This window comes from Panicum virgatum, chromosome 2K (genome assembly GCF_016808335.1).
Source record: "Panicum virgatum strain AP13 chromosome 2K, P.virgatum_v5, whole genome shotgun sequence".
Classification (NCBI taxonomy): Eukaryota; Viridiplantae; Streptophyta; class Magnoliopsida; order Poales; family Poaceae; genus Panicum; species Panicum virgatum.
The window spans coordinates 38254676-38326764 of NC_053137.1; the positions used below are offsets into that span (position 1 = coordinate 38254676).

The 72089-nt window shown below is 45.2% G+C and overlaps 2 protein-coding genes and 1 non-coding gene across 5 annotated transcripts in view; 2 read left to right on the forward strand and 1 right to left on the reverse strand.

Moving 5' to 3' along the window:
• LOC120675297 (polycomb group protein EMF2B-like) overlaps positions 1–9778 on the reverse strand; it is an 11496-nt gene extending 1718 nt beyond the window's left edge. The window contains exons 1-19 of one of the 3 annotated variants that reach the window (XM_039956449.1): positions 9493–9778; positions 8945–9113; positions 8762–8817; positions 7800–7914; positions 7547–7703; positions 7404–7472; positions 7017–7153; positions 5504–5563; positions 5078–5202; positions 3967–4031; positions 3361–3413; positions 3018–3071; positions 2876–2935; positions 2446–2492; positions 2236–2372; positions 1633–1756; positions 1469–1517; positions 871–954; positions 671–750 (exon numbers count right to left, since the gene is read on the reverse strand). In XM_039956449.1, the coding sequence (XP_039812383.1) occupies positions 671–750; positions 871–954; positions 1469–1517; positions 1633–1756; positions 2236–2372; positions 2446–2492; positions 2876–2935; positions 3018–3071; positions 3361–3413; positions 3967–4031; positions 5078–5202; positions 5504–5563; positions 7017–7153; positions 7404–7472; positions 7547–7703; positions 7800–7914; positions 8762–8817; positions 8945–9113; positions 9493–9515 (1664 nt within the window). In that variant the 5' untranslated portion in view covers positions 9516–9778. Of the gene's footprint in view, positions 1–670; positions 751–870; positions 955–1468; positions 1518–1632; positions 1757–2235; positions 2373–2445; positions 2493–2875; positions 2936–3017; positions 3072–3360; positions 3414–3966; positions 4032–5077; positions 5203–5503; positions 5564–7016; positions 7154–7403; positions 7473–7546; positions 7704–7799; positions 7917–8761; positions 8818–8944; positions 9114–9480 lie in introns of those variants that run through there. The other 2 variants (XM_039956439.1, XM_039956459.1) reach the window with 2 other exon arrangements.
• A 24506-nt stretch (positions 9779–34284) lies between these two features.
• LOC120696319 lies at positions 34285–34391 on the forward strand. Its single transcript, XR_005684096.1, has one exon. It is a non-coding gene; the product is annotated as a small nucleolar RNA R71 (small nucleolar RNA).
• Positions 34392–63406: 29015 nt separating this feature from the next.
• On the forward strand, positions 63407–67312 carry LOC120675308 (protein TPX2-like). The gene is made up of 7 exons (XM_039956474.1): positions 63407–63594; positions 64446–64529; positions 65421–65519; positions 65617–65703; positions 65813–65872; positions 66018–66112; positions 66767–67312. Exons 1-7 carry the CDS (start codon positions 63547–63549, stop codon positions 66885–66887), a joined length of 594 nt encoding a protein of 197 aa, XP_039812408.1. The 5' UTR covers positions 63407–63546; the 3' UTR covers positions 66888–67312.
• The last annotated feature ends 4777 nt before the right edge of the window (positions 67313–72089 follow it).

Here is a 72089-nt window from a genome sequence, read left to right on the forward strand (position 1 = left end):
CCGCAGATCGTCGAAATCCTTCCCCTCCTCTTCCTCTCCCTCCTCCCTCACCCTCCCTCTCAGTTTGCTTCTCTTTTGGCATGGCGTCGGCGGACGCCTTGGATTTTTGAGCGCCTGGACGACTAGGCGTCGCCTAGGCGACGCCTTAAGAACCATGTAAATGGGGGCATGACTACAACAGGGGCGGCAGAAATATTGAATCTGCAAAGGTTAGGTGGTGACTGGGTCTGGTTGAGTTATTAATCAAGGGGATGGAAATGGTGGCTCCTTTTTCTTTTTTTGGCTTGGACTGGCATTGAAAGGAAAAAGGACAACTTTGGGGATTTTTTTACAGCATTTCTAATTTCTAACTACATAATGTTGACCAATGCTTTTCAAAGTTTTCTGATTTAACAAACTCAAAGGAGAGTATATACAACTTAACAGTTGGAAGGCCCTACACATAAAGAAATGAAATGTATTTTTTTTGGCAACATTTCAGGGAAAGAAGTCCTTGGCAACTGCTGCTCTATACAAAGATGGCCAAACTTGAACATAGGAGAAAATTTTCAGTGTGTATGTTCACCAAGCTGCTTATCACCATGATCAACAATAATAGTAACAGAAGAATCAGATCACTCCTGCCAACCATGATAGTCAGAATTACAGAAATACTGTGGATAGGCCTGACCTTTGTTTTCGAACAAATGAATTCCACATATGCATAATAAGCTTCTCATCTTTCGTAACATCAACAAAATCATCAAGCATCTGCATGTAGTCAGCAAAATTCAGTAGCAATAATTAAACAGCTAGGCAGAAATGACTCTAGCTTAAGTGGATGTAAGGATGCATATATTCTATGTTTCAGCAATAGGATTGTCAGCTTACTCTTCTATCCTCAAAGTCGGCAATATCATCGTCAACTTCGTCTTCACTATCACGATCTGAGAACACTTGTTCCAATGCCATTGGCTACAATGAATATAACGATACAATCAGGCAGGGCTTCACAAGAAGACATAATAGAAACAGCTCATACTAAAAATCTAATAAAAATAAATTTTAGTAGGAACAGTGCATAGAATCTGCTGTTGTGTGTGTTTCTTAGTCTTTTTCTTGTGGGCAATAAGGCTGTGGTAGTTGAGGTCATATGTTGAACACCAGATTGTTTCGGTGATCACTACCTTTCATTTTGATCTGGAAACCTCCCTGACCATTGATTTGAACTCAAGAGGACTAGGCAGTGGAGGGAGTCCAGAAAATTAATGTATATATAAGCTTTTTCATAATCTTATGTATGCGCAGGAATTGCATGAGGGTTGTGAAGGAATAAAAGTATCACATACATAATAATACATTATCAATTTTGCTAGCTAAATGAAGTTAAGTAGGTAAAAATAGTGTAATTCAATCAACTGAACTGAACACACAAAAAGTCCTGATTCTGCTACAGATGTGCGCAAACATGCATAAAAGTTAGATTAACCTGTGCCCTGTGTGAATGGAAGAACTGCCGTTTCTGCAGGAGTTGGCGACTGCCAGATAATACAAACACAGACAAACAAATTAAACACATTCCAATAGTAGTATCTTGAGAAACAACATTATAATGAATAGCATGGTATGAAGAGCGTAAACAGGAAAGACTACTTTCTAGGGTCAGCTCGCTCAGATAGCTTCCTTGTCTTCCCAAACTGCAGTACCGTTGGTGGCGAAAGATTTCTACCATGCAAAGATTGAGCAGGATCAATTGAAGCATTTGCTACAGAAGTCCCTGGAAAATTTACCATCTGGGTCAGGATAATTAGGCAATAAAGGGACAATTTAGAAAAATGCCAGAGTATGCAACAATGCAGGTTTTCTTAGCATGCAGATAGATGATAATTGCAATCAGAAACAGCCAGTATATACAGTTGCTAATCAGCACTCCAATCTTGAAAACTCCACTCCATTAAAACTAAAGATAACTTTTACAGCACCTATAAGGAACCTATAAGGAAGAATGCAGGGGAAGTGTTCAAAGAGGCCTTAAAGTTTAAACACAATGTGATATTGTGCAACAAAGAAATATTGAATTGAATCTTAAAAGGGACAACATAAATGGTTAAGACTTTGCATCTTTTTCATCACAGTAGACATGCTCAACCAATACAATAGGAGAGAACAGACACATGTGTTGTTTATGCAATATTCTTTTTTTACAATAATAAAAATATATGTAACAGTCAAAGAGACTATTTAATGATAACATACCATTTTCCCCTTGCACATAGTCTTCCTCAGATCCTGCCTGTGCATCTTCAGGTGACCCTGATTCCATAATATGTGAATGTATATGCCTGATTTTCTCACTTGTGGTCTTCGATCGTCTACGCTTCTTAAATCTTGAGCTGATGGGACGTAATTAGGCTAGCCAAACAAATAAAGTGGTAAAGTTAAGAAAACAATGGAGAATAAGCATACCAGTAAGAAAACGTTTGATGCCTTGGATCAACTCCCTCTGCAAGAAACTGCAAATTGGGATCAATACTAGTTAATATAGACTATATAGTTGCAAAAGTGTGCTTCAATTTAAACCAATATTCACCATCAATTCTAAGCATGTAAAAGCTTATCCACAGAAGTTGTCATGGCATACTACATAATTTAATGAATTTTGTGGAAGATGTTTGTGTTTCAGTGTGGCAAGTGCTCTTGCCTTGGCTTATGCACTCAAGAAAGTAAGAAAATCACAAAGCAAGGAGTTGTGCTGGACTGCCCAATTAAATTAGGAACCCTCATGTTTTTTTTTTCTCCAAATACAACACCAGATCATCAACTGCATGTCCATTTATACTAACACAATTATTGAGACTGGAAAGCAGCTTAAACTTTATCTCTGTCATCAACTTACCTCAGTTCTCGACGTATCGGCTTTCAGACTAACATTAACAACCTGGTATTCTTCAGATATCTGTAACATAAAAATATTAATACTTTTCAAACTACGAGGATCAAAAAACATTCTGCAATAGAGATTCCAGAGGTTTACCAACCCAAAACTCATAGCGGAAGAGGTCATGTGATGAGTTTAAATGACATCCCAGACCCTAGTACCACCAAAGTAATTATATAAGTTATGACTCAAGAAAAAAAAAACTATGTTAATGTATGGGGATAAAGAAATCAAAATACAATGCACTTTCCATGAAAATAGGATAAATTGATTATGGAGTGTGAAGTTAAGAAAGAATATGACTATGACAAAAGAATATGAATATGTATTTTCATCATAAACATAGCTGGCAAGAATGTGCATAATCCCTATGGACATCGCATTGCAGCAAGCAATGATGTATGCAAAAACACAACAACAAAAACATACGCTTTCAATTTTACCTTGAAGCTTCCACATCGTACATAACAAAATGGACAAGAAAAATCTTCAGTGACTGGTAAGAAAGATCAATGAATCATATAAGGAGTGGTTAAAAACAAGACTAATAAGCAACAAGCAATAGGAAATTATCTCAATCAACAAATATCATTACGCATCCTAACTGAAAAATAATAGGTGACTCAGTGACTGTAAGGTATCTACTTCTGAATCTTGACCATGATCAACATTCAACATAAAGTTAAAAATGCATAATAGATTAGTAAATTAGAGATCTGAGTTATACTCTCCAAAATTTTAAACTACTGCGCTGTCTTCTGCATTAATACACCAATGCTAAAGTAAACAGATCTCTGTAGGTTTTAGCATGTAGCCACAATATAAGTCATGTGACGAAACAATAAAGAACCACCATCAACCAGAAGTTGATATCTTTTGTTGTAACATGTAGATGATAACACAGAAAAATGCCTTATCGATCTTTAATGCTTCAGCTTCAGACAAGATATACATTGTAACATTATCTAGAAACAACAGCTACCAAATGCGGCATAACTAGGTCACAATATACACTGGCAGTGTGTCGAGGTGGGGGGCGGGGGGCGAACCTTCAGTCTCATGCATCGTATTATAGTAGTACTTGTAATTAAAAATTACATTACCAGCTCTTAACCTGTAGAAAATAAACTTGGTTGATGTTAACCCTGGTTACATAAAAATAGCAATGGATCTAAGGTAAAAGGTTAAAGATGAATAAATTCTAAGGTAACTTCAGTATGTGAGGTTACAAAACCATTGCAAACATACCAACAAACCTACCTAGTCACTGATACCAAATGCAGGACGGCTATTATGAAGCTTGTAACACCCGCCGAGTTCAAATAGAGCCCATGAGTGCAAAGGCGCACAAGCCCAGTACCACCTTGCTAGTTGAGCAAGGTTGGACCCAACTTACCACTAGATTCCAAACAATTAACCCCAGGTTAACCCTTTTTACGCAAAGCATGGACAAACTACGCACAATTGGGTTGGTCGGAGTGTGCTCGATGTGTGAGTGCATCTGAACCGTTTGGACTCGGGGGCGTTACCTGACTCTTGGGATTAAACAGGTCAGGAGCACGGACATATGGTGCAATGCATGTGTGGGCACAGTGTGGTCACACAGCATGGCATTTGTGCTGGCATTGGACACACAAGCGTTTGCTAAGAAGGAATACTCCTAGTCATTGCCCAAGTGCAGTAAGTTGAAACGTTGAGAACGTCGGGTTAAATCACTAAAATATTTTATTTGCTCCAATTTATAACTCTCAACTCGAAATTTGCGATTTTCAACTCATTGATACTAGGAGAAGTTTGCTCACAGTTCACTCATGGGTCCATTGAATAGCGAATGCCTTATTGAGCAATAGTCACATTCGAGCAATGAAGCACAGGTATTAGTAAGCTAAGTCATAAAATCATATAAAGAATGGTAAACATTAAACAATAAAGCATGCCAGAGTTCTAAAGTCTATATCAGGTCGTATGTAAGGAATAGCACTTCATGTTACCATATACAATCAAACAGTTGGGTCAAAATCGCAACTGATTAGGTGATCAAACACTAACCCTGGTTGGCAATTTTTATGATGATGCAAAATAGAATAATAAAGGAAAAAGAGAAATAGTTTTTTAAAGGAAAAGGAGTGGTTAAATTTTGGAAAATGGGTTATTGATTACCTTATGATATCTGATAATGATGAGGGTGGAAGATCATTATATGTGTAACTATTATAAGGAGACAAAGACATGTCTCTTGCACCAGCCTCTTGTGCAGACATGCATAGCTGTAACTGATATGAACCCTGCAACAATAAAGCTTAAGAGTCTCAGCAATCAAAGTCATTTAAAGCAACAAAAGTATGGGTCAATTGAGTTGAAAGTTAAGGTATTTTCCAGTAATTCTGCTAGAAAGGGGATATAGCACTTTCAGTGGCCGTGGATGTCTAAAGGTGAGATTGTGATGCATTAAAGTGGCTGGCAGAAGTAAAGCATGTTTTGAACGTAAATATTTCATGGACTGGCAGTTACAAGAGAGGCATTTGCCTGTTGGCCACACGAATCTTGGAGTTTGAACATGAAAGGAACAAAAAGAGAAGACTTTACCGTAGCATCAACCTTATGAGAGCAAAATGTCAAGCAACTGTCTTGCTCCAGAAATTTTGCCTGCATGCATACAAGTAGGTCAATATACAGGTGATAAATTTCTGCAACTGCAAAGTGGACAGCAGAATCTGAAAAATATGGCAACCGAAGGAGAAATTACAGAACAATTAGGGGTGGGCATTCGGTTTCTTCAGTTTCTTCGGGTCGGTATTTTCAGTTTTTCTTTATTTCGGATTCTGGAGAATAAGAACTGAAGTTGTGCCCAAAAACTGAGGAACCGACCGTTCGGGTACCCAAACTGTCGGTTCGGTTTCTCGATTTGAACCAACATGACCGAGCTCAGCCCCAACCCCAAAAGCATCTCATCTAATTTCCAAATCCTCACGCAACCGCCCCGATCTGAGCCACGCGGCGCTCACCTACAGATGGCGGTTGCGAATGGGAGAGGGACAGATGGGATGGGAGAGAGGGCATCAAGTGCAGGTTGTGGAACTGGATAGCGACGGAACCGAGGGCAGACTAGGACAGGGTGATGGGATTGGGGCTGCAGCTGATGCTGCGGACCAGCAGGAAAGCACGGAGACATGGCCAGTGGCGATGGCCATGCCAACCCTTTTTTTTTCTCAAACGAGCAGGAGAGCTGTGCATCAATGTATTAAGAAGAAGAAAAAAAAGGGGGGGAGCCCCCAGAACAGAAAGTTACAAATTTAGAGGGTCTGGAACACACCCTTGAAAACTCTAAAAAGCTGACTCCCTAAAAATTGTAAAAAAAAACAGGACCAGAGACACAGGGCCGAGCTGACGGCCATGCGAACTGGAGAGAGGGTTAGGGATGAGAGAAAACTGAGAGATGCAAATGGGAGAGAGAATGGACGAATGGATAATGTTTTGCTTCATGGACATGCCTTAGCCTCAGGAGTCACGTGATAATATTTTTTGTTTGGTCTGTTCGGTTCCTCGAGGGATAAGACCAAATGCACCGAGAAGCATCGGTCTTTTGGCACATGCACCCGAACAAAAAACTGAAGACCAAAATTTTGGGTATCTGGGGTTCGGTTTCAGGTATTTCGGGTTCGGGTTTCGGTCTCAGGTTATTTTGCCCACTCCTAAGCACAATGACTGTAACTTTTCTTGTTATGAAGATTAACTGTAGATTTCGATAGCCTATCAATTTGAACACCAATTTGTCATGCATGCTCTCAGTTCTGGCAATTTACCATCAAAATTCTTGGAACAGTATGCCCTAGTATACCACAGCAGTTCTTATATAAAACTATCTCCGCCACTTCTCTAAGCAAAGAGAAATTTCAGTGTTAATCTACGCCGTATTTAAACTACAACTAAAGTTTACTCAAATGCAAAAGCACAAACAGCTTTCCAATGGAACTTCGGTAAAGGTAGCATATAACTACAACCTAACCAGGAAACTAAAATGCAATGCCATTATAGCACATGCTTTAAGAATGCCAGATCTTAAATATTAAGTAACCTGGGGGAAATCAACCTGACATACCTCTAAGAAGCTTGGCCGCATTGTAACTTTAGAAGCCAACTCCACAATTGTTCCCAAACTTAAAGTCACACAACTCTCCAAAGACGAAGCAAGTAAATTAGTTGGTATTTTACCCCAGGAACATTTCCCTTCAAGCTCTGTTAGAAATGCACGACATGGATGATCGTTAGCCCATTCAATAGGAATACAAATCCCACTTAGGTTTTTCAGTTTAAGTATCAGTGTATGCCTAATAAATTGACTAGATAGATACGAATGCTTTAAACTATGTTCCGCAAGTAGTCTATGACAATAGGGTCCTGTTGTCATAAATAAAGATAAATCGATCTACTCACAACAAATGTGCCATGTTGGAAAAGCAATCACATAATGTCAGCATAAACTTACTTTGTAGAGAAGAGCTCTCCACATGGTTCTCAGAGCAGTAATCTTCACCAGTACTTTGTCCGACTTGCCCTTTTGGAATAAATCAATTTAATGATAGCACAGAGGTGTAAAGGACAACTAATCATATAGATTGCGCACTGTACCACAGCTAATAAGGATAATGTCAAGGTTGCAAGAAGGGGAGGTTGACAGATTCTTCACATCAGGAATGATGAATGTGGCTTCAGAGTTGTCTTTATTTCCAAATTCACTAAAAGAAGTAAGCAAACAAACTCGGCTGAACCGATAAATTGGAGAATGCTGCAAAATTGGATCGTAAATAAGAATTGAGATCATTTTGAAGACAGACATAAAAGCTCATCACTCGTTTTCACAAACTGAAAGGGCAAGACTTACCCCTTCAAGCGAAACATTACTGGTAGGTCTAGCTAACATAACATAAAGAGGAAAGATATTCTGTGCTTGCAACTCGGTATTTGTCCTTCCAGAAAGTGATATGGTTATCTGAATCCTGCATTAGTTCGGATGTACAGTCAAATAAAGTAAAGTATTTGCAACAAAAAAAGTTTCTAGACTCAACTATGCAGACAATTTATCACAAAAGTTCCACCTGACATAGACTCATGTAATTTTTTGTGTCTTGTTTGGTCAACCTGCTATTCTGGTTTCTATTATACTTTACACGACATGAAGAAAAGCTTCAGACATATACTGCTAGACCCTAAGTAAAAGTTGAAAGCATTCTGTAAAAAAGAAAAAAAAACATAAAAGTTGAAAATTGGTCAGAAACATAAGAAAGCATGTATATGTTTGAATTACTGCCCAAAGCCTGATTGACAGTTGTGACCAGTTTTATTCTTGAACAGAAAAACTGCATAACTCGGGGCAATTTGCCTGGGCAGTAAAAATAGCAAACCCTATCATACTATGTCAAGCCTGCTGGAGGCATTCCTATGAAGAATATTTTCTAACAATACAATGAAGAGTGTCTTAATTCTTGACTGTCCTCCGCTCGAGTAGAGCTAAAGTTTGAACTGCATGGCTTTTAGCAGAGTGACTCAAGGGGTCACAAGACAGATTATAGAACGGAGCAACCACTAATGCTTAAAAAATGTGGTGATAGGACCTTTAGAAAGAAACAGACACAAGGATTTTACTCATAACAAGAAAGAAACAGCAAAAGAAATTAGTCACCCTAATACTCAAATTTATCTGCTTTTCATGCATCGCTGGCCCACCAGCTGAGCCATGACACTAAATAGAGGATATACCAAATTATTTGTGAAGATGTTCAGCTGAAAATGAACAGTATATGCCTAGGGTGAAAACAATCAAATATATTTATTTAAGGATCAAACCTTTTTTTTCTCCTTGCTAGTATATTGTAAAGAAGGCATCTTTGCATAAAAGGGGGCTGCAAAATTCAGGAGAACCATTATTGGTATATGAAATCAATGATACATAATGGTTACTGAACAGTAAGCACGGGCATGTGAACAATGTTTTAAAAGAACGGATCACAATCACAGCATGGACTTTACATTTTTAATGGCTCGCCGTTGAATAATATTGTAGAGCTCGACTGGCTTGCAATACTGCGCCAGATCTTTTTCAGCAGCAAGTTTCTCATCCGGAGACAATCCAGTTCTTGGCCGCTGACGGAAGATATGGCTCGCAGGCCCAGGACAAGCATATTCGCATGCCGTAGTCCTGCATAGAAGCACAACTTGCTAGAAGAACAGAACACATTCCATTTCACTTGAAGAACAAGAACCACAGCGTAACCATAATTGCGCATCAAGAAAGCAGCTGGACTATATATTTCTACTTTAAAAATACTGTTTATTTCAACAAGAAAGAATGCAGTGGGTGATTCCAGCAGCATGCAAAAGCAAACTTTGCAAGATTCCAGAACCAACACAGCAAGGTACCACATATATTTCTAATCGACGGGCATTAACAAATCTCCCATAGTCTTTTTCATTGCCTGCCCACAAAGACCCGAACCAAAGACGCACACAGTGCATTACTCTTTCGGCGATGCACGCATAATCTCTCCAAGTATTCATCCACTTACTGAGGTAGAGGTTGAGGTAGAGGCAGGCCGGGCATCCTAGCCGCCGACGAACACCTAGGGTCTTGCGGACCGGGACACCCGACGTGGTCTTTCCGCGCGCAGGAACCCACCCCGCGGACGGATCACGCAATCAGCAGCGCGAGCGGGAGCAGGAGTCGGCGGCGGAGTGCGGGAGTGTCCTGGGCGGGATCGACGACGGCGACGGAGAGCGGGGGCCACGAGATTGGGAGGGGCGGCGGCGGGCTGGAAAGGAATTGGGCGAAGTCGCAAAGAGGGGAAAGGACTGTTGTCTTCTTTTTCTTCTTCTTCGATTGTGGGCCCCACGTTTTTGCCTATGGGAAGGTCTTTTAAACTTTTTTGTTGTTCGAGTAAAAACATGAAAAATGCAGTGTCAAAATCGTGTAAATTTACAATGTGAGCTCACGGATCGCATGTCAATGGTGCAATTGTCGAATTGTCAAATCATCACAAATCCAATACCTCGCAGATCCAAAACTTCCAAAATCATTGATCAATAGCTTGCACAACTAAAAGTTTATACAAAGAACATTCAATCAAAGCATAAATTTAAAACTGTCCCTGTAAATTTACAGCAAAATTCCAAAACCTACATTCCTATCTACATCCCGGCATTCAAATCACCTATCCAAAACTTGGTAATTGAATTAAAACATATATTTAAAAGATGTATATTATTCTAAATCTTTGAAGCACAAATACTTGTTTACGTAAAAATCCGCTGATAGGATCCCCGCGTTGACTAACACAGGGCATGGGAGATCTGCTTCACTCCGTCGTACAAAACCCAAATCGGCACATGTGGTGTGCGCGAGTGTGCTAGTCAGTTTGACCATTCAACTGACAAGGTGAAGATTATCCTTTTGGAGTCAAAGGCAATCGGCCGATCACAGCGATGTGATCCTGGCACCGGTGGCAATGATGATGTAGCCGAATAAAACATGATAAATAAGTTATCGACCATAAGGCTGATTCCAACATTATGATGGGCATGAGCAACTCATCGACTATTTGAATCAGATCCATATGACTAATGACAATAAAGCGTGAAAACTATCGGCTAGAAAGCCGACAGGATACAGAGGGTTGTTGGGCTCTTGATCAACTATGAGTAAGACTATAAACCAATAAAGTTTCAACTAACACTACTATTATATCAAACAAACTAGTCGATGACGACATGACTTGATTAAAAAGAAATAAACTTTTTAAAACAAACAAAACCTATATCTGACAAGATAAATTGCTGAGGAAGTCTGCCAGCCCAATTCTCGGTTATCATCTGCGACGCCCTTTGAGCCCACAGGCCTAGTGTATTGTTATCGTTTTCCTGCCGTGACGTCTGCTTATTCCCATCGGCTCCATGTCATGCAGCATTCAATTGACACGATTCAAAAAACAGTGTCAACACAAGCCTCCCATTTTCGAAGTACGAAGATTTCATACTTTGAAACTTTGTACATCTAATGCCTCAATCTGCATGATGGGCTCGACAACTCGGTTTTTCTGATACTGCTCTTTTATAGCCGGTGCCTTTTTCCAAACTTTTTACCATAATTTAGCTGATGCCTCTTGTATAACAACCTTGAGATTTCAATAACTAATAGGTGAATCTAGACAAAATGATAGTGATGCACCCGGAAGTTAAAACCTAGAACACCTGACAGATGAAAACCATAGCGAGTTGGCGACCATGGCAAACTTTTCTGGTACATCTTTTTCATAGCCGATGATCCTCTTCAGGCTTTATATTAGCATTTTTAAACCAATGTGAAGAGTCAAATCAACTCTACTTCTCCTACTAAATAACTTGGGTGTTTTGCAAAAAAAAATAGAGTAAAATGCACTGGGGGTCCTTAAACTAGTTGGTCTGTTCTGTTTAGGTCCATGAACTTCGAAAATACATTTATAGGTCCACAATCTATTCAAGTGTGTCATCTAGGTCCAATTCAGCCACGCCATACTCTAGAAGCTGATGTGGCAGGTTGACTGTGCGGTGATGTGGATCCTTACATGTGGGGCCCCTATGTCGGCCTCCTCCCTTCTTCTTCCTCCCCCGGCCTGCGCGAGCCCCTGCGCGGCGGCGGGACGGTGGCCATCGCGCGCGGGTGCGCGGCGGGGTGACCACGGCGGCGAGGCGGAGCTCCGCGCGTGCGCGGGCTGGCGCTAGCCCCTGCCCCCGGCGGCGGAGCTCGCTGTGCCCGCTCCTGCCTCCCGGCGGCTTGGCTCCTCGAGCGAGTGGCTTGCGCGGATGGCGGCGGGGAGGGCGGCGCGGACAGGATCCCGCGGGATCCGGCGCTCCTACCTCCTCGGCGGGGATCCGGTGGCGCCACCTCCTGCCTTGGCAGGCGCCCCTCCTCGCGGCTCGGCGGCCTGCGACGGGCGTGCCCCCTCGCTGCTCTCACGGCGGGCTGGAGCAGAGGGAGGCCCGCCGCCGCCTCCTTGACACCGCCGTCTTCCGCACCTCCTCCGCGCCGCCGGTGCCAGCGCGTGGGCCAGCTCGAGGTGGGGAGGGGCGGCGCGGCTCACTGCTCTGCGTGAGCAGGGAGGACGCTCGCCCGCCGCACGTGCCCGGCCCTGCTCGCCACGGAGCAGGGGCCGCGGCGGCGCCCTGTTCTGCCCCCCTGAGCTCGAGCGGGAGGGAGAGGGAGAGGGAGGGAGGAGGGAGGGAAAGGGAGAGGGAAGGAGGAGGGGCCGCCGTTGCCATGGCCGCGCCATGACCCGCCATGGCCGGCGGCCAGAGAGACGGCCCGAGCTCGGTCCGCGCTGCCGGGGGCGGGGCAACGCCGCGCCGCGCGCGGATCCGGCCGGCGGCGGGGCGCCTCCGTGGCGAGGTAGGAGGAGGAGGACCGGGGCGGCACGGCGAGGGAGGAGGGGAGAGGCCGTGGCAGCGTGGAGCTGAGGCCGGAGGAGGAAGGGAGGAGGGACGCACCCATGGCCGGCGCGGGGAGGGAGCAGGGGCGCCCATGGCCGAGGCGCGGGGAGGGAGCCGAGCAGCGGGGCTGTAGCGGCCCGGCGGTGCGGGAGCAAAGGAGATGAAAGGATGGGGGAGGAGGCCCCATTGGATCGGACGTGGCTGTCCACGTAGGCAATCAATGGTGGTCAGAGATATTTTGGACCTAGATGACACACTTGAATAGATTGTGGACCTATAAATGCATTTTCGAAGTTCATGAACCTAAACAGAACAGGTAAACTAGTTTAAGGACCCCCAGTGCATTTTACTCAAAAAAATATATATAATTTTGCTCCTCAAATGATTTGTCAGTGTTTTATTGTCACATCTACCTAGGGATACCCTTAGGTAGAGGGATGATCATGGGAAGACGCCAAGATCTAGAAGACGATGTGCAAACAACACCAGGGTTTAGACAGGTTCGGGCCGCACATATGCATAATATCCTACGTCCTATTGAGTGGTTTTTATTGCCTTGAATGTAGATGTGCACGCATATGCGCTAGGCTATGGCGTATGCGTTAGGCTATGACCTATGTGTTACCCTACAGAGGATTCCTTGCTCGCCCTTATATAGGCTGGGGGCAAGGTTACAAGAAACCCTAGATGGGTATGAGCCTAAGAGTCTGCACCGGGTACTACTCGGTTGGTTTCTTTCTATACTGACTAGTTCTAAGTCTATCCGACTAGTTACATGTTGAATTGGTATGAGACATGCCCCATCCCATATGTGGTACTGAACCGTGCCACATCAGGTATCCTATGGCCCCAGGTCTGACAAGCCCCCGAGCTCTTCGCAGCTGAGTAGTCGCAAGTCATGGAGTACTTCTATAGCCGTCGTCGAGTAGTCTCCATCTTCTCGTAGATCGCGCCTTCCGAGTGCCTCTTGGATTGCACTGAGGCCGCATGGTGCTCCTTCTTGAGTAGTATTGACGCCCTCGGATGATAATCTTCATATATGGGGTGCGTTGAACAATCGCACTCCATATGGAGTTGCCCCCGAGCCTTAGGTTGAATCGAAGAATTCAGGTTGAGGATCCATCTTGAATTTAGTCAAATGTCCTTCAAATATTTTTGAAAAACAAATTCCTTTTGCCACGTACCCAGTAGCCCCGAGCCTTGTGCCCAAATTCCCAAGATCTAGAACGAAGGGTCCAAAACATCATGGCATACTTACAGTAGTGTTGGGGGATGTGATTTAGCAAAAAAATTGCTAAGCTGTTTTAGCAGTTTATTTTATTTGGAGTAATATCCTTGACGAGGCGTCATAAAATAACTTCTTTTCTTGGTGTATATCCAAACAATAAAGAGCACTGTTGAGATGGTATACTGTCTTATTTACCAAACTACCATTGGCTAGGTTATAAAACCAGATCCGGTAACTTTTCAAATTTACACCTTTACCGCCGCCATTGCCTTGCCTCTTTGTCTCCTCAACTTCTTGGTTTCCAAGCGAAAGCACTACAAACCTCTTCATAACCCTAGCCCCTGAGCGTCAATGAGCGCATGGATTCTGGGATGGAGAAACATGCAGATTCCAATCATGGAGAGAAGCGGAAGCACGAAGAGGATAAACAGGCGGAAGAAGAACCATCATCGGTCCGGAGTAAGTGCTCTGAAGATGATTTGCAAGTTTTGGTTAAGATGTGCCTTCTACAGCTAAAAGACTCAGTCTATTGGCGGAATGCTCTAGGAGATATTTCCCCATCTGTGAAAGAATCAGAAATTGTCTTATTTGCCTCTTTTCTGGAGCATGGCCTAGCACTTCCTACCTGCTATTTTCTCCTGGGCCTTTTGTATTATTATGGATTCAGATTCATCATCTTACTCCAGAATTAGTGCTACATATTGCTGTATTTGTTCACTTCTGTGAAACATTCCTGGGAATTGAACCTCACTTTGAGTTGTTTTGAAGTTTATACACTTTGGTTCCACAACCATCTTCTGGAAAGATAGGCAGCATTGGATGTGCTAGCTTGCAGTTACCCTCAGAGATGATTGGGAAATACTTGGAGTGGCCAAGAATTCGTGTTGATCCGGAATGGAGATCAAAATGGTTTTATATCAACAATCCAACTCCTACGTTACCCAAATTCTTCGCTAACTGTTCACCAGTTATCGAGCGCTCTAGATCCGTCCAGCGGGATTTAGTTTGCTCACCAAGTTATCGGTAGAAGCTTTCAATCTATTAGATTAATTGATCCGTTAATCTAGCTTGTTGTTGCTTTTACCACCAGTTATCAACATCTGCTTAGATCTTGCTAGGTTGTCTCGTTTAATCTAGTTTGCTTTAAGTTTTTGTCTCAAGTTATCTAGCCTAGATCTGCTCGCTATCGGCTTCTTTCATCTCGACCATAGCTGATCGGATCCGAATCTAGGGGTTGTCTGCAGGTTGTGTCATCATAGGCGTGGCTTACCTCCCCGCTAATCGGCTGGACGATAGCTGATCCGCCCGTGCCACTGATATCGGCTGGCTAGCCGATAGCCCCCGAAAGTAATGTTTACCTTCCTTGTCAATTACTGGTCAAATTGACTAGCACACCGAGCGCACTGTATGTGCGCTGACTGGGTTTGGTACGACGGAGCAAAGCAGATCTCCCCAGCCCTAGCGTACGTGGAGCGTGAAGATCCATCCGGTGGGTTTTTCGTGTCAATAGGAGCGTACATGATCTTGATCTTAAAAGCATGAAATGAATCTCACAAGGGTCACAAACAATTTGACAACGCTCAATGCAAAAACAAGTAGCATATGTGTAAGGTTTTCAAATATGTATCAACATATGACTCTGGTATGAATTTATCATATCATTGAGGAGCTAAGCTATTTTATTTTTGCAAGATAAATTTCCCAAGTATATTGTAGTAAGAAATAAAGTTTTTCTCGTCATACCGGTATCAGCAGAATTGGCAGCAATCGTTAGTCCTTGCTGCTCAATAATAACCATAGGCTATTTATTTGTGTCTTCATCATGGTCATCAAAAGTCTTGATCCATTTATATGAGCTCTTCAGAGTCAACTAATTGGATCAGCTTTATCCTCCAGTCAGAGACTTGTACAAACTTGCCTTCCCAGATATTCGGAAAAGGTACTCCATACTTTCGACCTCCCATGCAGGTGCATCGGCTGTAACAACGCTGGCTGTAGTATCAGCTGATACAACCTCGCTGATGGTGACCTTTATATTCAGAACACCTCCGACTTGCAGTGGATTTCTATCAAAGTCTTCGAGCTTCATATCGGTCTTGATCAGATCTTCAGGAGTCTTCTGATGCTCTCAACGTGCGGTGTACGGCATGAAGTTGATGGCAGCATGAAACAAACCGGGTTCCCAAGAGGGCAACCTGACTCCCTGTATCAGTCAATATCACATACAGAATACATCTCAGGCAGTAATCATAGTCATACCATCGATAAACAATACATTCACGGGTTTAATTATTACATCATTCGGGGATATGCAGTACGGATCTCCGAGTACAAGCCCGCTGGGCTAAATGCGAAGCAAACAGAAAGCGTAGTGATAACTAGGCCTCAAGCCAACTCCATCTGGGATCTCCTCCTCCACAGGTAGACTTGAGTGTAGCACAGCTTCAATCGTACCACCCATCGTCGTTGATGTCATACTCCGGGTCGGACCCTGCATCTAGCCAAGCTATTCCCAAGGACGGAATAGGTCCACGTCACCATCCGCATGAAGCTTATATGTGGATGCATAACGGTATAAAGTAATGCCAAGGAGAGGCTATGTTTTCCTATGCAAGCAATATATAGATAAGTCATCCAAATCGCATCTGACGCAGGCAGCTCCGGCATCCCAGAGTCCCGGTCTCCTGTCTTCCTCTACAAAGTAATCACACCTGGTTCGGTGCGGGAACTCCCTCTCCCCACACCTCAGCTGCTATCCGAGCAGGAAAAGTAGACTAGAGGGGGGGTAGAAACATGCATATATGTTGATCTAACTACAGTGTGGGGCCAGATCCAGAGTTGTACATGACCGAGTACACGGCTATACGTATAGTTTTCACCCTACAGGGGCTGTACACCTGTACCCGCTCGCCCCGAATCCAGACGGCAAGCAACTCTGCCTATCTCCGAGGCACCAGTCAACGAAACTAACGGCTACGGCACCGTCTTACTCCCGGTCTGGGGCGCGTCCTCCCGCAAGAGGTCGCCCAGGGCTGAGAAGCAATCTAGAATGTAATCCTCATGAATCCTGCGATCGGGGGCCCTAGGGTCCTGCCCTCTCCACCTAACACTGACAACCTATCCTCCTACAGTTCCGGTGCCACGCATAGCTAGCTCGGGCTTGGTCCTCCCTCATAAAGGATAAGTGGTGTGCATGTTTGACATAGTTCCATCACTAGGGCCACAAAGTCAAGTCCTTAATCCAGCCGAGGCGAGCGTCTTCGTCCAAAGCAGCATTCTGTCCACACAGTTCGCAATCGCCACCCCTTACAAGTACCTCCTCTCCTACTCCTCTACTAAAAGTTCCCATAGGAACAGTCATGCACCCGCCATAGGTGCTCGTCATCCATTACATGTGCTCGCAGGGTTGTGCCCAACACACAACCCCCAGCTCCAGATCCGAAGATCGGAGAAAGGGTTCGCTCGCCCCCGCTATAACCCTAATCACCAACTTCTATATGTGGTGGCAACTTCAAGCAAGCCAAGACTATTATAACATGGATTCCCATACCCAAATCTCACTCATAGTAACCATAGCATCTAACAATTCAATATTTAAGTAAAGGAATCAAGGAATACATTAAATAAATGGCCATGCAAGCTCATCTCATCACACACAATTTAGGAGCGTAGCGTATCTAGCAAGCAATGCTTAATTGGTAATCAAAATAAGGATGGGCGTGAACCTGGCAACACCTAGTAGTACTCCTAGGACTCGGGGTAGTCCTGCTCTCCGGTAAGCTCCTCGGCGTCAGGTCCTATTCGTAATTACAGAGAAACATAAGGACCAAAGTGCAAAGATGCACAAAACTCCCCAAAATAAGATCCAAAACAGGGCAACTCCTACTCTAACATGTAGTTCATCATTTTAGAAGAATTATTATGAAACTGGTTTCATAATTTCCGGAGCTACGGTTGATTTATTATGATTTCTCTAAGGTTAAAGCATTTATGAAATTAATAAAAGGATTTTGGAAAATAGAAAAGAAAATCAGTGACACGTGGCAGCCACTGGGCATGCCACATGGCATGCTGATGTCAGCATGACGTCATCCAGGGGGCGGCTGTGCTGATGTCAGCATGGCCCATGCTGACGTCAGCGTTGACCGGGTCAACATTGACCCAGTCAATAGTCAATAGGTCAAGGGTCAAGGCGGGCCCACGCGTCAGTCAGCGGGTCTCACCGATAGGTGGGACCCGCGTGTCAGTGCTGTGTAAAAGAAAAAAAAGGAAAAATGTTAACGGGCTTGAAGTCGAATTGGGCTTCTTCTCTTCTTGGGCTTGTTGTGCCAGATCCGGCCCAATTCTCCTCCTCCTCCTTTCCTTTTCTTCTTCTCTTTTCCCGTTGCGGCTGACAGTCCAGTCCCACGCGTCAGTGGTGGGTGGATCCCGTGCAGCTTGGTCCAGATCCGTTGCGGCCACAGTGTGTGTGTGCGTGTGTGTGTTTTCGCGCGTCATGCCGAGCTCGCCACGCCATGAACGCGACGTCGCGGCGTGGGCGCGGCGACGGCGCTACAACGGCGCGGTGGTGGCGGTGTCACACAATTGCAGTGGCTCGTTGTAAGGATCACCGGGGTGTCCGACCCTAGAGGGGGAGGGGGTGAATAGGGTTGCTAATCGCTTTCTATCCTAGGGCTCAATCTATTTGCATGAGATAAACCAAACACGTCCTACACATGCTAGTTATGACTAAGGTTTATCTATGCTACTCAATACTTACCCCAAAAAGACTTGCAACCTATAGCCAATCCTAATCAAACTAACTAGCAAAGTAAAGGTACGCAAGATAGAGTAAATGCGGGAACGTAATACGGTAAGTAAAGAGGTGAGGGAGAGAATATGCAAACTCCCGTGAAGACACCAAGATACATGATTTAACGTGGTTCGGTTAGGACACTAAGTCCCTCCCTACGTCTACGACCACTTGTCCAACACGAACAAGTGTGATGCCGAGTCTCTTCGCTTGATCACCGTCTTGCGTTCGCCACCAAGGCTCCAGGCAAGCAAAGGCTAAGTGACCCCAAGTCACCAAGACAAGGCCACCGCCACCGTCTCTCTCGAAGCGTCACCCACGGCACCGTCTTCACTATCGGAGCTTCTCACCAAGAGGGGTCTCCTTCCCCGCACAAAGTGTCGTTGCCTCTCCACACCAAGTCGGAGGGTCACACGACGAGTACAATGATTGCTTGCTGCAGCAAGACTTCTCTCAAGCTTGCTCTCTCAAGGGCTAAGCCTAAACAAAGCACTAAGCACTCTCACAAGTGTGCTTAAGCTTATATGATGTACAATGATGCTCTATGGTGGATGTAGTTAATGTTGATCTTTAATAGAACTTCCAGAGTCTCCAGCAACCTCAAATGACCCGGCCTTGGGGGTATATATAGCCCACACACCCCAAAAGAGCCATTGGGAAAGGCTGACAAAATTCCTTAACGCCGTTTAAACCGACGCTCCAGTTTTGTCACCACCGGTTTAACCGGTGAGTGTACTTTCCCTTCTTCTAGCCGTTACAGTCTTCCAATAGCTACTTGATCAATCGACCGACGCTCTTGAAATCACCGTCGGTTTAACCGGTGAGTGCAAGCTCAGAAATCCCCAAAAAATGGAGTCTCTGGACAACTGCACCGACGCTCAATTTTGAGCATCGTCGGTTTAACCGGTGTTAAACCCTAGCCTCAGCTTCTGGGTCCATTGCACCGACGCCTTTATTTTTCCCGTCGTCGGTTCAACCGGTGCACTCTGCTGACTTGGTCTCCACTGAGCCCATTGCACCGGTGAGTACAATTTTCCTATCGTCGGTTCAACCGGTGATAGTAAATTGTCTCTATCTTGTTTGTTTTGACTTGATTTCTTCACGGTCTCTTCAATTCTTATCCCTTGGATCGAAGAGGTTTCAGGGCGCTGCCCTGAGACCCGCGAGGGGCGGCTCCCCCTCGACCCCCGTCCGCTAAGCGGAACCACCGTAGGGGCGGCCCTTCGGGCCTGGCTACGCCTATCTTCTCTTTGTCATCACTTGAACCTAAAAGCCTGAGAATGGTCATCTTAACAATCATATTAGTCCAAGTGTTGTGTTGTCTATATCAATCACCAAAATATTATATTGAAATATGGCATGAGAGGCCATTTTCGCTACACTCGTTCTTGGCCTCCAGGCGGGCGAAGGCCCGGCCTTGGGCCCTGAACTAGCGCGCGAGCGGCTCCAGCGTGGCGTGGCCACGACGAAGCCCTGGCGGCGGGCGCACCGGCGGTGGCCAGCCTCGGCGCCAAGGTGAGCAAGGCTTGACCTTGGACGCCCGTGCACGCGCACGCACACGGCGGGCGCCTGGCAACGCCATGGCGTGCCCGTGACGGCGGAGCAAGGCAGTAAGGCACGCCGGCGGAGCGGATCGGCGGGGGGGGTCCATACGAGGCGAGCAAAGGTGTCGACTTGGTGGCCCAGCCGTGGCTGTGCACACGTGTACGGGCATCGGGCATGCCCGAGCCGCGGCGTGGCCGCGCAAGGCACGGCGGTGCTAGGTGGCGTACGGTGTTGGCGGGCTGCGGGTTGCAGTGCGGCGAAGAGGCTCCAGTCCCTGCAAGTGATCACACAAGAAGGATGGCGTCCTAGGGCTCTCTACGGCGGTCCTGGGCTGCTCCAGCAGCGGAGAAAGGCGGCGAGCAGTGGTAGCGGCGCTCACCGGTGGCTTGATGGCGTCGTGGTTCGATGCCGTGGCGAGGCGATGCAAGAAGGGCTCAATGCTGTGCCATGCCGAGCAGCAGTGGCAGTGTAGAGGTATGGGTCACCGTCGTGGGGAAGCTCCGGCGGTGGCGCCTCCTCCTTCTTCTCCTTCCCTTCCCCCTTCTCCTCTGTTTCTCCCCCTTCTCTTGGTGGCGGCGGCAGAAAGGGAACCCTAGGGGCTCTAGGGTTTCGCGGAGCAGCCGTGGGGGTTTATATAGCAGGGCGCTAGGGTTTTGGGTGTCCGTGGCGGGCCCAAACGCCGAGGAGCGGTGTGGATGGGACGGCCGCGCTGCGGGGGCACGTGGCAGCATCAAGGTGCTTCGTGGCTAGGGTTTTTGACCGGCGCAGGGGCAGAACACGCGCGCGGCGGGGCTCGTGCCGACATCAGAGCCAGGCGCGGGCGCCAGCTACGCCAGACGGCTGGCGGACGATGCGCTCTGTGCGTTGTCGTGGCGCGGGTGGCAAAAAGCAGAGAGGCGCGGTGGTTGTGAGAAGGAAGGGAAAGCAGACAGGTGGGGTCCACCTGTCAGTGAACCAAGGCGGTGAAACGGGTGAGGGCGCGGGGTAAACAGACCGGCGCGGCGGACTGGGCCGGGGTGCGGAGCAGGTCGGTGGGGCGGATCAGGCCGCTTGGCACGGCCGAGTGCGTGGCGCGAGCGCCAGCCGGGCCGCTGCGACGGGTTTGGGCCGGAAGGGGGAAAAGGGTGGTCGGGCCGGCTAGGGTTGGTGGGTTTCGGCCCGAGTTAGATTGAGGGGTTAGGTTAGCTTTTGTATTTGATTTGAATGGCCTAATTCAAATCAAATACCACCCAATTTCAATAAAAAATCATCTAAACAATTTTGAAACAAGGAGAAACAAATAAACTCCAAATAAAACCCAAATATGATACACACTATCATTTAGGTCCTTGAGTTCATGTTAACTTTTAAATTTCTAGGAATTTTGGGAAGGGTTAGCATTAATCCTTAAGTGATCCTAGCTAACATCTCTCCCACGCAAAAAGTTTTTGAAAACTCATATTTTTGAAGATTATAACATTTCATAAAATTACGGGATGTTACACAGCACCACTTTATTTCCACCAGCATATTGGTCATCGGCTCACCATCGATGAAGCCCTTCAGGTACAATGGCTTGAGACGCTGATGCTTCTCCTCCTCATGTACAACGGTGGGTTGCGGATGAAGCACTAGACGAGCAGTCACCTCTTCATTGTCATCACCTTCCTGACGAGCATATCTGCAGGTAAGATGAAAATCATGTTTATATCAGCCAATGCTCTGGGCTGATCGGCCTTCCTCTCAAGGCGCCAAATCTCGGCGGCTTCTGTTTCTGTCCCAAGCTGTTCTTGACACCTGAGATGTTGAACCTTCTTTCCCATGATCTGGTCGAGCTACCAGGATACTACTGGGCATCACCTCTAGGAATATACTCGCGACGGTACAAGGGCTCATCGAATTCTTCAAATCGGCTGTGACCTGTTGATCCTCTTCTAGAACAGTTAGTCTCTCAAGCACTATGACTCCTTTTTGTGTTCGATCATGATGGTTGTGCTCATCGGATCTTCTGTCGCGTATCGACCTTTCTCTGTCATGAGATCTGTATTCAGTCTGATCATGGTCAGAGTTGTTCTACGAAGTAACTATGGGAACCCCTGCAGTATTGATTGCACTCGGGGCAGTGTTGGACCGAAGGCAACCTCAAACCTTTGTTCCATCAATGCATGAAGAAAGGGCAACACCAATGTTTTTGATCTTCCTAGCATCTTTGCTCCTCCTCCTATTGTCTTTGATACTCCCTAGGTAACATCTGTGATGTCAATCTCCTGCAAGGGTCACCACCGGGTCACCACTCATATCAGCCGTCATCCCGGGTCCGTGCTGGGATTCCCTGACTTCAGCTTCTAAAAACTAACCCATCTTGCCTCACTACTGATGACGTCAACACCATCAGTCCGTCTTTCCCAATGTCAACGGATGCACATGGGAATAGACGTATGTCAATCTTCATCGGCTTTTATCATCCTCGATCTGGAACCTCCCTTGCTTGATAGCTGATGGCTGGTTGGACCGACCAATAGAAGATCCTGTACTCGTTCGTGCCATGGGATGTGGAGTTGTGCTACTTGCCCTATTTCTTATTCGTCAACTACTCAGCCGATGGGATACTATGGTTAGAAGAGAGCTGAATTTGCTTCTTCATCAAGAAACCAAATATCTGATCGTCTTTATTAATGTCGAAGATGCTTGTCTCCGTATTGGCTTTGACCCATGGATATGACACAGACTTCTTACCCTTTGTCCACTCCACCAGGCCGATATTGGCTTGTTGCTATCTCATACTGAAGGCAGTCTCAAGCCTTCATTCCAGCAGTGAGTTTGGAAAGGGCAGCGCCAATGATCTTCATGTTCTATATCTTGCTGGCATCTTTGCTTGCTCTCCTGTTGTCTTTGGTACTTCCTGAGTAGCATCGCTAGTATGTTTGTGTTCCCAGACAATGATGCCAGAAAATCTCTGGGGGTATTTCTTACATTACAAATGAATCCGCAAGCGCGCGAAATACTGTTGTAGTATTTTACCTAGGAGTATTGCAGGATTGTCGATTTATATTTCTACAGGGAAGACATCATTTAATGAATAGGTCAGTTGATGAATAATTCTTGATTGGATATTCAATTGTATAAATAGGGGTAAGCGAATATATGGATAAAGAGGTACTGTGGCACACAAGTTAATCAAGCTCAAACTCATGAAAAGGCTAATGCAGCAGGGAGAAAGGAAGAAGAAAGTTATCTGTGTATTTATGTACTTCTAGTTAAATATACAACTTATATCATACATTTATACGATACACATGATTATTCCCAGCTCTAGGCTTCCGGCACTACCGGGAGAACTAGTGGCGGAGCTAGGATGTGAAATCAGAGTATGTCATTCCGTCCGCTGAAGGAAAGATGCTAACGCTCACAAGTCTGAAAGTGCAACAAATGGAAACAAGAAACTTTTTTTTTACTAATAGGTTGGCCAATTCTTGGGTATGCTAGGGCTCATGTGGCATACCATGTAGCTCCTTCACTAGGGGACCGCACATGGCTAGCAGAGGAGCTGCCGGTTGACTCAGACACTTTATAGACCTCCACCCCCCCTAACTGCATGGAGGATTAAAGTGACCAGACACAGCTGTCACCATTTATCTTCTATCTCTAAAAACTGTGGTACAGGACTATATCCAACATGTCAACATTAATATGTCAACATGCCAACATTAATATGTGATACTCCAGTACCCTCGGGATCGACATACATCGTACTACATAGAGAAGTAAGAGCTAAAGTCATATTGAAGAACTCTTTGGCAACCCCGATGATGAGGATAAAAGTAATAGGTATCCCTAAACGCTGGATAAAACTAAAACCCAAGCTCAGCAGATGCGGGGCCCAACTGGCAAGCGCTAAAACTTGACAACCTGGGCATGATCCAGCCCCTGGAAAACGGCCCAAGGCATGTTTGGAGTCTCCTTGAGGGGAAGCCCCGGCCCAATTGAGCCCCGTGAGCAGAACGTTTTGCCTCGTCCGACCCCCACAGGGGAAGTCTGTCTCGCGCGACCCTCGCAGAGGAAGGACCTACGCCGCCACGTCGCAGCCGACCAACCCTGAGGAAGGGGGAGCATCTCCGGACAAAAGGAGGCCCCCGCATGTAGTCGCATCAGGCAAGTGGGAGGCTTGACCACCCACGCCTCGGTACGGGTCACAATGTGCATCGAATTGATAGGCCCATCCCGGGGGAGGGTGCCGCCCAACTACTCCTCCCGGATGTCAGCACTGGAGGACGTGCTGACCGTCATGACAAGGGACACGACTAATCAACCATCCCCTGCAAGCCGCTACGTCATTAGTGCCACACCATCCCCATCCTTGTTCGCCATGTCTGGCACAGCGACAGGGATGGGAACGAATACCCTCCATTGCCATCAGCAGGGCCCACCAGGACCGACAGCCAGAGGAAGAGGGTCAGAGAGTGCTCAACCCCCTGACCTTTTCCCTTTTTCCCTTTCCTCTCTTCATGTATCATACTGTCTCTCCGTTGGACTATATAAAAGGGAGGAGACGGGCCCTGACAAGGGGACAACTCTTTACACGCACCCCCCCACAAAACACAGATACTTAGGAGCCCGTTTCCTCTCTTACCTGTTTGTAACCCCCTACTGCAAATCAGTGCAAGAACACGAGAAGTTCAAACTGGACGTAGGGACTATTCAGCCCGAACCAGTATAAATCTTGTGTCTTTCCTTGCATTACCATCCGAGCTAGTGACGCGCGCACAAAATCACTCGTCGGCGATACAGAACACCGACACCCGAGAACCTAGAGAAGAGTCACTTCAGCCTAAACTCCACTAGCCTTTGGGAAGGCGGTTTCTCACCAGTAAAATAGGTACAAGCATGCACAACCGCAATTTGAGTGACCTGCCATGTGGAAGATAGGGACTAGAGGCCCACACTTGGTTCGGCCAAACCAGGGGCACCACCTCTAGCCACCGTCTTTGGCAGGGTGGCTGGCAAGTGGGCCTCAAGGTTGGTTTGCATGGCCTATAAGGTCGGTTTGCATGGTCTGGCGCTATTCTAAGTCAATTTGGGTAGTTTTGTGGTCCCTTTGATTCATGAGAAGTTGAGGTGGCGTCGTGTGATTCATTGGTGTTATGCTTCTTACCGCATAGGGTGTGTTTATCCTTATTTCTGCTCAATTCCCTACATAGCACTAAATTCCAAGTGACATGGAAACATCATTATTTTAAATAAATATGTATACAAGAAATAATAGCTCTCATTTATTGGAATGATTTTCCAATCCAGTTGATGGTCTATTTTCATCAACAAGGAGCTCGGGATGCGCGCACCCACTATGGAGGGTGCTAGAGTTGATCGGAATCTGGTTGGCGGCGCAGGTGGTTTGTTGACTGCGTACGGCAAGAAGCGATGGAACATGTGTGGTTCAATATATGGTGATTCTTGTGGTGGCCTTGGCTTGCTCCGATGAGAATCGACCGCGCCGGATTTTAGGCGCGGAGACTTTGCGGTGGCTGGCGGTGGGGCTCGGTGCTATGGGGCTCCTAGCGCCGGGGTGCTGAGCGAGTGATGGGCATGTAGGGGCAATTGAAGGTCTAGGGCTCATGGGAAACATGAGTTGTCACCCACACTACAAAAAATCAGTTGATCCATGATGATTAAATTTTCATCACAGATCACTAAAAAAACTGTCATAAAGTAGTATCTATGACGATCTCAAATAGCGTCATGTATTGAGTGTCACAGATCACGCCTCGTGATGTTCTTTAAATTTTCATCATGAATTGCTTGATCCATGACGTTTCCAAACCGTCATAGAATATCCCCCCCAAAGCCCAACCCAAGCCCATTTTCTATGACGAAAATAAACATCACAAATAGTATATTAAATTGCGATGTCACACATTGATGACATGGAGGATGATGTGACTGTTGACTTGGCGATGATGTGGATAGCAATGATGACGTGTAAATTGACATGGTCGACGACATGGCTGCTGACATAGCAATAATGTGGAAAGTGGTGCTAACATGGCAGGTGACGTGGCAATCGACATGGCAGGTGACATGGCAAGTGATGTCAGCAGCACAGCCCATGAGTGGATGGGCCCAATTCATAGTGTGCCACTAAGTTGGGCCTGATTTCAGCTCAAGATTAATTATCAACTAACCAAATTCAACTTTATACACAACCCATTTATTAAAATGGTTCGAACCCATAATTTATAATAAGCAATTCCAGGCCAAATTCACATGAATAAGGTTAGGAACACATAGTTTTTCCATCTATCAGAGCTAGTAGTAACATTCCAAGACAACATAATTGACCAGAATTCACGATACATGGTCGGCAGCACACACATCGGGCAGCACACATCGTGTTCCGATCCTGACTCAGGCTCGACTCGGTCCTACGAAGGGGACGGACCCGATGGGCGGTGCCCGCCTATCAGCTAGCGTACGGAGGGAAGGCTGCGGTGGCCAGTGGTGGCAAAATTGGGTCAGGCCCAATGTGAGCCTCATGGCTCGGCCCAATCCGCCTAAGGGTTTGTTTTCTTTTAATCTCCAGAAAAAGAATATTCCAGTTCAAAAACAAATCCATTAACACAGGGAAATTATTTTAAAATCTAGAAAAAAAATCCTCGTGCACCCAAAATTATCAAGAAAAATCTCGAAGATAAAATTGGAAACGACCAGGCCAAATAAGATATTTGAAGAATGTTAAAAGGTTGTCTAGAAGCTTTTGAAAAATTGGATTAGCTCTAGAGAAAAAGAGAGTAATTTCCAAAAAATCTGGTAAATTTCAAGGAAGCCCTAAAAGATGGATGAACGAATTTGTAAAGATATTCAATCCTAAAATTGAAATTTTTGGGGTTTGACAGACTATATCAACATCTATAGCACCAAATATTTGAAAATATATTTCATGGTCACTGTATGATACTTTTTTTGGTGCCATATATTCTATATACTTCTATAAATCATGCTAAAGTTAAAATAGTTTGACTTAGGACAACAATAATTACTTTTTTGGGGGACTGCTGAGTATACCGTAACATTTTAAAAAATTAGATCATCTTCAAGAGTTCCCAATCTCACTTCCCCATCCTTGCTTTTTTGGAAAAAAAATTCTCTCCAATAATAGTTCTCTATCGGAGTTCCTCATCTCCTGACAATAGAAAACCCCCCTATCCTGTGCGTAAAAATACGCACTCCATCACTCCTCCAGATTGCCCATCCAAGCCGTGATGCTGAGGCAGGGACGGCGGTCCACTTGCCGCCGGTGACCTCGCCGGCAATGAGGCCCGGTTCCATAGCAACCCTGCTCGATGACCAACTCCCTCGACATCGTCTCTACCTCTCCTCCTCCTTCCTGCGATGACCCACGGTGGTGAACTCTATGGCCGACGGCGACCAAGGCTCTTCTCTCGACACCCAGTCATGTTGGGGTCTTTCGGCCTCAAACCCCGCCTAAAAGTACCAACACAACTAACAGATCCTGCCACGACCATCAGCCTGGGCTCTTGGAGAGCCGGAGCTCAAGCTCCATGGCAACCCTCCATGGCCGTGGTGGCAAACTGCGGCGAGGGCCGTGTTCTGGCAACCTGAGGCACGGAACCTCCTGCATGAGAGCCCATAACACCATCTACACCCTTCAAATCACCCAGAACAGCATCCAAGCACGGGGAAGATCCTGCTTACCAGCGGCCCAAGGAAGGAGACAATCACGAGCTTGGAGCTCCGGTGGTGGATTTAACTGAGGAAGGGCTCAAACGGATTGGTCGTGATTTTGCGAGGCGGCGTATGCGAGGAATTGGTCGGTGGTTAAGCAATGGGGATGAATTTACCCATGAAATACAGCTCAGGCAAAGGGGAAGAATGATGGGAGGGAGTCGATTTGGATGAGCTCAGGGGGGTTTTAATTTACGGTTGCCCGTGAGTTTCCGTCCGTATGGTCAATTTCCGACAACTGCAATCTTTCCCTTTTTGGTATGTGGGCACCCACCAAATTCATTCTCTTTTCAGGAAATATTTGCCATTTTTGGGCAAACAATTTTTGAAAAAACTTTGCAAAGAAAATATTTGGTGAGACGAAAAAACTTTGATAAGAAAAAAATTCAAAGAGAAAATATTAATAAATTTAAAAATTTCAGAGAAAAAACTTTTGCAACCAGTATGAAAAAAGTTTTGTAAAAAAATGTTCAGTGAAACTTAGCAAAGGACTGAGCATGCTGGGGAGCACAGGAGAAAGAGACTCCTAGTGAGCAAAACAAAAAAACTACTGTGTTACTGGGGAAATATAACAAGAAACCTTGCCTTGACAATGTTGGGTCAATCAGACTCACCAGCTCTGCCCCTGGTAAAATTCATAATGTCCTGAAAAATGTGACAATGCAGATTGGGCTCGATAAGGATGTGAGCACTGAAAAGAGGGTGACTTCGGTGGATAGTGATAATCTCTCTCAGGAAGACAATATCCCTGCTACTACCTATGAGCCAAGTGGCGACATGATTGGGGATGAAGATTCCTTTGATGTGAGCGATGACAGCGGTGAATATGTGAACAAAGTTAACAAGATGTTGGGATCAGAAGCTGAATCATCTAGGAGGAATGAAATCTGTTCATGGCCAGATGTGATCATCTTGAACCTGTTAAGGCTCTGCAAGGAAGTTTTGTTAACCCTAGTTTTGAGACCCCAGCTAGCTATCTACCTATCCTGCTTGGGGCTGAACTGCCTTCCAAAATGTAAGAAACTGAAGCGGTGTGCAAGCAAAATGACTCTAAGCTGGATATAAAGAACCTCTGCAGCCCAAGTGAAGAGATGGTGATCCAGAGATAGGAAAGAAGAACTTCTGGAAGGCTATTCCACAATCTGAAGGAGGGTGATGATTGCTTCTCCAAGAAGACATCTAGGAAGAGGAACCTGGAAGGTAATAAATATGGAAGGTAATAGATATACTACTTCTAACTCCTTTTCAGCTCTGGATAATGATGAAATAGTTGTTAGATCCACTTCCATGGGTGTGAATCTAGATGTCAATAATTTTGCTTCTATTGATGTTTTGAAACATATGGAAAATGCTAGGGCTATTCTTTCTAATAAAATGTCTCAACCAATAACTGACCTGGTTAATCATGATCCCTCTTTGGAGGAAAATAATGTGATAATTCTAGAGGAGGATGCAGAATCTGAGTTTGATGATTTTATGTTAGTTACTCCAAGGAGAAGTAGGAAGCCTATTAAAAATTTGGATTTAGCCTCCCAAACCAAAAAAAAAGAAAAATCCTTGTGCCACTTCTAACCAGAATACTACGAACAAGGAAATTTCTTGTGACACTACTAAACAGAGTACTAAGAACAAGGAAATTCCTTGTGGTAAGCAAATTACTAAGAAAATCAAAAATAAGAAAAAAATGAATGGTTTGATTTGAAACTTTAGGGGCATAAAAAAAGGTGTTTCCTCCTTTCTCAAAAACCTTATTCTTGAACATAATTTTCATTTTATTTGTCTCCAAGAAAAAATGGTGGAGAATGTGGATGACAATAGTCTAAGAAAGTTTGACCCCAATGGTATATACTTATGGAAATGGATTCCATCCAGTGGTAGATCAGGAGGTATTCTTAGTGGAATAAACACTGATTTGTTAGATGTGGGGGGGGGGGTTGTGAAGGAAAATATATCTTGCATTTAGACCTTGGTGACAAGTAGCTCAAACAAAAATGAAATTTCCTGAATGTTTATGGGGCAGCTCACGAAGTGAACAAAAATGATTTCTTAGTTGAGCTGTCCAGATTCTGCAGTAATAACAAGCTCCCCTTCCCCGGCAACGGTGCCAAAAATGCTTGTTGGCGCCTACCAACGTCACCACCGGGAAAGCAGCGATGACGCCCGCAGACGCCAATTTGGGGTGGCAGTATTTCATGAACTATGAATAAATCCACAAGTGCACGGAATACCGCTGTAGCATTTTACACGGGAGTATACCGGGGTGTCATTTATATTTCTGCAGGGAAGGTGGTGAGTGAAGAGATATAGACTAGTTGATGAACTTTATCTATATTGGATATTCTCATGCTTAAACAGGGGTAAGATATATAACATGGTAGGAGGTAGTGTGACACACACACAAACTATCCTCTGGATAAATAAATAAAAAAAGATAAAAGATGCTCTAGGCCGGGAGCAAGGCAGAAGTTAGAGCTCGAGTCAACTGTGCTAGGCTAGCTATATCTATGCCATCTTATGGTTAGATAGTCAGAGATTAAACTACACAACAGGGAGACCGCTATCGAAGCAACGGGAGGAGCCCGTACATCCCGGCGGCTTTATGCACCTCCTGCCCTCCATACCGAACGTGGAGGATTACTAGGGCTCGAACAGGGCTGTCACCATCTGCCGGCTACCTCTACAAACTGTGGGTATAGTTGACATTCAGCAACTCTTAGCTAATCTAGACACCATGTCTACACTAGTAAGGGATACTCTAGTGTCCCGCACGGAGCCCCCACCCTCCGGATGGACAGACATCACACTAGAGCAAACATATGAATACTTGAGCAGTTGATAGAGTTCTAAGGTTGATATGTTAACCATCGCATGCATAGGGCGATCATGCAATGCAAGCATTGAGCAATAACACAACTATATCAAGAAGCATATATCCGATAACTCAGAACATACTTCAAGCAGATATCGGTAACCATAGTCTAATTCTATTACAAACAACCGAATATTACAAGAGAGAGCTAGTGATGAACCCATACCAGAACTCTCGAGCAACTCCGGCGACTCGAAGACTCCTAGACTTCTCCTAAACTCCACTAAGCCTAAAGACTAAGCAAGAGGTGAGTGAGGTGTGGTGTGTGTGTGTTCTCTTCTCCACCCCCCTTGCATTTATAGCAGGGAGCCACGGGGTGAAACCTGCAGAACCGACCTAGGGGACCTATGAGGAGGAGACACGTGGCTTGGATGAGGCGGTGGGGCCCACGGGCTAGGTCGGCCGACCAGGTAGGTCGGTCGGCCTGCCCGAGGTGCCAACCGCTCCTAGCTTCATCCAGCAGACTATCCTGGGACTCTTTGTCCTAATCCCATTGGTCTTGGCCTGTCTTGAGTGGTCTGAACTAGGTTCTTGGGCTACACTTGGTCCATTTGAGCCTGAATCGTCGCCCTAATAATTTCTGTGTTTTTATGTCGGGCCAAAGTGTGCTTGCAACCTGTATATTAGCTCAAAAACACAACTTGCATTTTCTAGAAGGTGAAGTGTGGTTTAGGGACTTTATTGGATAAAGATGCGTGTAAAAAATGCAAACTCTCATAATTATCTGATCAAGTTGACACCTAGAAATGGTCGTTAGTGAGCGTCAACAAGATCTCCCAAGCTGTCCTTTGCTCGTCCCGAGCAAAGTAGGACAAATCAGGTTGTTGATCAGAAAATCACTTTGATTCGTACCTTACCTGTCATGTTATAGTCTGAAACAAAGATATTCACCTGTAAACTTAAATAAGTTGTCTATCATACCTTTGCACAATTACCTTACTCCTTCATGGGGCTTCTTAGCTGTCTCCTTGTCTTGGGCTGTTGAGAGTTAGAACAGTGCATAGAGTAGTACTTACTTACTCATAGATCTGTAATCCATTTGGAGATACTTTTTAAAAGATTTTTTTGAAAACTTGCAAAGTTCCCAGGATGTCTCTCTCGAGGCACTCATCTTTTATTATCCTCATCAGGGCAGTATTTGCCTGCGATTTTTCCTACTACTACAAGCCCTTGTGGAGCCTAAGGTAGGATAAAAACAGGGCATACTTGCATTCCATATATTGTAAAGTCAAAGAGATGATCCATGGAGAAACAAGTCATGCAATCTCGATCAAAAGGTGCAAGTGTATGAGTGGATGGATGGATGGATGAATGTGGATGGGTGTGGCTTACTCCTTAAAGCATTGGTTTTCTCTCTCGAATCATCCCTATCTATCTCTTTTTTTATTAAGACATGGCTACCCCTTTCTTTCTTTTTTTTGGGTCATGCTTCTTCGGCATGCCATCTTTTCTCTTTTTGGGGCAACCATAATCTGACTTCCATAATCACCAAGACATGGAGCATTTATTAATGGGGAATGGATGGATGGTGGTGCTAATTCCCAGTGTAGGAATGTAGCAGATGGATGGGGCGTGTACGTGCTTATGATCGAGAAAGCATGAAAAGCATCTCACTAGGGTCACACAATTTGACAAAACTCACTAGAACATCAAGCAGCATATGTGTAAGTTTTTTCATGGAATATGACATATGGCTCTGGTAGGACTTTGCGTATCACTGGGGAACTTGCCTTTTTGGATTTTTAAAAACAACTCCAGATTTCAAGCATCACTAGAACAAACTTGCACAATTTTATTTACCATATCTATACTCACAATAACTTAGACTTGGATCAAGCATATGCAACCCACAGAACTTTCAGGTTCATTGGCAAGGTATTTACATAACCAACAGATTTAAACTCAAGAGAACTCTTGTTTCCAAACTAGGCACAACAGACATGGTAGAGCAAAGCAAAAGCTCATCCTTTCAACTTATCATAAGGATTTAAAATATTCTTACCGTGCATGATGAAAAAGGGAAATAAAGCAGTAAATATTTATTTTGTTTTAGAATTTTTTTATCAAATTTTATTTGAAAGCAAATAAAGGGATACAGTTGACTTAGGAGAGGGAACCTCCCCCAAGCTAGCTCTTGGTTTTGGGTCCGAAAAGTAGGATCTTTCTCCATGCCTGATCAGGTTGAGGTCGTTTCGTCCGTATCTGGAGAAGTAGTAGCGGTCGATGACATCTTGTTCTTCTTGCGTCATACCTTCTTGGTCTTCTTTGATGGCGTAGACGGCGCATGAATAGGATCCTCGGATGTAGGATAGACAATCTCCAGATCTTTCCATACTATATTGGTGATGAAATCAGGGATCTTTTGGTCGTCTTCCACTGGCTCGGTTGGTGGAGTATGAATCTCCCAATCCTCCCAAGCTGGCTTGGAGGGGGAGTGATAGTCTTGATCATCCCAACCGGGTTCTGCCCATAACCTCTACTTCTTACTATCCTCATGAATCAGGAATACTTCCCTCTTGTTTTGAAATTTGAACTTCATGGTCTTTCCCATGATGCGGAGGCTGATTCTTTCTGTCCCTACATCAATTCTGGCGTTTGTATCCTTGAGGAATGGTCGCCCAAGTATGAGCAGGATCCCAAGATCTCCTTCCATATCGAGGACTACGAAGTCCACCAATATGTAGGTATTCTTGACTTTTTCCATAAGCCTTTCCACGACTCCTTCGGGATATCTTATCATGAAATCCGCCAGCTGAACACACATAGTGGTAGGAGAAATTGATGGATAGCCTAGCTTTTCAAACGTTACCTTGGGCATGATGTTGACGCTGGCTCCAAGGTCACACAGGGCGTGATCAAATTCACAGTCGAAGATTGAGCAACTGATCACTGGGGTTCCGGGATCTTCTCTTATTGTAGCTGCTAACTTGCCCCACGCACCTCTACTTGGGCGTGTGAGCTTTTCTGTGTAGCTGAGGGGTGTCCTGCTAAGTGGCTCTTTCCACATAGCGTTTATGACATTGACGCTCTCTAGAGTTGATTCGAGTTGCCCCGGAATCTTCCCTAGTTCAGCAGCAGGTGTAGTAGCAGCTAGCTGAGCCAATTGAGTTTCTAGCATCTTGTTGAAACTTAGCTAGTTCTTCATGACGGTGGAGAATCCGTCCATCTTGGCATGGATGGTCTCCATAGATTTGTCTGTAGCGGCCAACTTCTTCTGAAGGGACTCATTGATCTTCGCTTGGCCGTAGACAAGATCTCTCAAGGTAGGTTGGTTAGGATTGAAAGAATTCAAATTTCCATTACCTCCTTGGTAGTATGGGCGTGGTTGATTCCACCCCTGACCTCCTTGTGGACGAAATCCATTATTGTTGCCATTGAGGAATAATGCTTCTTCTTGGGTTTTTGGGCAGTTGTTGCCTGAATGTCCAACATTCTCGCAGATCTCGCACGTCATACGAGTTTCCAAGGCTTGAAGTGTTTGCATTTAAGCCTTTTCTTGGGAATAATCCTCAAATTTCTTGAGGAGGAGATCAATCTTCATAGCGAGCATGTCAGCCTCCTTGACGGAGTGCATTCCTCACTGGCGTGGTTGGAGGCGATCATCGCTCCAACCTTGGTTGGATACCATCTTCTCGATTAATGATGTAGCTCTTTCAATGGTCAGCGAGAAGAAAGCTCCACCCACAGCGGCATCCACATGATCACGGGACGATTGAGTCAACCTGTTGTAGAAGTTCTGAAGAATGAGCCAATTGTCCATTCCATGGTGCGGACACATTAGAATGTACTCCTGAAGTCTCTCCCAAGCTTTAGGAATTGACTCATTTGATGCCTGCTGGAAGTTCGAAATCCGACCACGAAGAGCATTGGTTTTGCCCGTCGGGAAGAACTTCGAGAGGAACGGCTTGGCACATTTGTCCCAAGTGTCCACAGCAGCTTTGTTAGCATAAAACCACTGTTTCGCTCTCCCCAAGAGAGAGAACGGAAACAGACAGCCGGATTGCATCTTGCGATACACTCTTGATAACGAAAGTACTGAAGAGCTCCAGGAACTGCTGGAGATGAGCGCTGGCATCCTCATTGGCCTTGCCACAGAAAGGGCTGGCCTGCACCATCGTAATAAGACCCGTCTTGATCTCAAAATTTTCCCCTCCGGTGTTAACCTCGGGCCCGGTAGGGACCTGGTTAGCAGACGGAGCAGAGTAATCACGGAGTGTCTTCTGGGCCATAGCTTGAGAAGCTGATGATGATGCGATGACTAGTTCGGCTGCCGAGAGTGGTCTCAGAGGTGATACAAGATGAGCTCGCTTCCTTCTCAAAAGTGACTCTAGATCGGAATGAAAGTTTTATGGCAAGTCGAAACCGGTCATACACTACCCTGTTTTCATATTAACAAAGACAAGAAAACAAAGCCAAGTTAGCCTGTTTAGCAAGTGAATACCAATTTCGATTTTGTTCATAACTTTGTCTATATACTTCAATCTGTGCCTTCCCCGGCAACGGCGCCAAAAATGCTTGTTGGCGCCTACCAACGTCACCACCGGAAAAGCAGCGATGACGCCCGCAGACGCCAATTTGGGGTGGCAGTATTTCATGAACCACGAATAAATTCACAAGCGCACGGAATACTGCTGTAGCATTTTACCCGGGAGTATACCGAGGTGTCATTTATATTTCCGCAGGGAAGGCGGTGAGTGAAGAGATATAAACTAGTTGATGAACTTTATCTATATTGTATATTCTCATGCATAAACAGGGGTAAGATATATAACATGGTAGGAGGTAGTGTGACACACACACAAACTATCCTTTGGATAAATAAATAAAAGAAAAGATAAAAGATGCTCTAGGCCGGGAGCAAGGCAGAAGTTAGAGCTCGAGTCAACTGTGCTAGGCTAGCTATATCTATGCCATCTTATGATTAGATCGTCAGAGATTAAACTACACAACAGGGAGACCGCTATCGAAGCAACGGGAGGAGCCCATACACCCCGGCGGCTTTATGCACCTCCTACCCCCCATACCGAACGTGGAGGATTACTAGGGCTCGAACAGGGCTATCACCACCTACCGGCTACCTCAACAAACCATGGGTGTAGTTGACATCCAGCAACTCTTAGAGACACCATGTCTACACTAGTAAGGGATACTCTAGTGTCCCGCGCGGAGCCCCCACCCTCCGAATGGACAGACATCATACTAGAGCAAACATACAAATACTATAGCAGTTGATGGAGTTCTAAGGCCGATATGTTAACCATCGCAAGCACAGGGCGATCATGCAATGCAAGCATTGAACAATAACGCAACCATATCAAGAAGCATATATCCGATAACTCAGAACATATTTCAAGCAGATATCGGTAACCATAGTCTAACTCTATTACAAACAACCGAATATTACAAGAGAGAGCTAGAGATGAACCCATACCAGAACTCTCGAGCAACTCCGGCGACTCGAAGACTCCTAGACTTCCCCTAAACTCCACTAAGCCTAAAGACTAAGAAAGAGGTGAGTGAGGTGTGGCGTGTGTATGTGTTCTCTTCTCCACCCCCATTGTATTTATAGCAGGGAGCCACGGGGTGAAACTTGCAGAACCAACCTAGGGGACCTATGAGGAGGTGACACGTGGCTTGGATGAGGCGGTGGGGCCCACGGGCCAGGTCAGCCGACCAGGTAGGTCGGTCGGCCTGCCCGAGGCGCCAACCGCTCCTAGCTTCGTCCAGCAGGCTATCCTGGGACTCTTTGTCCTAATCCCGTTGGTCTTGGCCTGTCTTGAGTGGTCTGAACTGGGTTCTTGGGCTACACTTGGTCCATTTGAGCCTGAATCGTCGCCCTAATAATTTCTGTGTTTTTATGTCGGGCCAAAGTGTGCTTGCCACCTGCATATTAGCTCAAAAACACAACTTGCATTTTCTAGAAGGTGAAGTGTGGTTTAGGGACTTTATTGGATAAAGATGCGTGTAAGAAATGCAAACTCTCATGATTTTCTGATCAAGTTGACGTCTGGAAATGGTCGTTAGTGAGCGTCAACAGCGGACTCTCTAAATACAGAGCAATTGCTGAGAAAAATCTTTTGGATCTCTGAGTTGTTTAAGATCAATGAAGAAGAAGAAGAGATCTACTGGAAGCAGAGATCACATGACAAATAGTTGCAAGAGGGGGATAATAATACTAAGTACTTTCATAGAATGGCCAATGGGAGAAAAAAAAGAAATGTCATTGTCATGATAGAGGATGGTGACAGAACTATTTAGGGTAATGAAGAGCTGCTGGCACATCCAACCAATTGCTACAGGAATCTTTTCGGCCCTGCCCTCTGGGGTGAAGATGAAAAAGTCAGTGCGGAGGCGAACTCTGTGCTGATCCAACCCTTTTTTGAGGATGAGATTAAGTTTGCTCTCTTCCAAATGGAAAAGAACAAGGCAGCTGGTGAAAGGATCGATGGACCAAGAGGGGGGGGGGGGTGAATTGGGCCGTTTTCAAATTTCTAAGATAATTAAAAACAACCTTAACCTATGCAATACTAGGTAGCCACCAATTCACCAACCGGATAACTAAACTACCTATACAAGCTAAGAGAGATAAAACGAGTAGTAAAGCCTAGCAAGGTAGAGCTAAGTTATGATCTCTAAGTCAAGCACATGAATAAATTGCATGAAAGAAAATGCTTGAATAAAGAGAGTGGACAAGAGACGACCGGATTTTTTCCCGTGGTATCGATGTGTTGGCACACACCCCTAATCCACGTTGTGACACTCACAAAGAGTCTTGTCACCTCCCAAGTCACCGAGACGAGGGCGCTCACTAAGAGTCTCCATTCACCATCCCGGCGTGGTGGAGATCAAGCCACGTACAATCTTCTTCTCCGGGCTCCCACAATCCTTGGCAGGCTCCGCGAGAAACACCTCGATCACCAAGATCGCCTAGGTGATGTCAATCACCAAGGGTAACAAGCTAATGCCTTCACTTGAGCAAGAACCGATCACCAAGAACGGATGCACACAAGCTTCTCTCTACCCAAGTCCTTAATCTTGCTTCTTGATTGATTGAATGAACAAGTATGTGAAAGATGAAGCTCAAGGTGGCTCTTGACTATAGTATGAGTGTTTGGATGTTGCCTGGTATCAAGAGTAGCAAAATGACCCATTGGAGGGGTATATATAGGCAGCTCACACGAATAGAGCCATTGGAGAAAAGCTGCCAAAAAACTGCGTAGCGCCGGTTAATCCGACGTACCTCCAATAGTCAGCGTCTGTTTAACCGATGAATGTAAACTGCCCATTCTGAAAACTAGCCGTTACAACTTGGGCAGATTAACCGACGTATCATCGGTTTAACCGGTGAGTGTAGTTGTCCACTGATCAACTGAAAAACCAAGTCTCTGGACAACTGCACCGATGTTAACTCAAACCTATCGTCGGTTTAACCGGTGAGTACAACTTCTGAAATCCTTGAAAAAACCATCTCACTGGTCAATTGCACCGACATCTCAATTCAAACAGTGTCGGTTTAACCGGTGTATAGAACTTGAATCACCCTGGAAAAACCAACTCTGGACTAATGCACCGACGTTAAATTCAAACACGACGGTTTAACCGGTGTATTGACTTGTCCAGACTCTGCTGACTTTGTTTAACCGACATATAGAAAAATGAGAGCATCGGTTAAACCGGTGTTAAAGACTTTTTCTGATTTTGCCTTTTCTGATTTGAGTCTTGAATGAAATCCAAATATTCTTGAGATATAAGTTGAAAGCCACTTATTTGAACTTCTAGGAACCTGAGTGACCATAGTGTGCATCCATTTTTGATTGACCATGTCCATGCTCAAGTTACTTGGCCTTAACCCCTCTTAATAGTGCGATCACTACAAAACTATAAAACCTATACTAACCTAAGTGTCCTTCTCAACCTTATGACACTTAGGACTAAAAAGATCCTTAGTCTTGACATATATAAGAGTTGAACATGAGATCGCCTTTTTTGAATAATGAAATTGAGGGGCCTCTTTTGACATATGACCAAATGAGCGATAATGATCTATTAAGCTGCACAAACTCATTAGTCACAATAATGGTTGTCATTAATCACCGAAACATACCTTGAGGGCCTAGATGCTTACAATCTTCCCCTTTTTGGTGATTGATGACAACACAAACATAAATAACGAGAGAGCGAGAAAGATAAAACAAGATAAACACAAGCAAACTCGAAGAAGGACCAAAGAGCTCAACGGCTCAAACAAAATCCATAGATATGTCTCAAACCACAGCATACTAAAGCGACAAATGTACATATCCATGAACTAACACCAAATGTGATACAAAGAATCAAAGTCCTGATAACTACTCGCTCTCTCTATCTCTACCCTCCCCCTGACTCCAACTCCTCCTGACTCTCTCCCCCTTTGGTGTCAAAGCACCAAAAGGCGAGCTACTGATCCGACTGTCGTGGCACGGCAAGGAAGCGGTCCGGGTCTTCGTCGTCCTCGTCGTCGGACGGTGTACCCTTGGTGACAGACGGGAGCTGCTGGTCAGAACTGCCTGCTGGATCTGAAGTGACTGGGGGTGTAGCTGTGGTAGAGGCTCTCGTGCTAGCACTGCCTGGAAGAGGGTCCGTAGACGTGGTAACCGGCTCAGCAGAAGAAGTGTCAACATCTAACGTAGTGAGTGCTGAAGCTGCCGGCTGTGTCGACTGCTGAAGTAAGGACCCCTCTCCTCCTCCCCCTGAAAGTAGTGTCTGTGGAACGACGGGGAGAGCGACTGTTGACGGTGAGTCCTGGAAGAGTGTGGTCGCTGGCAGTGGCGAGAACAGTGGACGACCGGCAGACCCAAGTAGTGCAGACATCGAGAACGTGGTCTCCGGTGTCGCTGTAGTAGCTGGAGCTGCAGAAGGGGCTGGAGGAGGAGCTGGTGTGACCGCAAGCTGAGGTGCTGCAACACCCTGAAGTCCTGGCTGCTGCGGGGCGAGTCCGGTGTGAGAGTAAAGCTGTGAGATCATCCCGAACATCGCCATCATGCCCTGCTGCATCTGCTGGAAATGAGCGTCTGTCCTCTGAGAGACTCTGTCAATAAGCCCGACAAAACGCTCCTCGGTCGCAGCCCGCTCTCGGGCGGCCTCCCTCTATATAGCAGCAAGCTGAGCCTCATGAGCTCTCCTGGCCTCCTCCTGTGCAAGCCGGTCCTCTCTCTGCTGAGTCACAAGCTGCTGTAGAAGTGCGGTGAGCTCGGACAGCTGAGACACCTGGGACTCAGAGACTGTAGCAGCAGCGGCTGACTCTGGGGCTGGCTCTCTGGACCCCCCTGCCTCGTGGTCGTGACTAGCTGGGGCTGCTGCAGGGAAGTATTCCACGTCCTCGGAGGAGTCTGACTCAAGCTCAGACCAGTGTATCTCATCCTCTCCTCCGGGAAGCTGTGCCTCGGCGGCTAGCAGTGCCTCGTCCTCCTGTGCCACACGGGCCTGTGCCTCTGGTGACAACTGTGCCATGGCAGCTCTATCGGCCTGTCTGCCTCTCCTCCGGTCCTGTGGTGCTGTCGGACGGTAAACTGGGAACCGGGGAGCCTCGTCCTGACGGTAGACTGCACTGACGGGTGACTCAGCTGGCACGATCATAGAACAGATATAGCTGATCCAGTGAGCATACGGAAACTGATGCACGACACCCATCCCGTCAGTGATAACATCCTCGATCTCAGCCAAGATGAAGTCAACTATATCAAACGACTCATGAGTGAGGATGTGTAGAAGCAGGAGCTGCTGCAGTCCTGTAAACCCCTCTGGGTAGCCACTCCTCGGTAGCAAAGTCCTCCGGAGTGCCATGTGTACTTTGTATGCCTCTGGGGTCAGCAGGCTGGGAACTCTGGCGTAGGAGGCAGGGAACGGCTGGCGGAAGCACTGAGAGATCGCCTCGTGAGAAGGTGCAATCCCGCCAATCATAGCTCTGCGCGGTGGATCTGCATCTCCGTAAACCATCTCGTGCAGGGAGACGTCCACCAAGTCAACTTCGAGAATCCCTGCTATAGTCGCCCTCGACAGACCAAAGACCTGGCCTCCAAAAACAAAGTGTACTGCTCGACGCTCGGGAGCGATCCAGGCCGTGATATAGAAGACTCTGACCCAGTCCTCGATATATCTGTTCTACTCAATCTGGAGTAACCTGGGCAGGCCCCTGAAGTGAGCGAAGTGCTCTCTGACGTCTGCTCCCCCTGCGGCTGTCCTCAGTGACACCCAGTCAAGCACTCTATGCGGGAAGATCCTGTGGCCCTGCCTCTGGTAGGTCTCGTAGAAACTGGCCTGAAGAAGCGTCCAGAACCTACGGTCGACCCTGCTATCACGGGTCACGGGAAACCAGTCCTCCTCCTGAACACTCCACCTGAGCCTCTTGACCTTCGCCGCATTGGCCTTGGTCAAGTTCTGGAGCAGCACACCTGGCTCCAGACGCACAACAGTGTCCATACGGAACACTGCGCGCTCGGCCTCTAGGGCCTCGGCTCTACGAGCTGCTGCTGTGGACCTGCGAGGCTCCTGTGGCTGGTGACCTCCTCGCGTCCTCGGTCCAGTGCGACGCTCGGTCGCCGGAGAAGACTCTCCCGCTGGGGATGTCTGCCGAGTGCGGCTAGAACGTCGTAGAGTCGGTGACTCCTGTGTGCCCTGCCCCTGCGACTGCTCAGACTGCTCTGCCTCTGTATCTGCATCTGACTCTGCAGCTGAAAGTGAACGATCTGACTCTGCTGCTGCTGCCTCAGTCGTGGCTCTGGTGGCCCTGGCACCTCTGACTCTGCCCATACCTCGACCTCGGGCCCTGCCCCTGGCTGGCGGATCCCTGATCGCAAACGGGCGAGCGCGGCCTGACGCCTGCTCCTCGGCCACCATCTCGGCCCTCTCGGCCTCTCGCTCTGCACGAGTCCGCTTGCGGACTGGCTTCTCGACCACGACTTCCTTCCCTTTCCTCTTCTCGCGTCCCATCTCGAAAAGGCAAAAGATCGAGCACCTGGTGAGCGTGGAGCGGCTGCGGCTGCGGCTGCTGTGTGGATGGCGCGGCTGCGTGGGTGGCACTGCGTGTGAGAGCGGCGGCTCAGAACGCGGCGGTGGCGCGGAGTAGCAGTGCTGGTGGCGGCGGTGGCGGCGCGGAGCGGCGCTGGCACAAGGCGGCGGCGGTGCACAGCGTGGAGCGCGGGCAGCGTGGGCGAGCGGCGGCGAGGGCGGCGCACAGCTGCGTGCGAGGGTGCAAGACATGGCGGCTGTGGCGGTGCGCAGGCGGCGGCGAGGTGGAACGGCGGCGGCACGATGGGAAGGCGGCGGCGCGTAGCGGATCGAGTCGAGCGGCGGCGTGAAGGGAGAACAGAGAAAGAGAGAGCGCGGGCGAGAGGTATATATGACAGGTGGGCCCCGCGTTTTTCTTTAACGCCGGTCGATCCGACGCATAGGGTTTGAACGCCGGTTGATTACGTTAGTTTAGTTCACCCGAGACTCCTGCAGAAATCCATTTGAACGCCGGTTGATCCGACGATATGCATTTTGTACGCGCCGGTTGATTGCTGCTAACACCAGTTGATTGCTTGGTCTGATCTGTGTTACGTTCACCGGTTGATCCGATGCTGTCACTTTTGTATACGCCGGTTGAACGCCTGAAACTGACTGAGCTGAGACACAACTTAGTAACGCCAGTTAAACCGATGGGTATAGATCCGTTGAGCGTCGGTTTAACCGGTGAAGCCAAAAACCCCTCACCCAGCTCACTCTTCTATGCTAAGTCCAATAAAATTATAAAATTCAACTAAACTCAAGTTAATGGACTTGCATAGGCGACTTTACCCCTCAAAGCAAATAGGATAGCGCACTAGCTTAAATAATTTTCTTTTCAAATACAAGGAAAAGCCGCAAGAGAGAGACAAAGCGCCAAATAAAATGTATGAGCCATGTCATAGGAATATTGAAGATAGAAAGCTTCAAACTCATCATGACATTGCTCACTAGGCAATAACGCACCTAACACTTTGCTCTTTTCACTTTTCATGAATTAAGATCTTGTATATGAAACAAGTCTCATTTTCATCAAGTGATCTCCTTTGTGACCCTTACGCATGCAATGATAATGCAAACTACAACCACATGCGAAAGAAGTAAACATGAAGTGCACATCTATATGACAAGAAATGCATAACAAGAACTTAAATTCTACTTATCAAGTTTGAACCCACGGGAAGCTTCTTCATGATGAGCCTTTCTACAAGCCTAGAGGAAAACAAGTGGACCACCACCTCTAGCTAAACCCTTGCTCATCACTATCTTACCATGGTTAGACAAGTGTCCTATATGTATGCATTTTTCTATATGACAAGGCAACTTACATGACGTTTGCCGCATCTAACACATTTAGCTCATTCCTTAGCCTTACAAAAGTACTCTCGTCTAAAGGTTTTGTGAAGATATCCGCCAATTGCTCCTCGGATCTCACACCTTGAAGAGAAATGTCTCCTTTGGCTTCGTGATCACGCAAGAAGTGATGGCGAATATCAATGTGCCTTGTGCGAGAGTGTTGAACCGGATTCTTGGCAATTTTTACGGCACTTTCATTGTCACAAAGGAGTGGTATCCTATCTAATTTCACACCAAAGTCCAAAAGGGGTTTGCGTCATATATAGGATTTGGGCACAACATGCACCGGCCGCTATATATTCCGCTTCCGCGGTGGACAAAGCCACGGAATTTTGCTTCTTACTTGACCAAGAAACTAGAGAACGCCCAAGCAAGTGGTAACCCCCGGAGGTACTCTTGCGATCCACACGGCTTCCGGCAAAATCCGAATCCGAGTATCCCAAGAGATCTAAGCTAGCGCCTTTGGGGTACCACAAGCCTATGCTAGGGGTGTACTTGAGATACCGAAGGATCCTATTCACAGCCGAGAGGTGTGATTCCTTTGGGTTTGCTTGAAAGCGGGCACACAAGCACACACTAAACATTATATCGGGCCTAGATGCGGTAAGGAAAAGCAAAGACCCTATCATAGAACGATAGAGGGATTGATCAACCGATTTACCATCCACATCCAAGTCGAGATGCCCATTGGTTGCCATGGGTGTCTTGATTGGCTTGCACACATCCATCTTGAATTTCTTCAAGATATCTTTAGTATACTTTTCTTGATGGATGAATGTCCCTTCCTTCATTTGTTTGACTTGAAAACCAAGGAAGAAGGTCAATTCGTCAATCATGGACATCTCGAATTCCCTTGACATCATGGTAGCAAACTCATGGCTTAGTGAATCGTTAGTTGAGCCAAAGATAATATCGTCAACATAAATTTGACAAATGAAAAGATCCCCGTTGACGTCTTTTGTGAACAATGTGGTGTCCACCCTCCCGATCTTGAAGCCTTGCATGATTAGGAAGTCACGAAGCCTCTCATACCAAGCCCTTGGAGCTTGTTTGAGCCCATAGAGTGCCTTGTGCAACCTATAAACATGGTTAGGATTCCTCGGATCTTCAAACCCGGGAGGTTGCTCAACATAAACAAGTTTGTTAATTACGCCATTTAAGAAAGTACTTTTCACATCCATTTGATACAACTTAATGTTATGATGTGAAGAGTAAGCAAGAAGGATACGGATAGCTTCAAGTCTTGCGACCGGAGCAAAAGTTTCACCAAAATCCAAACCTTCGACTTGAGAAAACCCTTTTGCCACAAGTCTTGCTTTGTTGCGTATCACCACCCCCTGTTCATCTTGCTTGTTTCGAAAGACCCACTTTGTGCCGATGATGTTCTTGTCTTTCGGAGGAGCTTCGAGGACCCAAACTTCATTGCGGGTGAAGTTGTTCAATTCTTCTTGCATGGCCATCACCCAATCCGAGTCCTCAAGCGCTTCCTCTATGCTAGTGGGTTCAATACAAGAAACAAACGAGTGATGTTCGCAAAATGAAGCATGCTTAGAGCGAGTTCTTACTCCCTTGGAAGGACTACCAATGATTTGACCAATTGGATGATCCTTGGAGAAGCGACCATGCTTTACTAGCGGTGCTTGAGTGGATGCTTGTTGGGGTGGATCATGGGTGACTTGTGCTTGTGGTGGAACACTTTGCTCTTCTTGTTCTTGGACTTGGGGTGTTGGTGTTGGCACATCTTCTTGAGGTAGTGGATCATCTTTTTCTTGATCTTCATCCCTTTGGGGTGTCGTGGAGGTGCTTGGTGTAGATGAGGAAGGTCCTCTCCCATGATCATTGCCTTCATGCACCTCTTCCGGCTTGATATCCCCAATGGACATATTCTTCAAAGCTTCTTCAATTTCCTCATCACCTACATTGTTATAGCCAACAACCTCCTCTTGGGAGCCATTAGATTCATCAAACTCCACATCACATGTTTCTTCAACTAACCCGGAGGTTTGATTGAATAATCTATATGCTTTGGAGTTTGATGCATAACCAAGAAAGAAACCTTCATCACATCTACTCTCAAACTTACCGAGCCTTTTCTTCTTATAAATGAAGCATTTGCAACCAAAGACTCGAAAGTAGGATATATTTGGTTTCCTCCCGGTGATGAGCTCATATGGAGTTTTCTTGAGGAGTCAGTGGGGATACACTCGGTTTGATGCATGACACGCCGTGTTGATTGCTTCCGCCCAAAACTTCTCGGACGTGCCATAATCATCCAACATTGCTCTTGCTAGGGTGATGAGTGTCTTGTTCTTTCTCTCCACCACTCCATTTTGTTGAGGCGTGTAGGTGGCGGAGAACTCATGCTTGATGCCCTCTTCATCGCACCATTCTTCAATCTTCATATTCTTGAACTCGGTGCCGTTGTCACTCCGGATCTTCACAATTGGGGAGTTGTACTTCCTTTGAGCTCTTCTTGCAAAAGTCTTGAAGATTTCCGGAGTTTCACCCTTATCGCCTAGAAACATGACCCAAGTGTAACGTGAAAAATCATCAACGATAACTAGGCAATAGAGGTTACCACCAATGCTCTTGTATGTAGTTGGACCAAAGAGATCCATGTGAAGTAGCTCGAGCGGCTTGGAGGTAGACAACATCGTCTTGATGGAATGATGTGTTGCAACTTGATTTCCGGCTTGACATGATTTGCATAACTTGTTCTTGTCAAAAGTAACGTCCTTCAAGCCGGTGATCATCCCTCTCTTGTGGGCTTTCTTTAGGTTGCTCATGCCAATATGAGCAATTCTTCTATGCCAAAGCCACCCAAGAGAAGAGGCATGTCATGGAGGTTGTTTGCTTTGAAGAGAAATCCACCAAATAGATGTTGCCATGCCTAAATCCCGTTAATATCAATGACTTGTCTTCTTCATGAGTTACTACAACACCATTCTTGTCAAAGGCACACGTTAGTCCAAGATCACACAATTGAGCAATAGAAATGAGATTAAAACTAAGTGCTTCTACAAACAAGACATTAGAAATAGATAAATCTTTAGAAATTGATATTCTACCCAAACCTAAAACTTTTCCCCTTGAATTATCACCATAGGTGACATGTTCATGATCTCCGGGGTCTTCAAGAGTGGTGAACATGCTATCATTGCCGGTCATGTGTTGAGAGCAACCGCTATCAAGTACCCAATGTTTTCCACCGGCTTTGTAGTTCACCTACACACATGAGAATTCACTTTTGAGTTTTAGGAACCCAAACAAGCTTTGGGCCTTGCACATGTGTGACAAGAGCTTTTGGGACCCAAAGTTGCTTGGGGAGCTTCTTCTTTGACTCCTTAGTGAGTTTGCCAATGAATTTGGCATTCATCTTGCCCTTCACTTTACTCAAGAGAAAATGGTTATTTTCAAACATTGATGAGTAATTCTTGGGTAAATTAGGAAGAGGACGTGAAGGTAAAGTGCACTCCCTAGTGTGGTGCCCGGTGACTTGGCAATGTTGGCAATATGATCCAACTTCCTTGATGAAGCTAGTCTTGATCTCCGGAGAAGGAGTAGTAGCTATGTTTGGCTCCGGAAATGAACCAAGACCTCTCTTGCCATAGTCACGGGCATTGTTGAAGATAATCTCCTTTTGGATGTATTCTCCTCTTGAGAGCTTCTCCACACTACTCTTGAGGCTTGCCACTTGATCCATCAATTCTTTTTCCCTAGAAGGTGCAAGCTCGGACAAAGCATTAGTAGCATTTGCATTAATGAGTAGGTCATCACATGAAGTAGAAGTATTGACCTTCTCAATAGTTTCCTGAGCAAAGTTCTCAAGACTTGGGTCAATTGCTTCATAGGCAAATTCAGGTTCTTGATACTTGTGAGCCAACTCCCTATGCTCTTGTTTAAGGCTTTTGTGGCTCTCTTCAACTTGCTTAGCAAGTACAAGTGACTCATTGTGCTTTTTGAGCAAGTCATTGTACTTGCCAAGCAAATCGGAGTGGGCAAGCTCTAACTTGGCACGACTGCTCTCAAGAACCTTGACTTTGCCCTTTTCCCTCTTGATAACGGATGTATACTCATTAATGAGGTTAGCAAACTCATTAGGGTCAAGCTCATCATCACTATCATCTTCACTCTCACATACCTTAGAGTTACCTTTGGCCATGAGGCACATTGGAGGTGGAGGTAGCGATGGTTCTTCATTTGTGAGGGCGATGGTGACTATGTCTTCATCATCACTTGAATCTTCGCTTGATGAGACATCGGTCACCCACTCTTGTTTTTCCACCAAGAAGCTTCTCTTGGTGTGCCCTTTTTTCTTTGGGAAGAGCTTGGTCTTCTTGTCATGGCTCTTCTTCTTCCCAAGTCTCTTGTTTTTGTTCTTCCTTTCTTCTTCTTCATCATCGCTTGTCTTCATCATCGCTTGAATCATGGCGATGCTTGCTCCTGTTATCCTTATTTCTTTTGTCCGGCTTGGGGCAATTTGGATGGATGTGATCTTTTTCTCCACAATTATAGCAAATTTTGTTCTTGACATCCATTGGCCGGAACATTCCCTTTTTAGAGTCAAAGTTGAAACCCTTCTTATTAATCTTGTCATTCAAGCGTGTGAACTTTCTCATCATGAGAGCAAGTTCTCCATCATCTTCAACATCGGATGAGCTTTCATGATGATCATCTTCTTCATTGCTTGAGCTTGAATCTTGCTTGATCATCTTGAGCTTGCGGGATTTGTTTGCCTTGGTCTTTAGAGCAATTGATTTGCTTGAAGTTGGCTCTTCGGACATACCAAGGATACTCATTTCATGAGCGCGAATTTCGCCCACAAGTTCTCCCACTTCCATTGTGTCAAGATTCTCCTTTTGAAGCATAGCATTGATGATGTTATACTTGGGCTTCGGGAGGAGCATAAGAATCTTGCGATTGATGGAGGCACTGTCAATTTTGGATATTTCAAGTGCATTAATGTCCTTGACAATGACATTCAAGCGAGAATACATATCATTGCAATTTTCACGAGCTAGCATTTTAAAGGAATCATACTTAGCTCTAAACAAGTGATATTTTTGCTCGCGAACTTTTGTAGAGCCTTCATGAATTTCAACTAGCTGTTTCCAAATATCACTTGCTAAGTCAATGTCATTTACTCTAGCAAAGACTTCCTCACTAATGGCTTCAAAAATTGCATTTCTAGCCTTTGCATTCCATTTTAATTGCTCCGTGGTGGGAGTTCCGGTGAACCCGGTCTTAGTTGCTAACCACACTTCGGGGGCAATTGCATCAAGGTATGCGGCCATGAGAACTTTCCAATAAGCAAAGTTCTTGCCCTCGAAGTGAGGCGGCGAACCACCCATCTTGGCCATTGCTCTAGGCGGTGAAGCCTAATGATCCAAATGAGAACGAGGCTTTGATACCAATTGAAAGGATCGATGGACCAAGAGGGGGGGTGAATTGAGCCTTTTTCAAATTTCTAAGATAATTAAAAACAACCTTAACCTATGCAATACTAGGAAGGCACCAATTCACCAACCGGATAACTAAACTATCTATACAAGCTAAGAGAGATAAAACGAGTAGTAAAGCCTAGCAAGGTAGAGCTAAGTTATGATCTCTAAGTCAAGCACATGAATAAATTGCATGAAAGAAAATGCTTGAATAAAGAGAGTGGACAAGAGACGACCAGATTTTTTCCCATGGTATCGATGTGTTGGCACACACCCCTAATCCACGTTGTGACACTCACAAAGAGTCTTGTCACCTCCCAAGTCACCGAGACGAGGGCACTCACTAAGAGTCTCCGTTCACCATCCCGGCGTGGTGGAGATCAAGCCACGTACAATCTTCTTCTCCGGGCTCCCACAATCCTTGGCAAGCTCCGCGAGAAACACCTCGATCACCAAGATCGCCTAGGTGATGCCAATCACCAAGAGTAACAAGCTAAGGCCTTCACTTGAGCAAGAACTGATCACCAAGAACGGATGCACACAAGCTTCTCTCTACTCAAGTCCTTAATCTTGCTTCTTGATTGATTGAATGAACAAGTATGTGAAAGATGAAGCTCAAGGTGGCTCTTGACTATAGTATGAGTGTTTGGATGTTGCCTGGTATCAAGAGTAGCAAAATGACCCATTGGAGGGGTATATACAGGCAGCTCACACGAATAGAGCCGTTGGAGAAAATCTGCCAGAAAACTGCGTAGCGCCGGTTAATCCGACGTACCTCCAATAGTCAGCGTCGGTTTAACCGATGAATGTAAACTGCCCATTCTGAAAACTAGCCGTTACAACTTGGGCAGATTAACCGACGTATCATCGGTTTAACCGGTGAGTGTAGTTGTCCACTGATCAACTGAAAAACCAAGTCTCTGGACAACTGCACCGATGTTAACTCAAACCTATCGTCGGTTTAACCAGTGAGTACAACTTCTGAAATCCTTGAAAAAACCATCTCACTGGTCAATTGCACCGACGTCTCAATTCAAACAGCGTCGGTTTAACTGGTGTATAGAACTTGAATCACCCTGGAAAAACCAACTCTGGACTAATGCACCGACGTTAAATTCAAACACGACGGTTTAACCGGTGTATTGACTTGTCCAGACTCTGCTGACTTTGTTTAACCGACGTATAGAAAAATGAGAGCGTCGGTTAAACCGGTGTTAAAGACTTTTTTTGATTTTGCCTTTTCTGATTTGAGTCTTGAATGAAATCCAAATATTCTTGAGATATAAGTTGAAAGCCACTTATTTGAACTTCTAGGAACCTGAGTGACCATAGTGTGCATCCATTTTTGATTGACCATGTCCATGCTCAAGTTACTTGGCCTTAACCCCTCTTAATAGTGCGATCACTACAAAACTATAAAACCTATACTAACCTAAGTGTCCTTCTCAACCTTATGACACTTAGGACTAGAAAGATCCTTAGTCTTGACATATATAAGAGTTGAACATGAGATCGCCTTTTTTGAATAATGAAATTGAGGGGCCTCTTTTGACATATGACCAAATGAGCGATAATGATCTATTAAGCTGCACAAACTCATTAGTCACAATAATGGTTGTCATTAATCACCGAAACATACCTTGAGGGCCTAGATGCTTACAGCTGGGCCTGATAAAAATACCAATAGAATTCTACCAATCATGTTGGGATATCATTAAAGACGACATTGTGGAACTTTTTGGTGACTTTCATAAGGGGGAGCTGGCTGTGTGCAGGTTGAATTATGGTGTTATCACTCTAATCCCAAAAGTGCAGGATGCTGCTAGGATACAGCAGTTTCGACCTATCTGCCTTTTAAATTGCTTGTACAAGTGGATTATTAAAACTCTAACTTTGAGACTGGAATCCTTAGCTAACAAATTAATCCATAAGTCACAATCTACCTTTCTAAAAGGAAGAAACATCATGAATGAAGTGATGGCTCTACATGAGATTCTCCATGAAACCACGAAAAGGAGCAAAACTGGTATTGTCCTCAAACTTGACTTTGAAAACGCTTACGATAACTGGAATTTCCTGTTTGACTGCTTGAAACATTGGGGTTTCAATGATACTTGGTGTGGTTGGATTCAAGCTGTGGTCACTGGGGGCCATTTGTGTTAAATTAAACAATGCTGAGGGCCCTTATTTTGTGAGCCATAAGGGGTTGAGGCAGGGGGTGTCCCCTCTCGCCTATTCTGCTCAACTTCATGGCTGTCTGCTTGGCTAGGATGGTTAGACAGGCTCAAAAAAAAATGGGCTGTTGCGCGGCTTAGCTGACAATATCATTAATACTAGGGTGGCTATCTTACAATATGCTGATGATACTATTATTTGTCTCAAAGAAGATCTTGACATGGCCAGAGATATGAAGCTCTTGTTGTATCTATTTGAGGCAATGTCAGGCTTAAAAATTAACTTTGATAAAAGTGAAATCATCATGATCAATGGTGATGAGAGTAAACATATCCTATATGCGGATCTTTTTAATTGCCAAATTGGCATGTTCCCATCAAATATCTAGGGGTCCCCGTTGGCCCTAGTAGGCTACATGTCAAAGATTGGGTACCTTTGGTGGGAAAAAAACATGAAAAAGCTATCCACGTGGAAGGGGAGATTCTTGTCCATAGCCAGAATGGTAACCTTGATTAATTCGAGCCTGTCTAGTACTTTTATCTACTACATGTCTATGTATCTCCTGCCCAAGTCAATTACTGATACTCTTGATAAACAAAGGAGATATTTCTTGTGGCAAGGCAATGGTATGAAAAAGAAATATCATTTGGTTAGATGGGGGTCACATGGTCGGGGTATCAAAAATATTAGGAAAATGAATGTGAGTCTCCTCTGCAAATGGTGGTGGAAATTGGAAAATGAGGATGTTTATGGCAAAATATTATTAGAGCCAAATATATGGGTGGGAATCAGTTGATTGGGGGCAATCAGGCATAGAGCCGATGACTCGCCAATCTGCTCTGACCTTCTTAAAATAAGACACATTTATCAGAGAAAGCACCAAAAGTGAGGAATGGTAAATTCACTCTGTTCTGGGAGGAGCCTTGGTTAAAACACAAACCCCTTTGTATCCTGCACCCTGTGCTCTATGACCTCTATATAGATGAGTTCATTTCTGTACACCAATTTGTTTTGAAACATGCTCGGTTGCATTTCTTGAGGTGATTGCCTCCTACTCTGTTTGGTTCCTGGATCAGTCTGATAGATTAAGTATATTCTTATCCTTTTGAGAATGATGGAGACACAATGTTGTGGAAGTTGAATAAGAGCGGAGAGTTTTCTACGAAATCCGTATATGACTTGTTGACTTCTGGGGACACTGGTCATCCATTCAATCATATATGGAAGGACAAAATCCCTCACAGGATTAAAATTTTTATGTGGCTTTGTGAGAATGAGGCTATTCTTACTAAAGATAACATGATTAAAAGAAAATGAAATGGTGATCCCTCCTACTACTTCTGTTCTGCTAGTGAGAATATGGATCACCTCTTCTTTTTATGCCCTGTTGCAAAAGTAGTTTGGGGGGTGATTGCAATTGTCCTGGGAGCTAGTAATGCCCCCCCTGAGAATCTTGGGCAATATAAAATCTGGATTGAACATTGGTTACCGTGTGGCCGACCGGTTTACACAATCTTTGTGGCCACGGTTCACTGGGCCATCTAGAAACGAAGAAATGAAGCTTGCTTTGAAAAAAAAACCCACTTTGCAGCCCTACTGATATTTTGCTATATGCCTGTGCTCTTATGTCTTATTGGGCAGGTCTGTACGGAGTTGAAATGCATGGCAAGATCATGGAGGGCATGAAGATTCTCATTTCCTGCATCCATAAGATGATGGCCCAGCAGAAACGTCCCTCACCTACTCTGCTACTTGAAGGCCCTGCGAGACTCCACGAGATCGGCGATGAAGCCTTTGATGATGAAGCTTGAGAACTCCCATCCTGTGCTGGGCGCGCGTCTTTAGCTTCCTTTGTTAAGTACTTTGCTTGTTCAGTAAAGTTGAACTCTGAGGGCTATCCTAGGAATCCTAGACTTTGGGTTACCGGTAGCAGGGGCGCCGAGGTTTGAAAGTTATTCTATTGTGTTGTCTCCTCAAACTTGTACTGGTCCCTGTCTTTTACCCCCTCTCTTCTATCTGTGATGTGGATGTAATGACTTGAATTTCCGTTCGTGCAATTGAAATGAGGGTTGTCCTCGATTCAAAAAAAAAAGGATGAACAAGGAGTTAAAACCCTTCCTGTGTTGTTTCTGAAGTTTGCTCTAAGCAAAGACCACACTCCTTGTGGGCGTCAAACGAGACAGGTTTAAGGGCTGCAGAATGGCAAACCAAAATTGTGCAAAAACACAAGAAGTGAGGATGCGCTGAATGTTTTCCTCCTTGTCGCAGAGAGGGCAAATATGGTGTCTCATATATTCCCATCCACAGTTCAATTACAAACCTCATATATAACACTTGAAACTTTTGTAATTGGCTCTCTGCTAGCTTCTTTATAATGTAACTCTGTTTTATATTTTGTCGCTCACAGAAAACAGGGTATATATGACAAACGAAATGTCACTACTGATCTTCATGCTTTAGAGATCTTCTTGTCCAATATTTGTTATTTAACAGATTGATGCGGACATGCGTGCATGCACTTGATGTTAGGTGATTGATTCCGGGCAGCCAAGTACTACTGTTCAGTTCTTGCAATTGAAGCCAAAGCATTTTTTGTGCAATCTTTTTATGGGGAAAGGGTCAGCTAGACATTGACATATGCATATTTCTCTTTCCATTCAATTCCTTTACCTTTATTGAGAGCAAATTACACTGTGCACTGCACTGCCGACACACACATATAGCCCAAAATTTCGAGCTCTCGATAAAAGTCCATGAACTTACAACATATTATTGTCTTGATAATGTCAACCTAACTAATAAATATAATTTCTTGAATTAATATTGTGCATTGCATTTTTGAGTAGGTATATATTTGCGAGATACAGGAACTAGCTCCATCGTTAAATATATGACGTTTTTACGACAAACTGATTAGTTTGAAAATGAATTACTTTCCTTGTCCGAAACATCATATATTTAAGAACGGAGAGAATACTACTCATATATGTTGAATTACTAAAATGCTGCATTATTTGAAGAATAATCCATATATCTTCTTTGGCAAGACGACAGAATATGAAGCTTGACAGGGCAGCTAGCTCCTTGCTGTATGTCTGTCTCCCATGCACTGCAGGTGAGCTGCCCATCAGGATTAGTGCAAAGGTGGTTGGGCTGTGCTGATTCCACTTTAGCTACACACAAGCACATCAAGTTCGGTACGCGAGTCCCATTTACTTGTCATGCTATTCTTGTCCTACTGACGCAGGAAAGAAGGAATAAAAAGGTGACAATGATTTGTGCGATGCTCGTCTTATCTCAGAGAACTTGCTTGGGTTGCAAGCATCAGGTTTACATATATAGTTTTTAGATAAAGGAATATGAATATCCCAACCTCTATATCGAAACGATATATCCAACCATTATTACAAGTCACAGCTCAGAAGTAAATGAAAAACAGATTATAAGCATAGCCTATTACTTTATGCAGTGTGTTATTGCAATCATCAGCGTTACATATAAACACTTGTGCATTAAGTTGAAAATGCATTCTTGTTTGAGGATTTATCAAGATTCACGTTTTGAAGGCGTATGAAAGAGTTATAGATGTCAATGTTTCTGGTCTGGCAACTTGCTGTATTGATTAGTTAGTTGTTGCTTGGTTGGTATGTGTTTTGGTAGCTCTTGAAGCATCATATATGCATGCATGGGCATAAATAATATAATTAGCTTTCACCTCCATTTGATGCTTGTTGTGACGGCATCCATTCGCATGATATGCTCACTGCGTAAGCTCCAATACTGCAAATGCTGCAAACGCCATGGAGTGTACTAAATTCTAAGTGCTTTTTTCAGTACTAGTGTAGCCGACAATATTCCTGCATACTATTGTGCTAAACACTTCTGATGATGCTCACACTTTTATATTCTTGTTAAATTAAGCATGCATGTTGCAACTTATGATATCTCAGGGTTCTCTTTTTTATGTTAAAAAGCTTTTTTTTGTTCATTTTATTGCTTTTCAGTCATTGCGGTTTTGTACACCTATAACTCTTCCCATCCCTTTTAGGAAGTGACACAATTTCCGTGTGACAACTGACAACAACAGGGTCTCCAATTTGCAATAAGAATTTTTTCTGTAGAAAAAAAAGAATTTTTTTTTCCAGCAGTAGCTTGGGTTATATACATTTCCCTCTTGGTTATCTCTCTTACGATCATCAAATTATCTGATCCAATAAAAAGGGAGAAAATAGGAATGTGGGAATCTCTTAACGAAACCATTCATTGCACACGTACAAGAAAAAGGTGCCAGCATTATAGCTAACTTTCTGCTCAAGAATGATTGTCGTCTAATGTTTGGTAATCGCTGAATTAAGTGGCAAACTTAGAGAATAATAACACTTGGTGAAACAAAAGGTTTGGCAGGACAAATTTCCAAATTAAGGAATGAATGTCTGTGCGTGTTTTTTGCAAAATTGCTGACAAGTTCATAGGTCCAATACAGACTATGCATAAAGATTTTAAGTAATTTTCTGACACATGGATGGGGATGATATGGTCCCAAGCAAGAGTTCCATTATCTAGATGCGGGTCCAAAATTATTACTTTATCCACTCTAATTTCCATAGTCATTCCACAGAGTTTAAGCCCGGACGACTGTCAACGAGATCGGTCAGGGTGAACCGGCCGTCTCAAGCTTGCCGCTCCAACCATGAGTGGACTCAAGACCTGGCAACCCTGGGCACCTGCCCAGGCTGCGGCGCCGCTGTTACAAATACAAACGACGTGCTCAAACTTGACTTGCTGTGTTCATAAGGAATTTGTATCGGACATCGACCAGGCTCTACTCTATCAATGGGTCCGCCACTGTCTCCAACTCAACTGGACTTCAGTCTTGCTCGATTTTTTTAACATGAGAAGTAGGGCTGAATTTAACCTAGATTGCTCAAATTTGACTTATAGATGCTGTTAAAATAAATTTTTGCAAGATTTGATCATTAAGTATCCTTTTGGTTTGAACATATAACTTTTTTTTTATGCCAGTGCCGACAGTTTGATCCAACTATGTCTTAAGGTTATTAATTTCTGATGATCGGATTACTTGCCGCTGAATTAGAACAAAAGAATTGTGTTGTGCGTGTCACAACCCACAAAGGTCGTACAGATTAGGTTAACTACTACTCTGAACATTTCGTACGAAAGATACTTGTGAAAACGAGTTCCAGTACTAAAAAATGTGACGCTTATGTCACTTTTCGTCTCAGCAAACATTGTTTTCAGCAAGACCAGCATGGAGACACTGCCAACCTTGAAATGTAAGGAACATAACGAAAATGAGCACAAGTGCACAACGCACAGGTAGGTTGTCAACTTCACGTGCAACAAGACCATTCCGTTAGCATTTCCATTCATGCAAAGTCTATTCCAAGCAATCTGAAACCGAATCTTCTTTTGCACAATCTGAAATCTGTTCTTTTTCTCGCATTCCCGTAACTTTTTTTTTTGAAACTTCTCGCATCCCCGTAACTTTGATGTACGTAGTAAGGCTAACTAAGGGACGATTGATGTATTTTATTATAAATATATACTCTTATATAGTGAACAGATGTAAAGAAGCCAAATAGTTAACAAAGTAAGCCTTATATATGTCACAAATCCCTGGTCCACATGCAGAACATGATATGCTTATGCACTTGATTTCAAAGGATTTAAATGGAACCATATGTGGACTTTAAGACTAAAATGTAACTCTATAAACTTAACCACATTGTAGTTCAGAATAATAAGTTCACACAATCTTTAAAGATCTGTTTCATTTGAAAGATAAAGCTAAGCCTATATATGCAATTAACTGCCAGGAAACTTGTGCCTAAATGCTGCGTGTAGAGAGATGGATTTGGGTAAACACCACACACCCCATCACGGGGGGTGACCTCATATATATATATACATATATATATACATATATATATACATATACATATATATAGCCGGAGTGGCTTGGAATACAAGCAATACATGTATGTATGGAAACTATACAGGCTAGGCTATACATATCTAATACCCGCCCGCAGTCGCAGCGGGAGGATCTCGGACGCAAAGACTGGACCTAAAATCAGTGAACAACTATACAGGAAGGCCCTTAGTCATAATGTCCGTGAACTGATGTGACGATGGCACATGAAGTACCCAAACTTGGCCCAAAGCTACCTTCTCCCGAACGAAGTGGATGTCAATCTCGATATGCTTCGTGCGACGATGATGAACAGGGTTCGCTGTCATGTAGACAGCACTGACATTGTCACAATAGACAACTGTCGCTAAAGGAATCGGGACATGAAGTTCCTGGAGAAGCTGCCGCAGCCAACAACACTCGGCAACCACATGAACAACGGCGCGATACTCTGCTTCTGCGCTGGAACGGGAGACTGTGGTCTGACGCTTGGAGTTCCAAGAAATCAGATTGTCGCCGAGGAAGACACAGTAGCCGGAGGTGGAACGCCGACTGTCAGGGCAGCCTGCCCAATCCGCGTCTGAGTAAGCGGTGAGCGTCCGTGCTGAGCCAGTGCCGATGTGGAGTCCAGAGGAAAGGGTGCCCTTCACGTAGCGAAGAATCCGCTTGATCAACGCGAAGTGGGGCTCGCAAGGATCGTGCATGAAGAGGCACACCTGCTGAACTGCATACGCCAGGTCGGGTCGAGTCAGTGTGAGGTACTGAAGAGCGCCAGCGAGACTTCGGTACTCAGACTGATCAGCAACAGGGGCGCCATCCATCGCGGAGAGCTTGGCCCGAGTGTCAATAGGTGTCGCTGTAGGGTGACACTCGGCCATGCCGGCACGGCGAAGGAGATCCACAGCGTACTTGCGCTGAGACAGGAACAACCCGTCTGAGGAGCGCGTGATGGAGATGCCGAGGAAGTGGTGCAGGTCCCCGAGATCCGTCATGGCAAACTCAGAGTGAAGACGCTCGGTGATGCGCTGAAGCAGAGCTAAAGACGACGCCGTGAGGATGATGTCGTCGACGTAGAGTAGCAGGTAGGCGACACTCGTGCCCTCTTTGAAGACAAAGAGGGAGGTGTCAGACGTAGAGGTGATGAATCCAAGCTGGTGAAGGTACGTGGCAAACTGCTGGTACCACGCCCGGGGAGCCTGCTTCAGACCATAGAGAGATTTCTGTAACAAACAGACATGGTCAGGAGCAGCAGGGTCGACGAAGCCAGGCGGCTGCTGGCAATAGACAGTCTCCTCGAGGTGGCCGTGAAGAAAGGTGTTCTTCACGTCCAACTGATGAATCGCTTAGGCGCAGGAGACTGCTATGCTGAGGACGGTGCGGATGGTGGCCGGCTTGACGACGGGGCTGAACGTCTCGTCGTAGTCGATGCCGTGTCACTGGGAGAAGTCGTGGACCACCCAACGGGCTTTGTGACGGGCAAGGGTACCGTCGGAGTGGTACTTGTGCTTGAAGATCCACTTGCCCGTCACCACGTTAGCACCAGGAGGAAGAGGAACAAGTCGCCAAGTGCCGTTGTCGATGAGCGCCTGGTACTCCTCCGCCATGGCAGCATGCCTGTTGGGATCAGCCAACCCACTGCGATAGTTCGCCGGCAGTGGGGAGATGACGGAGGTCGTCGCAGACAAGTTCAGCCGATCAACCTGACGAAGCGATCCGGTCTGTGATCAAGTCACAGGCTGAGAAGGGGCGGGCGCCGGCGTCGGCACCTGTGCTGGTGCAGGGGGCGCTGGTGCTGGCGGCGCCGCAGGACCTGCAAAACCTGTAGCAGCAGTAGTAGCAGCAAGCCGCGGACGACGACTGTACACAAGTTGTATGTTGTTGTGTATCGGCGACAGTGCGACATCTATAGCAGTGAGTGGTGGCCCAGCAATAGCAGTCGGGCCGCTGGGCGGTTCATCTGACCCGCCCGGAGACCCGCCCGGAGGTGAAGACGCCACGGCTGGTGTGCTGTTTGGCGAGGCCGAGGGGTTGAACAGCACTGGGCCGCGTAAGAGGATGGCGGGATCCTCAGGCGGCTCCTCATCAGGAAGCCGGGGCGACGAGCGCGGTCGCTCAACGTCAACAAGCGACGGAGCTTCCGCGGGGAGGTGAGCCGCTGCAGCAGTGCAAGGCACCGGCGCGGCACGTCCAGCAAGCAGAAAGTCGATGCTAGAGGGGGAGAACGGGGTGTGCATGGCGAAGGGGAAACATGTCTCATCGAAGACTACATGACGAGAGATGATAATTCACCGAGTCGAGAGATCAAGGCAACGATAGCCTTTGTGTGAAGACGGGTAACCGAGAAAGACACAAGCTGTGGAGCGGGGAGCCAGCTTGTTAGGAGCATGGCAGAGAGGTTGGGGTAGCATAGGCAACCAAAAACGCGAAGATGCGCATAGTCAGGGGCCTTATGGTACAATAGCTCATAGGGGGTAGAATTTTGTGTCGAGGTGCAGGGTCTCCTATTAAGGAGGTAGGTAGCAGTGGCAAGAGCCTCCACCCAGTATGGGGAAGGCATGTGCGCATGGATGAGTAGGGTGCGGCTGATGTTGTTCAGGGTGCGCAGCATGCGTTTGGCTTTCCCGTTTTGGGGAGAGGTATAGGGGCAAGATAACCGTAGGTGAATACCTAGTGAGGAGAACAGAGAAGTCAGACTATTGTTGACAAACTCTGTACCGTTATCAGCCTGGAAACTCTTGATGGGAAGACCGAACTGAGTTTGGACAAAGGCGCAAAAACTGGTAACGTGAGAGAGAACGTCCGACTTGCGAGCAAGGGGAAACATCCAGCAGTAATGAGTGTAATCATCTAAGATAACCAGATAGTAACGATAACCAAATATGCTTGCGACAGGGGAGGTCCAAACGTCACAATGAACAAGCTCAAAAGCAACACTACTCCGTGAACTAGAGTTGGAAAAAGGGAGACGCACATGTTTACCCAACTGACATGAATGGCAAAGCGTATGAGCTGGTTTATTACAACTTATAGATGAATTATTCCGAAGAATGTCTAGAGTCACGGAGCTTGGATGACCGAGACGATGATGCCAAGTGGTGGGCGTGACGGCGAGGCTGGCGTGTGGAGCAGTGGAGGTGGCGGCTGCTGGGAGAGTGTAGAGGTCGCCGTCACTATTGCAGGGAAGCATCTCGCGTCTGGTCTAGATATCCTTAACAGAGAAACCAAGAGCGTCAAATTCTATGGAACAATTGTTATCACGGGTAAACTGTCTAACAGAGAGCAGGTTACGGATGAGTGATGGAACAACTAGAACATTATTGAGGGTAAATTTGGACGCACTGGTGGGTAGGATGGAATTGCCACAACACGTAACTGGGATGGAGGAACCATTGCCTACGGTTATGAAGGAGTGAGAGGGGGGTAGGCGGGAGAGGAGTATACCATCCATCGCCAACATGTGACTGGAGGCGCCAGAGTCCATGACCCAGCCAGGCTGTTGAAGCGCCATCTGATTCAACACAGCAATCAGGCCGGCCTGATCCCAAGATTGGGCCGGGGGTGACACCTGCAGGGGAGCAAAGGCCGTGTGCGCCTGGGGTGATGGGCCGGCCAGCCTAGGAGCCGAGCCACGCTAGCCACCCGCGGCCTGCTGTTGGAATGCAGTCCAGCCCGGGTTGAAGCAAAACCAGGGCCCAGTAGGTCGCTGTCCCATGGGCTGAGGGGTGCCGCCGGCCTGAGTGGCCTAGCCGGCCTGCTGGCGCCCCTGCCCTTGCCACGCTTGCCGCCGCTGCCGCCGTTTCCACCGCCGCCTTTGTCCAAACTCAGTTGGTGGAGGCGAGGAGGGCGGTGCTGGCGGCCACCGAATCGGAGTTCTTCAGGCGCAGCTCCTTGAGGACGAGGATGTCGCGGTCCTGAGCGAAGGTGGGGAGGACGGTGGAGTTGGCTATGTCGTCGGCGGTGTTGGTGAAGCGATCGTTGAGGCCGTGCAGGAGGTTGAGGACGAGTTGAGAGTCCGAGACGCCATGCCCGATGTCGCGCAGGGAGTCGGCCATCTTCTTCATCTTCTGGCAGAACTCAGAGATCGGAGTATCGCCTTGATGCATGGAGTGGAACGCGTGGCTGAGCAGGAGGGCGCGCGGCTCCTTGTTGGCGCGGAAGAGGCCCTCGATGGCGACCCACAGTTCATGGGCGGTCTGGTCGTCGCCGTCCATGACGAGGTCGAGGACGGATTCGTCGACGGAGCCGAAGATCTAGGTACGGATGCAGCAGTAGGCTTGATCCCATTGGGGATCGGTGCGGCAGGTAGGGAGCGTGCCATCAATGTGCGGCTTGAGACCGAACTTGCCGCACATGGATTTGAAGAAGGACGCCCATTTGGAGTAGTTGGAGTTCTTCAACTCCAACGTGATGGGGACGTGCGACTTCACAGAGACCGTCGCGTAGGGGTGGACGACGATCGGAGGTGGTGCAGGGGCGTGGCCGATTGGCCGTCATTGGAAGCGGCCATGGTGCCTCCTCCGGCGGCGGGCAGGGTGCCCTGGCCGAGAGCCGGCATGGATGGCATGGAGTCGGAGGAAGACACTGTCGACATGGGGAAGGAGAGGGGGGCGACGGCTAGGGCACACAGAGGCGGCGGCGGCCTAGGCTGTCGCAGGGTGGACGCGCCGCGAGGGAGTCGCGGTGCGGGAGGGCAGCGGAAGGAAGGCCAGGATCAGATTGATCCTAGGCAATTGATACCATGTAGAGAGATGGATTTGGGTAAACACCACACACCCCATCAAGGGGGGGTGACCTCATATATATATATAGCCGGAGTGGCTTGGAATACAAGCAATACATGTATGTATGGAAACTATACACGCTAGGCTATACATATTTAATACTGCGAAGGAATAGCACATGTAAAATGTGAATATGCCAAAAAAGATAAGCCATAACAATCATGCAAAGAGAAAGAGTCTGTTGGCCTGGCAGTGTTAAGGTTGTTATTACAAGTGCCAAGATGAAGCAGCTATAGCTTACATAGCTTGCACCAAAGCAAGCTATGAGACCATGACCACTGCAGCTAGGAAGCTTCATGCATCATGCTTATTCATGCCTCACGCTCACACACGTCACCATGCCGTCGACTACAATCTTGACCATAACGAAACTTTACGAAATGAGATGTGACACTACACTGGTCGACTTTCATTTTTCGGTAAATATTATGCAACTGGTTTGTTCTATTCGTCAATAAATATTTGGATTCCAATGAGTAGTGCATTTTTTTGTGAGATTAGTACAAGTTATATTTATTTGTAGTAGTGTTTTTATCTTTCTGAATTTAGGTCGATGTTTATCTAATTAATAGATAAAAACATCGTGGCTTGCGACTAATTAAAAAGCTCATGTGAAAAACGGACAGTCCTTGATGGGGATTGATGCTTAGTTTCATAAAATAGTTGGAAAAAAGAATTTGTATATCTAGTGGTTTCATCGGACATCGATCACATTGCACACAACTTATTTTTTCAAACCTTGAGACAGAAGGAAAATAACAGAAATGAGAATGACATCAAAGTAGATTCTGATTTGATGGGCAAGAACGTTCTGTTAGCCTTTCCATTCATCCCATAAATGCCAAGCATGAAGCAACTACTTGAAATCTAGAAGACTAGAATCTTATGCTTGTCATGCAAAGAATAACAAGATCGAGGGGACTTCTAGAGAGAACCATGCATATACAATGTCCCAACATAATTTGAGGTTTCAAATGAGCCTGAAAATTAACGGTTTTCTTTATTAATTTAGATCTGAAACATGAATTAACCTCGAATTGGACCCACTAATTTTCAACCAGATTTGAGTTTCATACTGCAAGTTCAGGGGCATGTACTTCTTACAAATCTCAACCAACTTTCTTCCACTAATAGGCTGGTTGCTGGTTTAAGATAAAGGCCAAGCTACTGACACATCAGCGCAGGCTTGACTTATTCCTTCAATTCTCACTATGGTAAAAAAAAATGAAAATAAAACACGCTCTGATCAACATGATAGGTATGGTTCAAGGACGCAACTCACAATGCCACAGGCTCTAGACTTTAGATGTCGATTTGGAATGAAACCTATCTAGGTTGATGTTCAAGGACCAAATTTAGTAGCTCTAAAATAAGGTTTTAGGTTTGTAACACCGAGCAACATTCAAAACCTGGCATTTTCTTACATAAATATATATTAGAGCCAGCCAGCTAGCTAGCTATTCTTCTGTCACAAAGGCTAAGCTAGATTCAATGCGCGATTAATTGCCAGTAATGCTTGCACACTGTGCCCATGCAGATGGTAAACAAAAACATAGCATGAGTGTATGCCAAAAAGATGGGCTGTAACAATCATGCGAACAGGATCGCCGGTCTGTTGCGCTTGCAACGTTGAGGTTGTTGCAGGTCTCAAGCTGAAGGAGCTTGCTCCCCCAGTCCATGACCCTGCAGGAGTGCAGGAAGCTTCAGGCTTTCATGCCTCACGCCCACTCAAGAAGCCTAACTAATTTCAAAACCAAACTTAAGAGAGTGATTGATCGCGACCAAGGAGACTGTACTGTGCGTGCTTCCGTTAGCTACGCTGTCGGCACATCGTGAGATTTCCTAATTCCAAGACGGGGGGGGGGGGGGGGGGGGGGGCATATATTCATTCACGTCTGGAAGTTTCAGTCACACCTCAAAGTTTGTTAGCCTGGTTCCCTTGGCCTTGATAGCTGCGTCTCATCAGACGGTTGGTAGCAAATGAACAAGGCGTGACACGGTGGTGGTGATAATCTTTTGATTTGGAGACCTAAAAGTGAACTTGATTTGGAGAGCATCTTGAAAGGGGGAAGGATGTCTGGTGAAGTGGCACGGCACGGATGAAAGCTACCAATCCCAGTGTGCATCACTTGGCTCTTATCTAGCAAGCTAGCTAGATAGGGGGCGTGCTATATAGTACACGGCTTTGCACGGCCGGATGCATAGCCGCTGTGCCATCTATAGCTCTATAAATTGGTGAAACTATTGGTCACCCCATATCAAGTGATCATTCGCACTTGCAACCTTGCATTGCATTACTAGTAGAGAGAGATGGCCAGAGAAATGGAGAAGGCAAGGAAGGCCACTACTTCCCCTAAGGTTAGGGAACAAGAAACATATATCTTGCATTGTGTGCATGATGCATGCTTGCTTCAATTCAGAGATAGATAAGTTGCATATATGCATGCCATGCTTGTTATTGTTCCTCTGTAACCCAGCCAAGCGGCAAGCCCCACAATCAGCCAATAAGATCATTCCACTGCAACAGCTGGCCTTTAGGCAATTACAAATCTTTCTTTACAGTAGTTTCAGAAAGGTTTTACTACCCTTACCAGGATGCATGTGGCGATCTTATGGCTAAGAAAGGATTGCATCAAGCTCCTTTTTATGCTGTATGATGAAAGCCAAGTTAGTCAACAAAGAAATGTTATCCGAATTTTGAGTCACCTACGTGTTCAAAACATGCTGCTCCATGCATATATTTGTTAGTTTAAACAGAACCAGGCATGATCACGTGAGTAGAAGAGTGACGTGTCTATGCCTTGTTGCTTGGTCGTCCTTTAAGTTACGTGTCTTTTGTCATCTTATATAGGGAGTATACGTCAGTCACTTTCAAGTTAGTTAAAGCAAGGCTTGATGATAAAGGAGTAAAACTTTTGTTTCATTTAAACTGTCATTTTCTTTTTAGATTATGGAAAAATTTCCGGCCTTGATCATCCACATGTGAATGACTACAGCCAAAGCTGTCATTTTCTTAGCCTTTATAATTTCATTGTCCATCTTTTGCTCAATGCAAGGCGAACACTGAGCTCATTGCATACCTCTAGCAGACTTTTGCTATCATTAAATAGAAATAATGAAAAACGACTTCTTACCAGTAGCTCTATTTTATCATCATTTGGATTGCTCATCTGAGCTTGGCTTTATTTTCTTCCCCCTTTTTTACTCAGATCTCAACGATGAATGCTGGTCCAAAGAGCCCAGTAAGGAATGGAGGAGGTAATTCTCCGCCTCATAAGAAGAACACCTCTGAGGTATGAACTAATTATTAACACATAAATATTTTCAGGCTTATCTGACTACTTATGCTAACACTATGCTCTCGGAAAATATAAGGAGGATTTGTATTTGGATATCAGAAGCTCCCAAAGCAGTATCACCCTACAAACTGAATGAAGGGTGTTCAGGAGTTTGATGTTTCGACAATACAATAATGCTTTATTCTTTTTTTCATAAAAATCTTCTACTTATCTCAATATTTCCACCAATATATAAACTTTACAAAGATTTTATTGAAAGGTATTTTCCTAATTAAAAACATATAAACCACATGATTTTACATTCCCAGTTTGTTTCCAATGCGAGTTATTATTTATATATTATTCAGCTAATTCTGAGAACCTGTCAATTCTTACATATCATTTTTTTCAACCATTGTAAAAATTCTCTAAAATGTAAGCTCATAATATACACTCGTCACAATTTTGAAATAACTTCTCTAAAGAAATATAATTTATTAGGTTCCCTGTGAAAACGACTACTCGAGAGACCATGGGGTGATTCTTTTCAAGTGTTCTAACTACTTCTGTACCCACATATAGTCAAAACTGGGTAGGAATGGATTCCAATATAATATTATTGGTGGGATATCATGCTTTTAGTTTAGTTATGGTCCTTTTCAATGTAATGGTCCACATAATATATGGTTAATTAATTTCAGGAGGAATATCCACGTCATTATGATATGATTCTTTTCCTACGAAAAACTAATATAGTCCAATATGAGAGATCGTACGTATCTGCTCCTAGATGCGTACAGGTCGCATGATGCAGTTACAATATTGGCCATATATATTGAGCTAAGCCTCATATTTTTAATTTAATTTATTGTGCATTGGTATTCATACGACCATACATTTGTATAGCCACGAGGACGGAAAAATGAGCAGCAAATCGTTCGGAAAGGAGGTCAAGACCATGATGAGGGCAAACGCCGATCTCCAACTTCACAAACCTCGCCCAAGGTTCACAGAAAGTTAATTATAGTTTTTAAAGTACAATCAGTTTTCATTATAAAAAATGTACAGTACTTTAAAGAATTTTGTGTTGTAATAATAACAGAGATCACCAAGACTCGATCAACCCCTGAGCTACTGTAGGCTTCATACTGAGGAGAGAGCAATAAGGCGAGCCGGTTACAATTATCAGGTTATACACATAAAAATTGATTATATATATATACATATACTTCTCCAAGTAAAGATAAAGAAACTAACAATTGAGGAGGGATTTTTGTGCATGTACGTGTTGTTTCCAGGTTGCGAGCAAGATAAATACACAGCAAATCATTCGGAGATTTGAAGAGAAGTTAGCACAGGTACTGATATATAAGTTACTTAAATTAAATTAAATCAGCCATTCCTACATACACCCAAAATTTTTCTTCATAAATTTTTGTGACTACCACCAAAATTATTACATCTGTAACATTTTGTGAACACAAAATCGCGATATGGATGCAGTTGATGGAGGAGCGCGAAATAAAGCTGATGAGGAAGGAGATGGTTCCTAAGGCCCAGCTCATGCCAGCGTTTGACAAACCATTCCACCCACAAAGGCAATTATTATATGAGCACATATCATGAACTAGCATATTATTTAGCTTGTTAGACGCAAGAGATCAATAATTAGTTCATCAAATCTTCATTAGTCAGTAGCTGATCGGATTAGGAGAAAGAGGAAAGTACAAAGGCAATTAATCATCATAGTACGTGAGTACTATGATGATTATTAAAAAACTAAAGGGTACAGTATTAGTGCCACAAATAATTAATTAGATTTCTGAGGACAAGATAAAAAGTTGGAAATAGGGGACCCGGGAAGAAACAAAAAACTCTCTTTTGGATGGTAGTTGTTCTATGTATGTAGGCACAAATTAAAGAGTGGTCGATTCAGTGCCATTAATTTGAAGGAAAAGTGCTCTAGCTAGCCAGGACAAATATGAGTTTTGGAGAGCAGGATAGGGCAACATGGGTTGGTTTTACTTTCAAAAACCAAAAGAGACGCTTTTATCCAAAATTATTATAGCGTTGTAAAAAAAATATACAAGTACCGGTTTCGATAAACATTCCAACAACGAAAACTTATATATCGGCAATATATATTTATTACCGTGTTGATTTCTGAAGAAACAAGTTAACTTTTTATTTGAATTATTAATTTATTCCCATGTAATTAAATTTGTGTATGTAACGACATGCTGCATGCGCAGGTCTACTAGGCCGCTGACAGTCCCAAAGGAGCCGAGCTTCCTGAAGCTGAAATGCTGCATCGGCGGAGAGTTCCATCGCCATTTTTGCTTCAACGGGTCATCAGCCAAGGCCATCAAGTAGAGTAGTAGTCCATCTGCATGCGCCTACAACCACAAGATTGATCAAGTATTTTTGCCGTTGCACAATGAACATACATACGTTTTCCAATCGACATACATGCATATATACGACAGAACTGGTTGCTGATCGATGTAAATTTCCCCGGCCTTAGTAGCTTGCCCCTTTAACTTTTTCTCCCCTTTATCTTTTGTATATTTCCTGTCATCTTTTTTCTTTTCTTTTCTTTTCTTTTCTTTTCTTCCTCCTCTTCTTCTTTTATTTTGTCCTCCTCGATGTGATCCACACTGAAAGCTAGGTAGGAACGAAACCATGCATGCAAAAGGGGCCATCCGAGATGATCCGGACGATGCCCTGCATGCGCCATGTACGCCCTGTCGATCTGATGGCAGTAATAAAGCAAGGTTGCATACAGAGTGCCATGATATAGATGAGCCTTGTTGTTTTAGTTTGCTTTCTGCTAGCACTATTGTGCGTGCACGCATGCTACGACATGAGAAGCTTTGTGCACACATGGACGTCACTTTCATGGGGGAAGTTTGCCCTCGGATCTGAAACAGCTAGCTAGGTAGGTAGCTGATGAAGAAGGAAGCACGCCGCATGGCATATGCATAGTTTCCGGACCGGAATGATGGCGGCCCGACGACACGCGCCGCCGGAGATGAAGAGGAAGAAGAAGCTTGACATCGATCGATGACAAGGGTGACGCATCATGCTCAGGGAGCATGTCCATGGATGCAGCTTCAGACAATGCATGATTCCTGGGTTCAGAAACAATGGATGGGTTTTTACACCTGATGAGCCTGGGTGAAGTGCATGCGTGCAGTGTGTCATTTAGGCAGCAGGCAGGGCAAGCTAGGTACGGTTGCAAGCCACGCTGCAGGACGTGGTCGATTGTGCATGCGATGCGAGCAGCGTTGATTGAGTTCGATCATGTGATCCAAGGAAAGGACTAGCTAGCTAGTGCCGGCGCGGCGGCGTGGCATGGATGATTGCGTATGCGCGCCACATCCCTTTCAGGGTAAAAGATTATGATTCCAAATGTATGCGCCGGATGAAACATGCCGAAAACGACAGCCTGTCTCCGCCCCTGACGACAGGAGACGCAAATAAAGCTTACTACTGTGCCTATCTACTGCTATGCACAAGATCGACCTTTTCTTTTGGGACAACAATAAAGGCATGAATAAGACCAGCTTTGATGACATTGATTGTTGCCGTTCCCTCCCTACGTACGGGCAATGTCGATATCTCGTCACACCCATGTGCTAGGTGGAGTTTTATGTGAAAAGACTTGCTAAGCAACAGATAATTTGGACATCAAGTTTCTAAACAGACGAGAGCTGTAAAGGATTGGTGCTGCGTAATGACTTTGTAAGGTTGAAATGCGAACGAAGAAGATCGAAACTTAGTCTTCTAGCTTTCGTTGTTTATTTTATAGCTTAGTTTTCTCTCTTGTTTTCTATTGAGCACCTCATTTGAGATTTAGAGTCTAAGTACTCGTATAACTTTTGACCGTGTATATCCACTTGCGGATATAGAGTCCGGTTTAACCCCTTATATATCTAAAAAAAAGAAGAAGAAATAATAATGCTCATCAACTTCCCACCCTCTCCTCGGGCTTTCCTTGGTCACAGAAAAACTTCTTGGAAGGAAAGAAGGCTTACCTGTGGACCATTGATGGGCCTGGCCCGCTAGGTCGGCCCGTGAAGGAGCCCAATTAGAAAAGGATCCTTGGCTTGTATCCTAGTTACCTATACCACCGTCACCATCCCTCTCTGACTCTCTCCGTCATCACCATTCGTCTACAACCAATGGTACCTGCATGCCTATAGGCGGCTAGGCCTACTAGTTACCACCACATGGAAGGGATTTTGTGCGTGCATTGCATAGAAGATATTGATGATGTGGATGCATGTGCATGTTGCAACTAACGAGAGCTCCGCATACAAATGATGAGCTGCTGTCGGATCGGAGTGCCCAAACACAGCTGCCCTCGCTCACTGCATGCCGTCTAGTCCCCATCAGCTGCCAGCCGCAATTTCTTTAGTTTGCCCTTGAATCTAGCTTCCTCCTAGCTAGCTAAAGCTCTCATTCTGTCTTCATGGATGAATCTGCATACGCAGCTTGCGAGAGCTATATGGGATCCGGCATGTCAACTCAGCAAAAGTGAACTTATATTTTCAGGTGTGGTTCATAGGAGTCAAATGTTCTGCTAAAACTTTTGTACTGCATGCTGAGAATGGCTGATAACTATTTTATTGCACATCTAAATAGAGTTTTAAAAAAAGTTTTTAGATGTGCTTGAGCATTTAGTTTCTACAAAGCCTAATTCAACACCCCCACCACCACACCACACACACACACACACACACACACACTAGGGAGTTTCGGTCCTTCAACTCATCAATCTATAATGCAAGAGTAATGTATGTGTATAATCCTGATTTTTAGCATCATTTCAAATCTACTAAAAGGTTAAACTTTTTTTTTATTTTCCAATAAAGCTGAAGCTACTTCCTTTTGTTTAAATAGTTTAGAAATAATAAAAAAATAATTTCAGATTTTAAATTTGCATAAAATTCAATGAGTGTTCCATTTGTTTGTTCCTAAACTGAACCTTCAAAACCCACTTCAAATTACTAAAAATCCTTCAAATAATTGCAAAATCCCATTTTGCACTCATCGGAGCCCTGAAGCCCAGCCCCACCATGTCCTTTCCTTTCCCCCCTCTCGGCCTGACCCACTCACCCAATCAAGTCCAACGTACCCTGCTCCAGCTCAAGCTGGCATGCCCGTGTCATCACCTCCTGCAAAGGACACACTGCCGAACTGCTCAATTTCACAAGAGTGCAATCTCTAAGCAAAGTGAGGGAGAGAGAGGAAGCATGGATCTCACAATGGATGAGGGATGTTTACAATCTCATCTCTATGCAAAGGTTTCCAGAGTGCCAGGGACATCTTCCGTAGCTGGACATGAGGTATGTAATACCCCAGCCCAATATCATCCCTTTGTATATATAGTTAGCCCATGTGGCCCAAATGTGGTTGTAGTGTGGTAGCTTAGTACCACCTTGGAAGCTTAAGGGAGGTGAGGTCCAACTTATTATAATCCTTATTGTTCTAAACATAACACCTGCGGATTAACCCTTTTACATAAAAGTGAGGATGAAAGTGCAAAAGAGGTGCTATGCGTATATGCGAGCTCACTCCACGTGAGAAGCTGGACCGTAAGCAGATTTTGGACCGAAGTGTCACAAGGTATTTATAGCTCCTTCCTCGGATACTAGCCATTACACTGAAGTCCCATCGAAACAAAGTTTTTGTGTCCACTTCACAAAGGCCCTGTTTAGTTCTATTTTATTGAAACTCACTTATTTTGAGAAGTAGAATTTTCTGATAAACCGCTGTGGAGAATTCGGTACCTCGATAAGCTAGGTGTTTGATAGTCATGACTATTTTCGCCTATTAGAAATATGGGGCTAGAGCTTGCCATACCTGGTTCTAAGAACAAAACCAAATATATAACCATATGTATGTCAGAATCAAGTTTCATACATATATTGACTTTATCAGTGAATAATTAGTAACCATATCATGTAAAGAGAATTACATCTTATCCTATAAGTGAAGTCCAACTTTACACGCAATCGATTGCGGTTTATATACACCTAGAACTCACCATCATCTCCAGAAGAGTTCATAGCTAGTAATTTCCTCTTCAGAGCGGCGGTTATAGCAAAGATGAGCCAGTACACTTATGGTTGGTACCTAGTAAGTATAGAAATAATATGTCATGTGTTCGTGCCTACCAACGCCACCGCTGTTGCCCAGCAATGATGCCCGCAGACACCAAGGGGGTGGCAGGTATTTCTTGAACCATGAGTAAATTCGCAAGCGCACGGAATACCGTTGTAGCATTTTACCCAGGAGCACACCGGGAAGTCATTTATATTTCCGCAGGGAAGACGGCGAATGGAAGTACATATGCTAGTTAATAAACTGATCTAGATTGGATATTCAAATACATAAATAGGGGTGAGATAAATGATTAGATAGGAGATAGTGTGACACACACAAGTTACACTCAACTCTAAATATATTCTATTGGCAGGGAGAAAGGAAGAAGTTAGCAGCTCGAGTCAAAGGTACTAGGCTAGCTATATCTATGCTATGTTATGGTTAGATCAACAGAAGATTAAACTAGTACAACAGGAAGACCGCTCCTATAGCTTGATGGGAGGAGCCCGACCAAACTATGTGGCTTTATGCACCTCCTACCCCCCCCCCCCGATCTAAACGTGGATGATTACCGGACACAGACAGGGCTGTCACCACCTGCCGACTACCACTACAAACTATAAAAAAGGGCGACATTCAGCAACACTTAACTAGTCTAGGCACCATGTCTACATTAGTAAGCGATACTCTAGCATTCCGCGCGCAACCCCACCCTCCGGATGGACAGACATCACGCTAGAGCAAACATACGAATACTGTAGCAGTTGCCAGAGTTCTAAATCTAATATGTTAACCATCGCAAACACAGAGCGATAACACAATGCAAGCATTGAGCGATAATGCAACCAGATCAAGAAGTATATGTCTGAATGCTCAGAATATAAATTGAGCAGATATCGGTAACCATAGTTTAAATCTATTACAAACGACCGAGAATTACACAAGAGAACTAGAGAAGAACCCATACCAGAACTCCTGAGCAAGGGAACTCGATGACTACAAGACTTCACCTAAACTCCACTAGCTAACCTATAGAGCTAATGCAAGAGTGAGTTGAGCTTCACTTGACAGGTGTGTGTGTGTGTGTGTCATATTCTCACCCTTCCTCTCATATTTGTAGGAGGGAACCACGGGATGATCTGCTGCCAATCCTCCAAGACCAACGTCTAGGACCAATGGGAGGCTGCCACATTGAAGGAGGTAAGTCGATTGTGGAGTGGGCTGGCAAGCCGACCAGGGTGGTCGGCCGATGGCCCACTACCACCAACCGTCCCCAACTTCTTCCATTTGCTTGTCTTGGGCCTCCTCTTGTCCAGAGCACGCGTCATGCCTTGTTCTAAGCCGGTTTACTTGAGTATTTGGGCCTCCTTTGGTCTATTTGAGCCTGAATCTGTGCTCTGGTTTTATCTGTGATTTTATCTTGGACCAAAGTACGCTTGCAACATGCATTTTAGCTTGGAAACA

Bases quoted from the DNA above. Each gene is read 5' to 3' on its own strand.
- LOC120675308 (XM_039956474.1), top strand. From the start codon at position 63,547: ATGGCCAGAGAAATGGAGAAGGCAAGGAAGGCCACTACTTCCCCTAAG. The intron at 65,704-65,812 runs GTTATACACATA...TGTTGTTTCCAG, and splicing joins GAGCCGGTTACAATTATCAG to GTTGCGAGCAAGATAAATAC. The intron at 66,113-66,766 runs GCAATTATTATA...CTGCATGCGCAG, and splicing joins AAACCATTCCACCCACAAAG to GTCTACTAGGCCGCTGACAG.